The 70423-nt window shown below is 37.9% G+C and overlaps 6 protein-coding genes across 6 annotated transcripts; 1 reads left to right on the forward strand and 5 right to left on the reverse strand.

The window, feature by feature from the left end:
- Positions 1-4328: 4328 nt before the first annotated feature.
- LOC145502604 (uncharacterized) lies at positions 4329-8603 on the reverse strand. The gene is made up of 5 exons (XM_081481931.1): positions 8502-8603; positions 8281-8374; positions 7930-8020; positions 6985-7078; positions 4329-4684 (listed from the first exon to the last, which is right to left on the reverse strand). The coding sequence occupies exons 1-4, from the start codon at positions 8589-8591 to the stop codon at positions 7036-7038; spliced, it is 318 nt and encodes a 105-aa protein (XP_081338057.1). The 5' UTR covers positions 8592-8603; the 3' UTR covers positions 4329-4684; positions 6985-7035.
- Positions 8604-10601: 1998 nt separating this feature from the next.
- On the reverse strand, positions 10602-16674 carry LOC145502602 (uncharacterized). Its single transcript, XM_081481929.1, has 7 exons — positions 16000-16674; positions 15047-15168; positions 14879-14913; positions 13243-13265; positions 12757-12850; positions 12075-12278; positions 10602-11103 (listed from the first exon to the last, which is right to left on the reverse strand). Exons 1-7 carry the CDS (start codon positions 16540-16542, stop codon positions 10616-10618), a joined length of 1509 nt encoding a protein of 502 aa, XP_081338055.1. The 5' UTR covers positions 16543-16674; the 3' UTR covers positions 10602-10615.
- A 2157-nt stretch (positions 16675-18831) lies between these two features.
- On the reverse strand, positions 18832-29835 carry LOC145502603 (uncharacterized). Its single transcript, XM_081481930.1, has 8 exons — positions 29769-29835; positions 27885-28007; positions 26487-26816; positions 25867-25919; positions 24956-25086; positions 23605-23645; positions 23123-23257; positions 18832-22823 (listed from the first exon to the last, which is right to left on the reverse strand). Exons 2-8 carry the CDS (start codon positions 27931-27933, stop codon positions 22234-22236), a joined length of 1329 nt encoding a protein of 442 aa, XP_081338056.1. The 5' UTR covers positions 27934-28007; positions 29769-29835; the 3' UTR covers positions 18832-22233.
- A 552-nt stretch (positions 29836-30387) lies between these two features.
- LOC145502595 (uncharacterized) lies at positions 30388-40113 on the forward strand. Its single transcript, XM_081481917.1, has 8 exons — positions 30388-31910; positions 33524-33753; positions 35344-35488; positions 36176-36216; positions 37186-37427; positions 37665-37702; positions 38133-38321; positions 39004-40113. The coding sequence occupies exons 1-8, from the start codon at positions 31553-31555 to the stop codon at positions 39429-39431; spliced, it is 1671 nt and encodes a 556-aa protein (XP_081338043.1). The 5' UTR covers positions 30388-31552; the 3' UTR covers positions 39432-40113.
- An 89-nt stretch (positions 40114-40202) lies between these two features.
- LOC145502594 (uncharacterized) lies at positions 40203-47708 on the reverse strand. The gene is made up of 9 exons (XM_081481916.1): positions 47693-47708; positions 47054-47545; positions 45569-45783; positions 45292-45421; positions 44379-44710; positions 43008-43195; positions 42240-42274; positions 41309-41407; positions 40203-41077 (listed from the first exon to the last, which is right to left on the reverse strand). Exons 2-9 carry the CDS (start codon positions 47400-47402, stop codon positions 40215-40217), a joined length of 2211 nt encoding a protein of 736 aa, XP_081338042.1. The 5' UTR covers positions 47403-47545; positions 47693-47708; the 3' UTR covers positions 40203-40214.
- A 4939-nt stretch (positions 47709-52647) lies between these two features.
- On the reverse strand, positions 52648-65868 carry LOC145502220 (uncharacterized). The gene is made up of 8 exons (XM_081481478.1): positions 65189-65868; positions 63023-63246; positions 59241-59367; positions 58379-58818; positions 58026-58204; positions 55111-55142; positions 54807-54926; positions 52648-54053 (listed from the first exon to the last, which is right to left on the reverse strand). The coding sequence occupies exons 1-8, from the start codon at positions 65562-65564 to the stop codon at positions 53212-53214; spliced, it is 2340 nt and encodes a 779-aa protein (XP_081337604.1). The 5' UTR covers positions 65565-65868; the 3' UTR covers positions 52648-53211.
- Positions 65869-70423: the final 4555 nt, after the last annotated feature.

Here is a 70423-nt window from a genome sequence, read left to right on the forward strand (position 1 = left end):
AAAGGGTGTTGTCGCTAAAATTCGTGACGTATTTATTAGCTGATTGGTCTAATCTTATTTTGCATATTCATGATGACTGTTGCTGACCTGAGTTACTTGTTTGTCATTTTGAGATGTTTGCCGTCGGAGTAAGATGTGAATGCTCCCTTCTACACGAGAAGCAAATTCTTACTTTGAAGAGGAAGTGGCGTCCACGTTTGGGGAAGAGAAGTCGGTTGACACCCATTTCTGTCAATGGTTAGTATCAAATTCTTTGCACTCTACCTAATTCGCAAGTAATATTTCAACACAAAATACCAGCTTCAAGTCCTACCACGTGCGCTTGACCGACTCGCCGCTTTACGTTTCGCGTTGAACTTCAAAACAACGTCATAGTTTTAGCAACGGAGTAAGCCTTACGATAGAAAGTAGTTCAGGAACCATACGAGACGCTTAAGTTCATAGCAGTTACTTCGACGAGGTTTTGGCCTTCGTTACGAAAGTGGCGTGTCTTTGTCAAACTTTGTCTTGTACTTGTCAACGCGCACTCGTGTTCAGCAGTTCACTGTGAATTCTTTATTCCTCGTTTACTCTTTTGTTTCCACACTTGGGTTTGTTCCTTACCCAATTTTAATCTATTTTATTTTCAGAGGTTTGAGGATATCAAAAGGATCCAAGCAGGGAGGATGAAGACAAAGTTAAGAATTTGAGAATTTGGTTAAATTGAAATGTTTCCGATAACAAATGGCAGGCTTGTAACCTAAAAGGTTATATTCGAGATCAAAACTTCGTAGTCTAAAATCATTTTGATTTTTTCACGTTTTGTTTTTTTTTTCTCGACTGAAATATTTGCATTCGAGTGACATTCGGGCGCGGAAAAAATCTCCGATTCGGTGGTTAATGTTGATTAATTCTGCCATTTTTGCCGGAAAGTTTTCAACCACTTTCGAGTTATCATTTAGTACATGTTTTCAAATTGTGGGGAGTTTTATTTGTAGGATTGAGCGATCATCAATTTGATTAGATTAAATTTTATCGGTCGGCATTTGCATGCTTTAGTACATTTATCTTGTCAGACTCGAGTATTGTTTAATTTTTTTTTTTCAAAATTCCAAATTATTTTACAATCGCTCAACTCTCCCAAGTTTGAAAACCTGTTAACAGGCGATTACCTTTGTAGAGTATTTTAAGGTGGCGCTGCATGTTGAAATCAAACCGTGATCATGTCAATCAAAACAAATTATGTTGTGACATAAATTGGGCAAACAATTGTTGAATTTCTCCAAAATCGCATTGGGCACTGAAGTTTTACAAAGGCTCAATTTCGATTTATGATGCGAATTGTCTGATGGAGGGCAATGCCCTTGCTCAAAAACAATATTACATGAGTGGTCGATGAAAATTGTTTTAGCTTGAAAGCTTACCCTACTTGGTTTAGCTATTAAACGCTCTAAGTTATCGAAGAATTTCTATTTCTCAAATCTTCACATTTTCAGACACGAAATTAAAAAGTCTCTTGATCGATTCTGTGCTTTGCAGTCGAACACACGTGAACATTTTTAGATTTTCTTTTTTTTTTCCAACATGGTCACCGAGCTTCTACAAAGTAAACATATATTGCTATTAAATTATGATGTGAATTGTACACTTGTTAGAAAAGCAATTTCCTTGCTCAAATTAATTAATGAGCCAGCTCGTCTGAAAATGCTGCAGCTTGAAGTTAATTAAAAGTGCTCCGTGTGACTATCAAAGAATTCCTATCGTTTCTTTTTACGTCAGTTGAAAATTTGAAGCACTTCAACTTATTCCAGGAACCGTTTAAGATTCGTTAGTAAATTTGAATTTGTTCGCAACTCCGATCCATTCAAATAAATTTCTGAATATTTGAAACATTTGTTGACATGATCACATATTATTGGACGCTTCTTTCCTTGTTTAGCTCGTGTTAATTTTTTTTTTCGGTTTTGCGCACGTGCAGTAAAATGCGTGAACATTTCTTTTGACGTTTGTTGTGTATTCACATGCAGAGCCACCTTGAATAAATAATTTTAGGAGAGGATATTGGGTTTCTGGATTGATGTTCGTGTCTAGAAAGTATTAGATTTATCGGCAGATATTGTGTTATACATCTTTGTACGGAAACCGTTCGGTTTAAATTGTCTCTTCGGAACGGGACTAAGCGTATAAATATCAACCAGAAACCAAATATATCCTCTTGTTTAACTTCCAGCGAGGCTGTACTGAATTATGTCTGGTATCAAGCAACTCTTTCAATTATCGCTTTTCGAAAAATGTAGATATAATTATCTGATTTTCAAACTGTTTTGGCTGTCATTTGTACTATCAGATCTTTTGCTTTTTAAGAAATGTAGTTTCAATTGTCTGAATATTCTAAAGTTATCATTTGGACTGGCAAACTGATTTTTAATGAAAATTTTCACGAATTGACCTGCTGCTTTTCAATAATGCAACTCCAATTGTTTGATTGTTCTAAAATTTTATTGCTTTCGTCCACAACTGGCAGATTTTTCAGAAAAATTTCACTATTTCATCTTTGATTTTCAAAACTTAGGGGCAATTGTCTTATTCTTTGAAATATTTTATTTCTATCGTTTTCTACGGACAAAAATTTTCCAAACACTTGTTATTAGCTTTATTGCTTTTCAAAACTGTAGTTTTGTCTGATTTATTTTTACTAAAAATATTAACCATTACATCATTGAGTTTCAAAACTTGGTTCCGATTGTCTGATCTTTAAAAATTTTATGGCTATTGATTTTATTCACATGTATTATCATGATCGTAGCTTCAATTGTCTGATGCTTCTAAAATTTCATCACTTTCGTTTGCTACAAACAAAAATTTTCCAAAAACATGCCATAAGCTTTATTGCTTTTCAAAATTGTAGTTTCAATTGTCTGATTCTTCTAAAATGCTGTTGCTTTCATTTGAAAAAGTTTTATTACAAGTTTTATTACAGAAGCCATAGGATATATAGTGATACATTTTGAAGCTTGATAACCAGACATTAATCTTTAACACCTCGCCGGAAGTAATTTCTAGAAGATAACGAAGCAAGCCATGAACAGTTCTTTTATAAATTGAATTGGCCTGTAATTTGTCGGGTATTGATATTTCACCTCGGCTTAAAGTGACGGAAGTTCTAAAATTATCCAAATACTACGACCAGATCGAAATTTTAGCGGTTTCATTTTCGTTAGAGTAATCGGATTCATGGCTTGCCTTTGTTATCTTCTTGAAATATATTGCATGATGATATCACGTTAAATAGTTAAGCTGTGAATGACGGGCAGCTGGAAACCTATTTACAGAAATGGGAAGAGCAAGTTAAAATTTGTACGACTGCAACGTTTCTGCACAACATTGAGAAGACGGCGACATTTTGGAATCGCTATAGTTCAGAGAGTTTATTTAGTTGGGGCTCAAGCTTCCCGGCTATACAAACTCTCTTAAATATTTCGATTTAAAAATGTTTTCACCCTCTCAATGTTGTGCAGAAACATTGCAGTTGTGCAAATTTTAACTTGCTCTTCTCATTTCCGCAAATAGGTTTTTAGCTGCTCATCGTTTTAAGGCTGACTATTTAACAAGATATCATCATGGAATATACCATCTTGAACACAAACAAATATTAACTGGATTCAAAATCTTAGTTTTTTTGAAAGACTCGGATGATTGGAATCAAATTTTTTTCGTTAGTTTGTGTTCAAGATGGTATATGTTGAACATTTTTTGGCGGGAAAAATTCAAGGGGGTACCTGCTTAAAATTTTTGTCAAAAAAGTTGTCAGGGGAAACGCTGTGCAAATTTTTTCCAATTTTCCCGCCAAAAGTCTTAGTATATATAGGGCAAATTTTTTTGATGACACGTTTGTAATCAATTTAATTGAATTTCACTTAACTAATTAACTATTGCAAGTAGAAAATTAATGATGAATAAAACAATTGAAATGAAACACTTGTTGGAGTACTTTATTGTTTGAAATAGTTTATTTACTCAATAAAGAAATACACAGTGGAATAAATATTGCATTTATTGACTATTAAGTTAAGTATAATTTATAATTAACTTACATTTTTTTAAAAAATTTGGCGCCGTATTTAGTCTTTTGGCGGGAAAATTAAAAAATTTTGAACTGTTGTTAACAAGAAGTTTTTTTTCAAAAAAAAATTGGCGCATGCGTATTTTGGCGCCCGTATTTTTTCTAAGTTTTTTGGCGGGAAAATTAAAAAAATTTAAACAGATGTTAACAAGAAGTTTTTTTTTTTAAAAAAATTGGCGCATGCGTATTTTGGCGCTCGTATTTTTCCTAAGTCTTTTGGCGGGAAAATTGAAAATTTTTAAACGTAGTTTGGTACGTGAAAGACCTGAGCAAAAAATTTCATTTCAGATTAAGCAACCAAAAAAACTACAACTGGTAGAAAAACTGAGTATTTATTCATCAAAAGGTTAGGTAGAATTAAATTTCATCCAGGAAATTCTCTGTAGTTTGCATTTAATCTTCCAGAAATTGTTTCAATGCTTAATTTTCAACAGTTTGATGAAGAATTATCGAATTGTCCCTAGCGACAGCGGTTTTTAACTAATGTAACGTCTACCTTTTGGAAAAATTAATTGTTTGTCTTTGCTTGTCCCTCTTCGATTAATTCTGGCTTTATGACGCTGAAGAACGAACCCAGGCACTCTGAAAGAAATAAACAAAGAAGAATTAGAACTATTAGGTTTGATCAGATTGTACAAAAAGTAGTTAAGATACACGAAAGCGAAAACATGAACTTTGACGTTCAAAGCTACAATTTTTACTATGCTTATGCTTATGTTTTAACGGCGGCGAAATAAACTTCTCCGTTTTAATTTAAGTTCATAACAAATTCCAGCGACTGATGTCAAATGTAGAAAACATCGAGACAATTGCACACTGTTAGACATAATAATAATAATTATTTCCATTCCCGAGTTTCCTTTGTTTACTGTTGAAAACTATTTTAAACTGAGCATTTCAATGTTCCTGCAGTCTTCTGAAGTCTTTAGCCTTTACTATTTCAAACCGCGTGCTTTAATTTTTCCCTGAAATTTTTATCGCAAATGTCGCATATTTTGCTAAAAGATCGTATCTAAATATTGATGGCAGCTCGAATTAGAAAGAACTAAATTAGCGCAAAAAAAAACTGAGCGAATCGATCTGACTGACCGAATAATTGCGTTGTCGGCTTGTTTTGTCAACTCGAAGGTATTTTGAATTTTACAAAATTTATAACTTACAAGACAATTGGTCACAAGACCAAAAGTGGATGCTGAACGAAGAAAGTTTTCTTGAGCTCAATTTGAAATTTTTCGCTTTTTCCACATGCAGAACTCGAGTTTGTTGTTTCTGCTGCATCAGTTGTTGATACTAGTAGCACATCAAATGCACGTGCTTAAGGTGGAGCGGTATAAATTTAAATATAGATTTAGAAAAAAATCTTCCTGCTTTTTATCACCTCGCTTTTCCATCCTTTCAATTCTTTAAGATTGTAGTAGAGCAATATTCAAATCTATGCTAGTTTCCGGACAAGAACATTCCAAACAAGAGGCTTGATGAGCAGAACAATTGCCTTGAATTCATTATTGCTAAGATCTTTTCGCACATTTTGCCTGACATGCAAAACAACAACATGAGATTTTTTCGTGTTTTTCGTGTTTTTGTGTTGGCCTGATTAAACGCTATCTTTTGTAGGATAGTACAGAGACACTACTGAAATACATCCAGATAACTGCGAGATAACTGCTAGATTAACTACTAGATTAACTGCGAGATAACTGCGAGACTCAATGCACAGTGAATTTTAAGTCCTTTTAATATGTGTTCTCTAAAGGTTGCACAGCTGTTAAGCAACTGAACAGCGATACGGTTGTAAAAATGAACCAGGTTATGACCAATCCGTCACGATCGACTTCATTACCTATCAACTTAGAAAGCTAGAAATCTCGACAATTGAGTCGCTAGCGATCGTTAAATTACAAACATGGACGTATATAACCCAGAGATATTTGATGTATAGACCGACGGTGTTATGCAAATCTATTGACGTCAGCTAGGGAAACAATATTCATGTGTTTATGTCCAGTTCATTAAGCTGTAACCTAAAGCGCTGAATATTGGTGTCGTACATTTTGCAACAAAAAATGAATGATTTAATTCCCAAACCGTCAAATGAGCAGAAAAAAGCTTATAAATATAATGTGCAATCGCACGTAAGAACACGTAATAGTCTTTGCTATAAAAATCACAAAACGCTTATAGTTATTTTTAATTCTTTCTTATTTTCTAAATTAATCAAAATTGAAAACAAATGTAAGCGGTTACAAAAGCCATGTCACGATATTTTAATTCATTTTTTTCTTATTTACACCGAATTACTTTCAAAGTGAAGAACAGAACTGCACTTGAAAAAGGGTAGAAAGCAGGCTTAGTGAGCGTCCTTCAGTAAACACATAACATGGTCCTAACAAGACAGCATCTGGCTTCCATTAAATATCAAAAGTAGCGTCACAAGTGTACGGAATGATCTCCTTATTATCAAAAAATCAAACTTTTCCTTATTTCAACTTACACTCAGATCATGCTCTGGATACACTACAAATAAGAAGACCGTCTATATATGTTGCAATGAGAGCTACTAAGCTTAAGACAAAGTTATCTTTAGGCGTGTGCCCGATTTTTCGTATAACTATTCAACTTTATTTTGCTTGGTGGTCGTAGAACTGATATTTGTCCAAATGGCAATTCCCTTGTTTCTGTATTACCTTGAGAATCAGTTGATAAAGACCGCATTTTGCATTTATAAAAAGCAACTATCAATTTCAAAAAGATAGTTTACAAAATGTGAAAAGCTGAGCGAAATCGAATTTTCGACCCTCGCCGCGAAATTAAGAATTTGTCTGATTTTTACAGGCATACACTCTTAACATAATTATATAGATCAATCAATGGATAAAACATACCTCATATCGCTATCATATCATCCATGTGACATAAAAATCTTTGTTCCCAATTCACCAACTCAGCTTCCTCTCCAACACGACTCCCTTCATTTCTCTGAAATAAAATGAAAAGTATTTAAAGTATTGCCAACCCTGTAGTGGTGTTCATAGATAAAATTACCAAGACCATGCGAAAATAGGAGAATCTAGTGTGAGGAAAATATCTTCTAGTGGAATTGAGTCTGTCATTCAAAGTCTTAACTCTTTCGTTAAAACTGATGCAGGTAATGTTGCCTTAGATGGTGTAACTTTTTAAATTTTCTTTGAGATGGGAGAGGGGCATGCCCCGCCCTTCTCTTCTTCAGTCAGTTTAACAAGCTGTTACAGCCCCTTGCTCCCCGAATTGTCTGGTTACACCCTTGGTAAGTCTATTTTGTCCAAGCGGTCAAAACATCGTCGAAAAATATTTTTACTCAATTGGGTTTTGCAACGATTTTTCCGTTAGTTGGAACTTAGCTATATAGATGTGAAAAACACCTCAACTTTACTTCGTCTATTCATTATTGTTAGTTTTGGCCAATTGAATCTTTCATTTGGTCATTTTTCCCAAAAAAGAGTTTTCCAATTTTAGATGATGAAAAACGCTATGGTCCTGGAATGACCCCAACACCAACGCAAAGCCCCATTCGACTCGTCTCATTTTTTATGCAAGCCTGCAACTTGTAAACCCCCTCCCCCCCCCCCCTCCCACCAGCCCTTAAAGAAAAACGCAGTGATGGGATGTGTTCCGAAGAAAGCTAAGGATTAAAATTGCCTCTATACTAAGATTTCCCCTAGAATAACTGTATACATTACAATTACCAAAAAGGTGCTTCACCACCTCAAGTAGGGGGGGGGGGGGACAGTAGTGTCTTGATGTACAAGCTGCCAATCATTGTTTGAATCAAAATAAACAGTTATTGTTACCTCGTGATTTTGAGCTTGTTCCACACATGCGGTTCAGAGTCCTTTTCAGCCAGTATCCAGAAGATGATGAACAGTTGCATCTCGTATATAACTGAAAACCAAATCAAGCAGTGACGTCAAATGTTTGAAATCTTCTACCAGACATTTCCCACACCGGTCTCTAAACGTTATTTCCCTGCATATCCGACACAAGCCTTCAGCCCTTCAACACCCAACTCTTTTGCTACAGACTATAACAAGGCCCTCCCTAGGAGGTAAGGTAACCCTAGAGTTAGGGTTACCCTAACAAGAGGGTTATAACCCAGCACTTCCAAATTTCTTGCTAATTTTCCAAAGGAATATTTTACTTACCTTTTGGCTTTTTTGCGCTAATTCCAGAGATATAGTGGACAATCTGCTCCAGGCGCTTGACTAAAACAATCAAAAGTGTCATCCTCCATGCCACCTAAAATGGTAAAAAAATAAAGTATTTTTAAACTACATGAAAGTTTACCATAGATCTCTCCTTCCCGTTAATTTCTGACACGTTATCGTGTCCCGCTATAACTCGATGTAAACAATATCTTTGTTACCTTACGGCGTTGTCTCTTGCTTGAGAAATCGAGAAGACGACTGCAAAAAGAGATATGAGCATGACTCGTCAAATTCCGGAAAATATACATTCCCACGCCAACTCCCTGTAAAATATAAAAAATTAAACTTATATGTAACGTCAATAATGCACTAGTGAAACAATAACAACTTCTCTGAACAAACACCCTAGCTAGCTCATCAATGGGAAAAATCAACTTGTTTAAAACACCCAATGACTTTAAAGTATAAGAATTTTGCGTCAAATGTTAAAAAATGTATTGAAGAGTGAGCGATTAGTTTTGTGTCACAGTCGAAGCCCGATCTTCGAAACGGAAACTTCACGCGAAAAATAATCCTTTTAAAAACATAACTCAAAAAAACTTTCGTATATGACGATTTTTCCTTTTTGTAACGAGCACAAAAACGAAAGATTCACCCAAAAAACAATTCCATAAAATCAGGGTGCAGATCTCGCTCGAAGACAATTTCAACCATGTAATTCCAGGTAAACAACGTTTAAATATGCAAATATAAACTTCGGTTTCGACGTAGTGGAGCAATTAAACCGTTTTGAATTCTATAACACGTTGGGAATGTAAAAGGTAAAGAAATAAACGTCTTTCAACAACATGCTTAGAGAAGACTAAATGTAAGGAAACTATAGAAATGAGTTACCTCGACACTGTAGACAGTGTGCTTGAAAGTCTGCATCTCCTCTGCCAATAGATATGTATACATTCAGCATTTGTTCACTGCCCCCTTTCAGTGCACGGTAAGAGAAAGGCCTCCTGGTCGTCGTTCAATACATACATTTTCCACGCAGGAACTAGTGTCTTGAAGATTATTCAACGGAGAATCAAAGCAACTTTACTTTCCCGTCACTCGGCAGTTGCCGCGTGCGAAGTTAAAGATGAAATATGAATAGTAATGAGTGAACGTAATTTGAATTTCAAAAAGCTTCACCAAGCAGTAAATTTGCGGGAAGACTAGAGCGATTTTTGCTCTTTACGACTCCTATGTTGTTTGTGTGAATTTTTTGAAGATCTTTTTAGAGGAAACCTACGTTTATGAGTTCTGCATGATTCAGAGGAATACGGTTTGATAACTGTTAAGATTAACTTCTGTTTTGGGGAAGGGGAGGGTGAGTTGCTTGTCGCGCCCATAGACTGTCTGTAACCCTGTTTGTTAAAGAGTCAGCAAAATTTAGCACTTTAGAGATATAAAAAAATCATACATATGGCCGCATTTTTTGTTTATTAAAAGTGATGGTGAGCCAGTACTGGTCGGTAATTACTAATGACGGAAATTTATAAGTAAGTGTTAACACCACAAGATCAAGAGTCATACGTGAAAGAAATCCACATGTGGGGCTTATTTCGTGTCAGTAAAAGGGAACTTACGGAAATAGTGTTAACCTAACTCTTGCCCTTTAATTACTTGTAACAACGTGAACTGAATAAAATTGCTTCTCTACTTGAGGAGGTCCTTCAGGGTGGTCAAGTCTTATACTTCAAGTTAGAGTTTTTAAATCGTGTTTGTATGTTTAAAGGAAATCTGCTAAGATTAACTTTGAAAAACAAACTATGTTAAGGTTTAATTAAGATTTCGTCCGACTGTCTTCAATGTTTACCTGACAAAGAATGAGCTTTACATAGTTCTGATTTTATTTTTCTTGTCCAACATCTCGGGATAGAGAAAAGCGACATTTAAGTTTGTCCCTCTTCAGATCGAGAATTCCTTCTAAGATCTAAGCTAAGCTGCTTTTTTCAGTAAAAAGGAATGACATTTTTGACATTTACTTTGTTTAACGGGTGGCACAGTGGATCTGAACAAGCGTAATACCTCCTTGTTCCTGTCTTGTCATTTCTAAAAAAAAACAAACAAACGTGAAATGGCCAAGTTCTGGGTTACGGCAGAGAAGGTTTCAAGCCTCTTTGCCTTTAGCAATTATTTGTCTATGAGAGACAAACTAAAATCATTTAGATTATAGCGAGACCTGACTCGCTTCCCTCAGTTTGATTGCCGTAGTTTCTTGAACTCTTTTAATAGTTTCCCAAACACGATAGTTCAAGTTTCAAACTATCCATGCGACTCAGTGGAAGTCAGTATAGAACTAAAGAGTCAGTTTAAAGAAAGTCTTAAACTTTTTCAAGGAACTGACTTTAGTTTTGTTCTCTTTGGACTTTTCGTGCACCGTACATGGATGCCTTTCCAGTTGCTCGATCTGTCTTTTGGAGGTTTGAGATGTCTTGTTCAGTTCAATTGATGAATTTAAATTCTCTTCCAAAGCGTTTGCACAACACCTATTATCACAGTCTTCACTCTGACCAGGGATTGTTCTTTCCTCAATGAGCAATGAAGGTCGCAATCGTATTTCCTCAAAGAGGTCCTCAGGAGCTTCGGACGTTTCTATGTCTAAGTCCTCAACTAAAATGTCCCTTAATGTGTATCTCTCCCTACGTTCCATGTTTGAAGGGCCCTCCGCAGTACTTGATGATGGCGCGCTCGTACATGTAGTGGGCCCATTTTCCATTGTCTTATCCGAGCCCTCGTGGTGTAAGGGCCTGGCTTGAGGCACAGAATATCTCGACGCATATTCCACTGCCAAGGTGTTCAAATAATAAAAACGTAATTTAAATAAGAAATTAAAACATATTGTGTGTTTAGTATCTTCAACAAATCACTGAAGGTCTGGGAACGTTCGAAAATGTGTTTGATCATCCTCGGAACACTCCGTAAGGGTTCGTAAATGATCGGAGACCGTCGTTGTAAATTTTGAGTAATTCAGTCTTCAATAAGCTTCAATAATTAGAGGACGTCCACTAAAAATAATCCAAGCACTTGTTTTCCAAAATTTCCCATTTTCAAATTTCCAAAACTGATCTTTTCATACGACAAACACGAGATTAAATCTTTTCAGTTTCTAAACTTGAAATATCAATTTTCTATACGCATTGCCATACAATTCTTTCGATGCAGTTCTAAGAATTTGGCGGTACATCAAGGCAATATCACTTAGCTAATGATTTCCTGTGTTGTCAACACCTGCCTTCTCGGCATTTTATTGATTTGGTAAAACCTCTCCACAACGGCCACCTTGGGGACAGAGGAAAGTGACCATTGTGTAGAGGTAGCCGTTTTGGGGAGGTGGGAGTACAATATGACACTTGTACTTTTTCAAATGGTTTAACATTTTTAAATGCTTATTGTAGCATGTAAATACGTAACATATCAATAAAACAGAAACCAAACAGAAACAGAGACCAACGACGCGCAGTGTACATGGATCACGTTTTGTGACCTTTTCCAATAAAGATGGGCTTTTGTATACACCGCTCGTCAGACGTTAATTAACTGGCCGTTGTGGAGAGATTTTTCTGTCAATCTGGACGCGTTTTATTGGCCGATGCCGTTGTGGCGAGATGGCCGTTGTAGAGAGGTTAGAATAAGAGAAAATGTATGGGCTTTTCGCCAAGACAAAAAAAGTGGCCATTACTTAGAGATGGCCGTTAGTGAAGACTCGACTGTATTCTGTAAACGTAAAAATTAAATATTAAGTTAAATCATCTCACCACTTTCTAACTTTTTCCCCAGGAGATTCTGATATCTAAGAGCATTATCCAAGGGGGTTAAAGCAGAATCAGTGTGTACATTTGTACCAGCAATGTGTCCAAATGGTTCGGCATATATGTTTACCGCGTCATGAGGCTTTTTGGCGTGGTTTGAAGGTTCTTGGAACTCAATCTGATCATCTTTTTGATACACAGCATTTGAAACTAAGCAGATAAAAAGTTTATGATTAATCATGATGACTTTTACTGAAGATACGGGTAGACATCTATGGCCTAGTTCACGCTATCTAGCAGCATAACGACAAAAACATAACGACACAAAGAGGACGTTCTGTTGTTATGTTTGCAGTGTGAACATTAAGACATAACGACATAATAGCAACATAAGGCGGACATGAACATAAAGAAATAAGGAAAAAGAACTGACGTTTCCTTATGTCTTCATGTTGATGTTCACCTCACCGACATAAGTGATCACATCGTTATGTAGTCATGTCGTTAGTATGAATCAAGCGTAACACGGTTTTACATCACTGAGAAACCAGTGACACTCCTACATGCACAATAGCATGGAGAGACCTTTAGTAGTTAATGCCTTAGCTATTATCGTAAGGCTTAAAAAATAAAGCATGGAACTGAAAGAAGTCAGTTATTTCTTTTTGATTTTTTTGTTAAATCTTACCTGATCCCTGAGTTTCATTTACACCTGAAGAATTTCCCCTCTCAACCAATTCATAAACAGAAACATTTTCTTCACTTCCATGGATGGTAGCGTCCTGTATGGGCGTGATTTAATTGTAAGTGAGTAAAGAGTTTGCATCAGGCCAGTGGCCCATATACAGCCGGAGCTTATATTATCCCAGTTTCTGTAATACTGATGAAACGACTACAGCTTGGAGTATATCTACCCCCTCCCCCGCCCTTGGATGGGCTGCTATTCCATCACAAGGTTACCCCCAGCGTTAAATTTGCCAGTACCCATTCATACATCTTGGTGGACGGCAGCGAGAGTGTCCTGCCTAAGAACACATGGCCATTCTCAAATGAGTTTAAACTGCACGAATCATACTTTAATTATTCCGGTTTGCCATAATCACTCGAAATAAAATGTTCCTTTTAAATCAATATGAGTATAACTTCGCACGTAAGAACGCTGAAATTGACTCACCTCACTAAAAGAGTGTACCCTGTCTAAAAGAGAAGTAAACGAAAAACAGTTTGCTATGTACTTTCTAACTTATTAGGGGTAGATGTTTTTCTAGCTTCGCTTTGTGTCCAACTTAAACATATTTTAAGTTTTAAGCCCTGGCCAAACGGACTCGCAAGCAGACAACGTGGAAAACTTGGGTCTACTTGCGAGTCCGTTTGGCCAGGACTTGCGTGCACTTGCGTTGACTTACGCTCACTTTGGTCGAGATCAAATTTGCACGCAAGTCGACGCAGGTCTTTCACGGTTTGGCCACCCAACCCAAGTGAACGCAAGTTGAGAGACGTCCTTATGCCTGTTATTAGCCAATGAAATACAGAATATGTCTGCCTTGACATGTTTTTTTGCGACTTGCTTGTACTAGTCTGTTTGGCCACCCAACGCAAGTCTCTACTTGCCGCAAGTTCAACTTGCGGCTACACAGTCTTACAAGTTTGAAACTGAAAGCAGTCAGGAGTACCGCACGCACACCAGGGTTTCATCCACAGACTTAAACAACCACCTTGTACAGCATAATAACAGTACCACATGAAAGTACTGCTCAATAGCTTTCGTTTGAATGGTCACACATTATAGTTTTATCTTAAGATTAAAATTTATAACCTTTTTGTACAGCATGACAAACAGTACCACATGAAAGTAGGGTCACAATCAGACATCTAAGAGCTAAAACTCCCTGGTATAGCGCAGTTAGTTAACAGTATCACATGACAGTACTTCTCAATAGCTTCAACATGAATTATCTAAAAAGCGTAGAATTCAGCCACAGATTAAAATATACGATCACATTACGTGACCCTTTGGTTTGGATCTAGTCAGAAAAGGCTTAAGGAATCCACAAGAGCTGTCCAAAATAGAAGAGGAACTTCCTCTAGTGTCCTTATAGAACTATTGGCCTTTAGAGTCTAATACTGAACAAAACCGCAGCACCCCTTCTGATGTTTGATCGACTAGCATGAACTAAACGAAATGGCTAGTGTTCCAATCGCGGTCGTTTTATCATACCGTTATCATAGCCGCAATCAAACGTACTCGATCGTTATCTACCTGGCTATTAAGCCATCGTTGTGGCTTCGTTAAAGTTATCATGTTCAAGCAATAGTGATTTTCTCTCGCATAGGAACTAAATCACAATCTCATTTCCGATTTCTTGAATAATATACTGACTCTTCCATTCGATTCTCAAAAATAAGCGGCCTCTGGACCTTTCATGCGGAACGCTCTACAATATATTTGAAAAACAATTAAGGCCCAAGCAAGTTTAATCAGGAAGAAGACCAATAATCAAACGAAAACTGTATCAGATTTTTCTTTCGAAAAAGGGAAATCAGAGAATTAAGTCTATAGCAATTTTATAACTGAATTCAAATCAACCAAACAGTTTCCTTTTGAATATTAGCCCTAGTAAGGAAATGTGAGAGCACAAAGGCAAACCAGAACTTTTTTAGACTTCGGTGAGATTCTAACCAAAGATTTTCGGATTAGATTACCGTTGGTCTCGGCTATTAAATTACAGAGTTGTCAAGGCCAGATTGGAGTAGGTCGTGGGTTATTTCGATGGTTATTCTTAACAAATAAAAACAAAAGACTAGCTAACCTTCTCCGTCCCCGTCTCTGTCAGCTCCAACACGTCTGAAAAGAAATACAATTGTACATGGTTTGTAAAAAGTCTTTAATAGTGTTAAGGAAATGGTTCGTAGTTCTTGGTTTGAAATAGTCTTGGTCAAAAAAAACCCACTCGGAAAAAAAAAATTCGAATACTTACATCAAATGACCCATTCTTCTGGCAAGGAAACACAACAGAAGTGAAACAAGGATGATTAAAATGCCCGCCATGATTCCTGGGATCACAGCCGTCAACATGATCCGGCTCATGGATGGGCTCATCTGAGGAAATGAATTGAATTAAGAATGACATATTTAGTCAATGTACTTAGCCTCGAGCTACACTGAACTACTAAGTTTCGAGGTGTCACACTCAAACAGACGAAACAAACATTACAAATAAACAAAACAAGGCTACAAATCTCAACTGGTGGGAGGCAGAACGGTTAGTTATTCACAATGCGTGATTAAGGCCCAGGTCAAACGTCGAACTTCACATAAGACGAATTAAACTGAGCGAAGTACGTTCGTGATATTAAATTTCGACGTTTGACTCAACAGAGTTTGTCCGACTGAATTTAGATCTAAATTCGAATTAAGTTCGACGTTTCACCAAACGGTCGAGCTTTACTCGTTTGGATCGACTCAAATTGCAATTATAGTTCGTCTCTTGTGATGTTTAAAGTTTGACCTGGGCCTATAACTAACGACTACCAAGAGAACCTCCATTTAGTGGCAGGGTCGAAGGCTTGAAAACTGAAACTTGTATAGCTCTAGATTACAACACCAATACCTTAAACCACTCGTAAAGACACAAACGGTTAAGTCCTGCAAGTCGCACACAAATGTTTATCAATTATATTTGCAAATATAAGCGGCTTTTTGTTATATGATTTTTGAAAATAGCCTACGAGCGCACGAAAACCACTCTCATCCAATCACAGAGCGCGTTTTAAAAATATACTTTTCGTTATAAATATCTATTAATATCTAAGGGTTCTTGCGGTGAGAGAAAAATGCGGCAAGATTTTGTCACGAAAAGGGGAAGGCAATTTCACAGCCCCTGTCGTATATAAAACAGTTAAATGAGCGAAATCAAGACTATAACCTTACCTTATCTATCATGGCTTTTTGGTCTCCATCTCCTAAAGTTTGATTCATTCCAATACTTTCATTTACAAAAACCGAGCTAAATGCTGTTATAGTATTAGTCGAGTGTAGAACAGAGCGCGAAGTCATTCGTGACAACACAGACTGGGTTGAATCCATTTTTCCACGAAATATTGAAAGTTCTTCATCGTTATCAACAGGTGTCGACTGAATACTTGTGTTACCGGTCAGTGGCTGGGAAATTGTATTCGCGGAGAGAGATACAAACAATGATAATCCCTCGTTAGATATTGTCTGAGGTTCTCGGAATAAAGGCGTGGTGGCTACGCGTACAGTTTGTGTCGGCCTAAATGAAGTAGCAACTTGGTTGATAGGTGTGATACTTGTGTGGCTAACACTTGAAGGTAACGTATATGAAGAGGATTTCCATGTCAGCGAGAAGCTGTGAGTTCGTGATGGTTTATATGAAATGGTGGATAAGGTGTAAATTTCTTTGTGCGATGTGCTTGAAATCCAATATGGCGAAGCTAGCATCGTTAAAGACATCGCAGGCAATAACTTTTTCCGATTAAATGGACCTGTGGATCAAACACATTAGAGGTCACGAATAAATTATCCTGCAGGCCACGAATAAATTATCCTGAAGGCCACGAATTAATTATCCTGCTAACAAGACTGACCTGCACAACGGGCACTTTGTCTTGGTAATTGAAACATGCAAAAAGCTGTTCCAAGACAACTTTTAAGAGTCAGGGCTTAATATACTGTGTAACCAATGTACCAATGCTTGTAATCTTTTTAAGAGTAAAACAGCTAAAAAATAGTCCCTTACGAGTAAGAGAACAACTTTAATTACAACTACAAATGGTACGATGAGTAAACATGACGACGAAATAACCCAAATTTACATACACCAGACTTAATCAAGGACCCGGTTCCAAGGCTATCATCTACACCTTTATTGGGGGGAAGGGTGTGGGTTCAAATGAGTTGAAGAGTGTAGTTTCAGGATCATATATAGACCTTCAACTCGCTGGAAGTACCAAGTTTCCTCCGGCCTAGAGGTTCGTTAGTATAAAGGCTAAGTGCCCCACGGTTTCCCATCCAGCAAAAAGCCGGATAGGATACAGATATTTCGAGGAACAGCCTCTGATAATTAAAAGTACATTACGGTATCATTGTCTATGGCAAGGTGCTAATATTCTATCATGTTTTTGTTGGTGAACAGCTCATAGGCCCAGGAAAATAAAATACAAGGAAATATCAACTTACATTTAACGGATCCTCTAAGTTTAAAAATCAAACAAGGCTCTCCATTGGCCGGAAGACAGGTCAAACCAAGTTTTATTACACGGCCGTTCAACAAAGATGAGATGTTCTCATTGTCAACCTAGATAACGAAAACATGAAAAAAAATATTATTTTGATAGAGCAGTGAAACAACTCATATTATTTAGAAAGTAAACTAAGACGTTCAAGGAGCCGTTCAATATAACGAAAAGGACAACAGAAGTGTTTATCAAACTTGGCTTCGTTCACATGCACTACGCCCGAGAAACTTGAAAACGGAGTTTTCACTCCGAAAATGCATCAAATGTTTTCCACCCACACTGCGCCGGAGAAATTTATAAACGCATCAATCACCGGCGGCAGAAAAGCTTGAGAGCACCCTTAAGGGTCAGGGTTAGTGACATGATTATCAAGAAGTCGTGGTTTTCGAGAAACTTCATTTTCAAAATGTTTCTCGTCCACACTAAAATTCAAAGGCGGCTTTTTCAAACTCCTCCGGTTTGAAGAGTGTTTTCGGAAAGCTCCGTTTTCGTGACGGATTAGTGTGGACGGAAGGCCTAACCGTAGAAATAAAGTTGCGTTTTCAAATTTCTCCGGCGTAGTGTAGATGGGTCCATAAGTAATTTTTACGATAACCTTCGTGTAAATGTTAATATCAATATTGCGCTTTGTTTTGAAGAGAAACTATGTTTGAAATTTTTGACGACCCAAATCAATGCTATATAGTTTCTCGAAGCCAATATTTTCCCGTCATATGACAGACAATTAACAAATGTTGTCAAATAAAGAAGTATTGCTATATATATATTACATAATTATGTGCCAAATAGCAATGTCTGCTTTTGCTCTCGCACGGTTTTGGCCTCCAAATGGTATACGATCAAATCTGAAGGCAACCGTGCTGCTAAAATTTGGGTAAATTCCTCCTCTTTATACACTCTAGGTAAAATTAAATCACTTGCCTTTAAGATGGGGCTATCCATACAACTCTGATTTAATCTAAACGTGTTCAGCACGGACATTTTGTCAATGGGACGCCAGGTTCCGCACTCAAGATACATTGAAGTTGATTCATTAATGGTACAGTTTTTGGATGGTAGTACGACAGCTCTTTGATCTCCTTCCTTGAGAACTTCCAATGGGTCGTCGACTTCAGTATCCGAAGAAAATTGAAATCCACAGCCTGCGGGGCATAATATTTTAACAACATAAACCCAGACTAAACTATCAAACACATTTTAAGGTTTAACCTTCAAAAATAATCAAATCTTGTTAGCCACGCGAAAAATGTTTGGCTGACTAGTTCCAAACTTCTAATCTAGCATTTTGCTTGACGATTTTCGTTCATCCAAAATGACGGTGGATTGTTAAGAATTAGCCGGGCTTTGAAAAGCTATTACTTGGTTCTCTTTCTTAAGATGCTCTGATTTCAGTTAAAATGGAAACCATTTAAATTCCTGATAAATTGCTTTATCACTTCCTATACTTTATTCTCAGATTGTAAAGGATGATCAACTGTCTCTATATACAGTAATTAAGCGACAGGTTCTAGCAGAAGACGTATTCATGTTTAGTTATTGGATAAACATTTCGACTGTGCTCGAACCTGGCCTTTACAGTTCCGTTGGTCGTCACCATAGGTGCAGTGATGCAGAAGTCATAACTACTCCGTTTTACCTTGCAATATTGAAGTCATCGGCAATATTTAAAAATATAACTTCCCGGAGGGCTAGTGGTTGATATTAAATTTAATATAATGATACTGCGGGGGAACTCCAGTTGAGTGTTACCGCACGTGAAATACACGACATCAAAACAAGAACTATCGTTCCACTCGAAACTTTGCTACATTATGCAACTTTTTCAGACTTCAGAACACTGTTTCACCTAACGTTCACCTAACTTCCCCCGGGGGTCCCTTAAATGGGCTGTATAGCCGTTTTGGTCATGGCTTTGGGAAGCGGGCCGCACACCCCACTGATTTTTCTTGGACTACCCTCTGGGAAAACAGCATGCAGACAATCAGTATAGTGCGTACATCTCGAAATGCACGTGCGTGACACACTTTGATACATTTCTAAGCCAATTTTTCACTGAAACGTCAACGTGAAATAATCATATTTTGGGTATAAGAACTTAACAACGGTGAAATCTCCATGTTTCGATTTGGATCTAAAGGTGATATCTCTAGTTATTCAGTAACACAGTCGGCTGTGGCGTAAATTAAATAATTCCTCTAAGATACTTACATCAGTTTGTTCTATGAATTGCGCGTTATGCAATCATATGTCAGTGTCAAAACTTTTTTATGTACATATGTAAAACTTTGAATCAAAGTTTAGTCCAAGTTTCAATCTTTCATTCTCCATTACACAAATTCCTGTTATGTTTGATCAAACTGAGAATATATATGGTGTCGTTGCATCAACACCATTGCCACGCACAGTTGTTGATTTCTTAATTCTCGACACCTGTTTACTTAATCCTGTATTGATATTGTAGAAGGAATTAAGATTTTTATCACTTTTAGGAGTTAAAGTAAATTTAATTATTAAGCGGAAACTGTCGGTTAGAAAGCAAACAAAAACCTTAACGCACAAGTTTTAGAGTATATGTCCCATAAACTTTGAAGATGTTTAAATACCTACCTTCACTTTGGCGAAGTTCTCCGTTATCCACACATTGCCACTTTCCATCAAAAAAGCCAAATGTTGAAGCTTCACTTTTACATTCGCAATGAAGTGTGGAACTTGAGTTTATTCCTCTCGGAATCACAGCATTGAAATCTTCGCATTCAAATTCCTTGCTTCCAAAATTCATTCCACCATTAGCTCTAACCCGAAAGCCATCTACTACTCCATTGTTCATAGCCTGAAGGGATGGTCTATTGATCACAATTTTGGCAGAGGATTCTTTACTTCTTTTTACCATTAGCAAAAAGCAAATGGCAAAAAAGGCAGTTTGCATCGTCCTCGATGAAATAGGAAACTAATATCTGGTTTTACTTACTGAAAAAAGTAACCCAGTTTAAGTCAGTAAACAATTAACTTAAACAGGGTTTTTCGTGCATGCGAAGTTTCGAACTCTATAATGCCTTTTCAATAAAATGATCTTGTAACAATTTTACACAAATAGAAAGTTGTGAACACTGGTCATCAAATATCGGACGATATACTTGATAGCATATATTGCCTTTTGTAAGTAATTTCCTTTGCGCCTCTCGTTTGCTCAAGTGGGAACTTTCAGGGGGCATAACGATTTGATCAAGAAATGATCCTGCAAAAATATTCCCCGCCGAGAATAAAATAATTTATTACCAGCGGACAATTAGTTTATTAGCATTTCAAGAATGCACCATTGCTGGTATTCTCCGTTCGATTCGTTTTTGTCAGACATTAAATTACCCTTCGATTCAATTCAATCAATTGAAACGTTATTGTTCGTCACATTCTTTTTAAAGTGTCTTTTCATTCAGAATTAGAAATATTTAATGTTTACATTTCAACAACGTTAAACAATTTACTGATGAACACAGTTAAGACTATTGGCCAATGAAAAGGGTTTTATTTTTGCAGTTTTTTCAAACTTTCGAACAAACAAATGTCGGCCTTCACTTCAATTCAATTGCGTCATTTATTGTTCGTTGCATTTCTTTTCAAGTGTCTTTTTATTCCGAGTAGAAAAATTTCCTGTTTACATTTTTAAAACGCTAAAAGAAGAGTATTGGTCAGCAAAAAATGCCTTATTTTTGTACATTTTTCCACGTTGTTGAACAAACAAACGTCGGCGAACTTTGAAACAGACAAGTATGAGGTTGATATTCGCAGGGCCGGGTTGTTCTAAAGCCGGTTAACGCTAACCCAGGATTAAAAGTTAACCGAAATATTAATTTTTCCTGCATTAAAATGTTTTTCAATGCTTATTTTTCTGTAGCTTGAGATTATACAAACTCAAACTAGAAGAAAAAACAATATAAACAGAAAACCACACCGATAAGTTAGTAAACTGAAATAAAAATTCTCGCCAATCTTGTGTTAGCTAAATCGGGCTTTGGACAACCCGGCCCTGCGAGTCGTTCGCGATTAATTATGGAAAACTTACCCTAAATCAGTTCATTCTATAGGTAACACTTGAATATTTTGGACACAAATATCAACAGTATCCAGGACATTTTTATACAAGTTTAGCTTCGCTGATAATGCCGGAAAGAAAAGGAATTAATCAAATACAGAAATTGTACTAAGTTAGTAATAAATGCAATTATATTTTCCCCGAGGAAAGAATTTTTATATATTTAATGAAGCCCCTAAACTATGTTTGTTGTTCTTCACGTTATTGTAGTCACTGTTTTGGTATACAAAGAAAACCAAAGAATTTCAAGCTTAAACTATGTAAGGAATTTCAAGTCATTAATTTAGTGTGGGGATTCAAAATTGTCCGGGGACTGGGAATTGTTTACTTCAGTCACAACTGAACGCCACATTGTTTATATAGATTGTGCATTGCAAAGATTGATTGACTGTTACAAGTATAATGTTTTCTAAGATTAAGGTTCTTACAGTTCTTGTATATGACAGTTCAAAAGAACTGTCACATACAATTTTATTACAATTATAGCTCGATATATTTAAGTCCAAAAATTACGTACAGCTTACAGCTAAAATTCTCAAGGAAATTCTACATTCAAAATTCAGCTCTTCATAGAGTGCTTGAAATTCACACGCTAGATTTCCAAGGAAAATAAACCACATTACTGAAATATAGAAAGAGTGGATAAAAACACAAACGTGACGTCATTTCCGGATCTCGAAGCCTTACCATGACGTCATTTCCGACCACCAAATTAAAGCTTTTTTTTAAAGCAAAGCAGTATACATTCACTCGCTCCTCTAAGGGAGCAGATAATTTTAATTTCAAAAAAAGTAACAAAGATAAAACAGAGTGACTTTATTTTCTTGTGAACGCCCTTCGAGGAGTTTCAGTAGTTGTCTTTCTGAGTGGCTGATAAACTGACCGTGTTGGTTTCTGAAGGGGCTGGTAACCACTCAGTTCTGTTACGCCCTCCATGGGCGTACAACCGTTCGTCGGAGCCGGTGTGCCCTCAAGGGCCTGGTACCCAGCATTAGGGCCCTCCAAGGAGTGGTATAAAGGGCCGTTTGTTTTGGGATCCTCGTGTGGTCTGCTTTTTTCATCTTTTAAAGGTAGGTCAGTTGTGTAACTATAACAATACTCATCGTTGTTGTCTAAGGTATCACTACTGCCGGCAGCGTCTGTGAATCTCTTAAGATTCGCGTCTTCGTAAACAGCTTCCTTTTTCCGCCCTTTTGAAGGCGAACCAATCGCTGCGCGCTCCTCTTTCAACACAGGCTCGTCATAATCGGAATCAGATCGGAAGCGCTCGGACGACTGCTCGTTCTGACCGGACAATGCTCGGTCCATAATCGTGCCCATTCCGTAGGGTCCTTCCAACACCTGATATAAAGGCGTATCAGGCGGTCGAGAAATGGTGTCCGTGACGTCTGAAATTTTACGAGAATCTACCAGAAAATAAACGAGGAAAGATTTAGACTCACTTGCACGACAAGAAAGAAACAAAGTGAGGCACAGCAAATACGACAGTGGATTTGCTAGTCTTTGTATTCTCTCGTGGGTCGAGAGGCAGAAAACCTGAGAACAAATGGCAGTGGGAAAGCTGGAGACAAGAAAACTCCAGTGCCCTCATCTCCAATGCCCTCGCGCTACTTTTTTCCCGCGCTCTTGGCGTTATCGACCATAGCTCATTGCGCCGTTACCCAGTATCAACCGCATGGCTACGAATTATAAAAGCGTTATTTACCTGTGGTAATAACTTGGTTATTACATCCGTTAATTGCAGCCGCCTCCACAGAACCCAGAATGGGATTTCTTGAATCTTTTCTTGGTTGGCGCTCTAACCAAATAATCTCTTCCGAGCTAATAGTATCGCTTGGAACTGGGAATAGCGAAAGAGAGAGAAACTTAAAAGTCTAAGAGCTAATTGAAACGTAAGATAATGGTGGAACATCCTCTGAGATGTCTGTCCCAAGCTTTCCCATTTCTTTACTATCCTATTCCGTTTTGTTGTGCAATTTCCTCGTTTCGTGTTTTTTTACTCTGGCACGAAGTTATCTGGAAATATCTTTCGTTTTTGACTCATTTTCATCTGCTGGAGTACTCTTCACTAGTATCCCTTATGAGTCTAGCTATTTTTAATTACCTTCCAAGTTAGTTAAATCCAGTCTGCTTATCAAATCGATGTAAATTAAATGCTATGAAAATAGAAATTTAACCAAACCACACCTTGAGGCAGAGTTGGCCATTTTTGGTGATTTAAGCTTCCCCTAGAGTTAAAAATAATGTTATTTAAGTACAAATTAGTAAATCATTCTTTGCTTCCTTGAAATTTTAGATTGTGGAGGGGTACCAAGGGGGGGTGACAGCCAGTTCGCTAAGGTTCCCCTTTACTTCAGACCAACATAAACGTATATGATTTTCCACACCCCATTTAGACCCAACATTTTAAATACCGTTGTGGTACGCTGTCGGATAATTTATTTCAGCTTTATAGTGCAGCAAGCACTAAGATGAATGGTAAGGCAAACCGTTGTTGTACATGTGAGCCCTAAAATATTGTAAGGTTACCTTTTTTGGTTAGGAAAAAGGAATCCTACATTAACAGGAACTATCTTTTTTGCTACAAGTCTTACATCTATCCTTAAAGGATACACGTAAGATAAAAGAGAAATGAACTTTAGAAAGCTTTAGTGTCTTGGAGTCTCGGTCGGCAACCCAGAACAGCTTCAAAGGCTTCAAGTTGTAAATGCTAAAATGAGTTCTGTACAAGCAGGAAAGCGCACCAAAAACAAGAACACAAACTTTTGGTTTCTGTCCGCGGTTCATAAACACCTGTGTTAAATCTCCTCTCCACGCACCCACTGAGAAACAAACTTGACAGTTTGACTTCAGTTCTTGTATTGAGCGTTTAATTTTTGATAAGAGCTCTAGAGAGGACAAAATGTTCAGACTGCTTGTCAACGTATTCAAAGAGTGTCTTTTGAAATGATTTCTTTTCAGCTCCAGTATTACCTTAGGAATTAGGTGAGTTTGGAGCGAGAAGTAGAAGCAGGCTACACTGTCTGATAAGCGAGGAAGAAGGAAAGAAGTGCCACAATTAGTTAAGAATGCGATTAGACAATGTGGTGCTTGTTTCTGATCAGAAGAGGGAACATTTAGTGGCTGCAGGAAATAAACAAAGTTACGGTCACAGACTTTGCGCAAACTCATAAATATGAGGGCTAAAATGACTAAAATGCTCTTATTAGACAAGACAAGCTCAACATGTTATTCTCTCAAGTGTACTTGTCATACATTTCGGACACCCACCTTAATTGAAGTTTAATTTATGGTACTGGGAAAATGTTTTTCGAATGATCACGTTTATTTTTTTGGTTTGTTTTAATTTGTTTGTTTGTTTGTTTGTTTTTTAAAAGCTACCTGGAACATTATTCTACACATTATATAAAGTACAATTTTCTTTAATCTTATCAGATCAGCTGATCGTATTAAGATAGGGTTCTTTACAGATACAAATTCAGGCATAACCAAAAACAAAAGTTACAAAACAATAATAATTAAAAAAAAAAAAACTTACGAGCGCTTTCTTCTCCAAAAGCAAAATAACACAACCCCCACGACACAGATAAAAGCAACAACTCCCGCAATTATGGCTGACAACATCAGAACGTTCAGTCTACTTGCCTCTGCCTCACTTGAATCAATATCCTGGAAATTGGACCACAAAAATCACTGTACTGCAGACTACTTATCTCGTACTCATACCTCACTCGGTTTGAAGCTGCTTGCATGGCCGTGGGAGAACTGTGTTCGAGATTAGCAGGTTACAGTGCGGATAGTAGTACGGTTATAAAAGGAAGGCTTAATCTCGGGCGGTGGGAGAGGGGGCGCAACCCTGCAACCTCCCCCTAGATCCGCCCTGAAGAGGATATACTGGGGGTGGGGAATGAGGGTGCCTTGGCGAAGGATAATTTCACACGTGGCCATATGGAATCTTCAAATGGGTGAGAAATGACGCGTTTTTAAAGGGGCTCAGTCACGGTATTTTGAGTTATTTTGGCCACATACAAAATTACCTTTAAATGGTAGGAAACCTGAAAATAACAGTTTAATAAGATAGAAAAACACCAAAGAGATTATGATAAACCATAAAGGAACAAGGATGGCTAAGGATGGAGAAGATTGACACGGATTACAAACGACGAATTTGAAAAATTGAGGCTAAACTTTTCAATATGCGCAAACCGTGACTGAGCTCCTTTAACAGATAGCTATCACCTAAAATCTGCAAATTTTACTGATAGCTGGGAAAGAGGATGAGATTTTATGTGATTATTGTGAATCGCGGAAAATTAAACTGACGACTGATATTCCAGCACCCCCATCAAAGACCCTCTGTTATTATTGCATAAATTCAGTAAGGAAACATTTTCCGATGAAAGTTTCCAGCCTGGATTTAAAGAGAATAATTCTTATTTAATTACGCACCTGTCTAGTTACGTTGTTGGTCCTCTTTGTCGTCTGGGGAATACTAGTTTTTTCTAAAAAAAAAACCAGAAAATTTCAATTCCTTGTCGAAGCTCTCAAAGTTCCGCATTGTTGTTGATTATAATTTAACGCGCGCATTAGAAACATGGCGGAAACTTTTTAGCGACTAACTTCATCAAGACATAAACAGTAATTACAAATAATCACGAAACATACCTAGCTTTATTGCATTTTCAATTCCAGCGACGATACAATTTGAATGAACATTGACGCATTGACCACGCATACTTTTTTTTCTTAATTCGATCTTTTTGGACTTTGCATGGTAAAGGACAACCAGGAAAAATTTCAGAAAATTGCCATATCAACATAATATCAAAAGGAATTACTTTGAATATCTTGTAGAGATTGGCTGCATTTCACTAGCGCTGGAAAAGAGTCAACCTTTATCATGCGCAAGAAGAAGGCAACCTGCGCCAAGCGCGTGAAAACATAGAAACTATCTCAGGGGTGTTATAAGTCGCGAAAGCCAACACTCGTACGATCAGTTACAGCTTAAAGTTCATTAGCTACAGTGAATTATTATAAAACTACTTTTATGGAGTAAATACCAAACATACCTTTTGTTCCAGTCGTCGTTTTTCCTTCTTCAGCAGAAGTTGAGTACAAAACGGTCGCAGCCGTTGTCTGACGGGCGGTCGTAGTTGAATAAAAAATGGTGGCAGCCGTTGTCTGGCACGCAGTCGTTGGCTGGCGCGCAGTCGTTGTCTGGCGCGCAGTCGTCTTTTTTGAAAGTGTCGCAGTTGTTGGCAATGGTACAGGAGGTGACGAACAGCATTTGCACACACACGTTTTTCGGCAGTTCTTTACCAGATCAGCGGTGGTGGCTGGTCTCCAACAGTTTCCAAGTTGCATTTGACAATACTGGTCGTTATAAATGTTGACACACGCTGTGAAGAAGTTACAGTCATAACTTTTTAAAAAGAACTACATCGCTGATTGCGCATCTTGAAGAAGTCCTCTTCGGCTTATAATTCCTCGACTATTCACAGACTCCCTATTTTCAACGCGAGCGAAAGAAAAAGCAAGCGCGAGCGCGAAGAACAAGGGGACGGCGTTCAACGATCGAATAAAAATACGAGAAAATAGCGGGCTGTGAAAAGTCCATATAATTCTTCGTTGGTTTTATTCTACCTTGAAAAAAGCTTAACTAAAGTTGCACTCAGTGCAGGCCGCTGGCCTAAGGGCACTGCCGGACCTTACCCCGTTTCCATGGCATTAAGTGAAAAGGAGCGTGGCTACTCCCCGGCCGTGCAGAACGGAATGCTAATACATCACAGTTTAGCCTCCATGATTTTGGGAAGTTTCCATCACAGATCGCTGGTTCCAATTTTTTTACCAGAGACACTGTGAGATCCAAATGTCTTACAACAGACCGCAGTGACTCCAACGAGGGCTAGAACCCAGACCAATCAATCTGCCGCCGTAGTTAGTAGCACGAACTATAAAGCCATTGCTATTTCTGTCAGGTTTTTTCGATTTGAAGAAGACTTATTATATATTGTTAACACTCGATACCGCAACAAAGTGTTGCAGACTGGGCCGTGGGTATAAAACATCAGTGTATAGACTGCAAGTGCGATACACATAAGCATATAGTACAATAGTTCGCAGCTTTGCACAAACCCTCGTGAATGAATCAATTTTTATAGATGGTCGACGAGAACTAAGGCAATGATTTTCCAGGGAACGTTTTGGGGAGAAGCATACACTTAATAGTGCGTAGCTTTGCACAAACCCTTTGCGAATGAATCAAATTTTATAGATGGTCGACGAGAACAAAGGCAATGACTTTCCAGGGAACGTTTTGGGGAGCAAAGCAACTAGCCTTTAAGTTTTCGCTGTAGAAAGTACGCATGGTCTCCGTATGTTATGAATCAGAAAGCTTATGGAAGTTAATACTGAAATTAAAGCTACAGTAACAACAACAACAACAGGTACAAGAGTAACTCACTCACCAGGAACTCCCAAACACACTTGACAGCTTTTAGGACAATTTTGAAGCATCCATAATGGATTTCTTGTACACTCGCCCTTGTTTGCCTAATCAGAACATTTATTGTGTTTGTCAACACATGCACCTGAAAAGCAGTACGTGTTGCAATCTCATATAAGCAACGATCTCTACCCTTGCCCTTAAAGGGCCCTAGTCAGCAACACCTATGTTTTTGTTTGCGTGCGAAAGTTTGGCTATTATATTTTATTCACAGTATGTCGATCAAAATGAAGGAAATCACTGTGAAACTACTTAAGATAATTAAATATACTTTCAGGAACACAACTTGCAGTAAAGCATGAGACTTCGCTTCACCATGCAATGTCAGTAATTTCGATGGGACCGAAAATGGCGAAGGTTCACTAAGGTCCTTTAACCTATGAATACACGAGGGCACTATGAGCGTGGGGCTTATCCGACCGTAACCAGTCGTGATTTATTTGTTTTACCCCCTGCCACACCCATCTTGCAAGCACAGTGAACAAACCAAGCCAGTGAATCTGTTTGAGCAACTTTGATGAAGAAACGATAGCATATGAGAGCTCAAGGAAAGTCCCCAGGGTGGGAGGAAGGCTACAGAAACAACTGAAACGATCGAACCAACAAAACGAAGTGGTCGCATTATAACCCAAATGTCAGTCAACAGCTAGCCAGGCGCAGCGTGGAGGCCTGGGGCTAAGATTTAACCTCGTTTCCAGGGTCCTCTCTCTATGACCCTGAGAACGGGGTGGATTAAGTTATTCCGTTATTCCCTGGGAATATGAACTTTGATTTATTTGATTTTCGGGTGAGGGGAGATCGAGATTAAACGGACATCCTGCACGCGTAAATCCAGTCATTACACTCTGGCATTCAAGCTTCTCTCGCCCAAAAACACATGAATAGTGACTGCGAAAGAGCCCTTATAGTAAAGATGATAATGTCCCTGATATGTTGTTTTAACAATTGCGCGCGGAAAATACGCGGGAATAATTATAGCTGGGAAAACTTTTGATCTCAATGAGTATCTATGCCCGAGGCAAAGCATTTAAAATGTACAGAAAAAGTAAGAATCTAACTGAAAAGTTGACTGCACGTTTAAAAGAAGAAACAATATTTATTAGTTTTGCGCAATAACTTGAGTTTTACTTTTGTGGCTCATTACCAATCATACAGTTCCTCATTAGAAACGTTTTCCGCGAGAGTTCATCCGTTTTAATATGAATTTTACAAGCTTTTAAATAAGAGTTCTAAATCCATTGAAAATAAAACGCATTGGGATAACTTGTACTGTCAAGTCAAGCACAACATTGTACGTATTTGATTACAAAAATTGAGCAATCAAATTTGAAAGTAAACAAATAAAGAAAATGAAAGAAATAAAATACCAGCTGTCTTATGGTTGCATGGCAGGCATGTCTTTAAATTAGCTTTCCGGGAAAGCAAAATCTGTTATTATAAAACCAGATCTTATTAGCTAACGACGGGTCCCTGAAGCCGGCTGGGGCTAGCAGAAGGTGGGGAGTGAAACGTAATAGGGTAACGCAATGTCTTTATTGAGGAAGCATTGTGCAAGAATGGTTTAATAAAGGCATTGCAACACGCCACAAAAATGCCAAAATCAGAAAAATAGGACCACATTGAGGGATACAGTGCGTTATAGCAATTTCGCAGAGAGCACTGCCCGGAACACTGTCATTTAGAAATTGCCATCAATGAAAGCTATAATTACTCAGTGATTACTTAGAGATAAGTAAGTCAATACTCTACGAGAACACAAGTGTATGTGAAGGGCCTTGAAAGGCTTTCAATATCTTTAACTTCCCTTTTAAAATAGTAAACATACTCACGCATAAGTGTGTCTAACCTGCAATGAAGAAGTTGTCTGGGCGTAACACTCCAGCAAAAATGAAGATCAATGTAATCGCGTTGATAATCGTCCGCTTTAAAATCATTTGGATGGTTCAATGTGATTTTCTGCCACAACTCACAACTGTCCAAGACCACGGCCAGGACTAAGTCGTTTTCTGTCATCGAATGCTGTGCAAAAATCTAAGAGAGTGGGAATCGAACGCCAACTTTAAAACCATTTCCTCACCGTCATACCGCAAAGAATTGAGGCCCAGAAATTACGAAAGATCGGCCAGTCTTTAGATTTGCACCTTTTCCTGTGACGTTGTCTACAAAGAATTATTTCTCTTTTCTTCTCGAGAAGTAAGCTAAGGCATGTTTAAGGCATGCTGATAAACCCGAACTATTCCTGTCATTTTGCCCCTCTAAGCCAGCCGAGAATAAAACAAACAGTTTGCTGAGTTTTGCGATCGAAGGTCTTCATTCATCGATCTCGCGGTAGGAAACTTGAAGATGTTGTTGAGAGACTTTTGCCATGGGTCAGTTTACGTATGTTTCGTTAATAATTATTTTTTCTATTAATAATTATATATTGAAAATGTAAGCTTTTGATTGCGTGCTATGTAATATGCAGTTTTACACCTATCGTTGGTTTGCGCGATAAAAAAGGTTTTTCGCTTGTCAATTTGGTCACGTACAAAACATCAAACTCTGGTTGATACGGTCAATAGATTTCTACGAAATTTTTCTGTTTCAAAATTAGAACCGGAGGCTATTTATTAATAAAATTAACAATACGTGGTCCACCTCCGCCCCTCCTCATTGTTTTGGGAACGTGGCTCCCTTCCCACCCCTCCTTAATCACAAATAACACAGTATTATGTCTTTGTAGGTTTTCTTTCACATAGTTACCTATCTTCCTTGAGATAAACTACCATGGACAAAGCGAAAATGTCCATTATTCGTCGTTCTTTTCACTTTTAGTTTCGCTTTTTGCACGCTGTAGTTGTATAGCCACTATCCCGTCCCACCCCCTGCAGTGGAAGATTCTTGAAATTTTTGCATGAAGCTTTACTTGACGTACCTTCCGGAAAAACAAATCGATTTCTAAAAATGGCGGACGAACATGACCTCGCGCTTGAAACTCTTCTCCTGTTTATTACTTGAGTTTTATGCGTAATACTTGCACAATACGCTGGCCAAAACGTGCTACGGCCTACGAAAGAGAGTTGGATTGAGCTCAAAAAGGTTTAAATCGTTATCAGCTTACTCTTAACGACCAAAAATAGCAAATGAGCCAATACAGTTAGCGTCGCTTCATCGACGAATGAGATTCGAGAACATACAACAACAAGAAGCGATTATTCAGGGCTATCAACAGCTGTGTGAGAAGAGCTTCATACCTGACACGAAAAATAGTTCTATGGTTCAATGTGGCAGCTTTTTCAATTTAATCTCGAAAGGAAACTTTAGAACTGGATTGCGTTATTTTCAACTGAATCGTGCTTGCCAGCTCGTCAGACGTGCGAAACAAAGCGACTTCCGGTGATCAAGGTATAAAACATAGTTGCGGAGCTTAAATTTCCTGAAAGATCGACAGTTGTGTGTTGTGTGGGAAGTATTTCTGCGTTCAAGATCAAGAAGTTACTGATTCTTACGTGAACGTGGCCGGAATTTCAAGTGTATACACCGTTTTAAGGCTTGTTTCGGTAGACTACAACTACACCGATCGAATAAGTTTTTCACAGACGAACAAATTTGAGACGTAAACGTTGCCTTACTAGCAAGACTGACGCGAACATGTGGGATAGATATTATGTTACGATGCGGAACAAAGCTGGAGAGTCTGAGTTTTCGACGGGCAACATGAAGCTGGAAAAAGCGAAGTTTTATATACAAGCTTTTGTTTTACTTTATTTGTTTGTGTATACATCGGCGGAGGCACAGTTAGGATGTTCGGTAACCCGCGCTCGATTTGGAGATCGCTTTGTTTTCTTCAATTACTCAGGAACTTGTAACAGAGGAATAAATCCGTGTAAACAGATCGACGGTGTGTGGAGAAACTCAGCGAGAAACTGTTTATGCCAGTGTGTGAGGTCAAACAGTACTTACAGAGAAGATCTGGGATCTTGTGTCGAAAACGAAGCGAGTCGTGAAGGTAGGAACCCATATATAAAATTGAAATGGTCATAATTGTCAAAGTCAATTTTGTTGCATGGTTGTAACATCAGTAAGTAAGTAAGTCAAGTTCATCACTGATGATGAACCACGTAACGTCTTTTAGCTGTGTCAATATAGCCATGATCAACAGACATGATTTATCAACTGTCTCTTTACAAAGTTTGGCAAATCCTCTGTTTAGTAGGACAGTATGCCTGTACATAAATGAACTGACTTGCTTTGTTGCATTCTAGAATTACAAACTAAGGTGATAATTTCTAGCAATCAATATGGGGTGTATGAATCAAAGTGAGTGCTAAATAAGTGCAGGACCTCCCAACCCCATGTGCATTGAACATGAAAATAATACAATACTGTAAACTGCTGCTTATGAGTAAGCCCTTGCACTTATAAGCCCCTCCCCCTTCCCCAGTTATAGCTCATCTACTTGTAAGCAAAATATCACTTCTGACTACAAGCCTGCCCAGACAGAAGCCTTCCTCTAGTTTAAAATGAATTGAAATTGATTTTTTATGATGTTCTTAAGCTCAATTAAAAACCAGTATATCAAAAACATATTTCAATCATATGCGAAAACGTATGTGACTGGCATATCAGCAGATGGCGTCATGGTTCCTGCCTTAACAAACTCTGTTGAATGAATTTGGTTTGATATTTGGAATGATGGCAGCTGTTGGTAGACTTGTTTTGTTGAGCAACAGTGACGAAATTGTGCTTTCTGAAAAGTTCTCAGGAATGTCTCCCAACATGACAAGAAAACAGAAAAAGAGGATATTATGCTGGTCGATTGACAAGCAGTCATCAAATACTTTGTCTTTTTTGTGCAAAACTGATAAATGGCAGCACATATCCAAAGCATCAACTGCTATCTGCTATCTATATATAATTATATATACAAATTCTATGCAATTTTAAGTACTTAAAACTAGCTCAGATTTATTTTGCTTGGTTGCACCCACTATGTAGTGTGCTGATTAAGCCATTATTTTTAGAAACCCAGCACAATGGAACCCTGTTAACATGGTCATCAACGGGCCATGATAATGTGGATATTTTGGCTTCAATTTTCTCGAAAACGAAAAGCAAACTGGCGAAAAAAAACAGCAAGGCATTGTTAAGTAAGTAAATTGAAAGCCACATGCAAAAAATCAGGCACTTTTGACAAAAAAATTTTTTGACCTAAATAGTCACTTAGGAGGGTTTTCCACTAGCATCTTCAATTGAGTGACATCTTAACAGAAGTAACAGATATAATTATCACAGTTGCACTTCTAAGCAACTGTTCCTTTAATTTAAGCATCCAAAATGCAGATGTAATTTTAAAAAAATAATTGAACAAAAAATTGGAAAGATTAAAGGATTAAACAAGTTGGGATTTAACAATGGGGTATTTGGCCATATTAACGGGGTAGCCGTATTAACAGGGTTTCATTATAAAAAATTGTATGGGTGTTTCACTGGGATAAAAAAAGTGGCCGTCATAACAAGGTTATGGTAAGGCAGGGTTTATCTATCCCAGCTTAATGGTTGTTATGTTCAAGAATATTGTTATTACATGTAAATAACAATACTTTACTGTTTTATTTTCAGAGTGTGATTTGTTCTTCCTTAAAGAACAAGATTCACAGCCTCTGAGAGTATTCAACAATTCTAGTTCCATTAAACTGAAAAGTCTACCCAAAGAAGATTGTTTCGTAACAGGAACAGCTTATCTTGTGGCTGATAGCTCTGTTACCTGGCAACAATTTAAAGGCAACAAGCTGCCATTTTTCATTCACCATGAAGACAGGAAGAGGCCCAAACATGCTCACTCCTTGCAAGTATGTTTAGATTTATTTTTTCTCCTGATAAAAATGTGGTTGGGGGAGTGATATGCAATGGACTAGCTTTAGTGTCTTTTTTTTTTTTTTTCATGTCCACGAGTTTGGTCATGTGGACACGAGGATACGGAGTGAATCTGGTGCATTCCTGTCTGAGACATTCCTGTGTAACCATTCTTTGCATTCCTAATGTATGATTTCCTAAAGGTGGTTCAGGCAACTTGCGGTTTAATCAATTTTGGCTATACGAAAGACAGGTATAAAACCAACGATGAATTGATGGTGTTTGGTGCTATTGATTTTGGAAATGCAAGTTTCAACCATGCTGCACAGATTCAAGGCACTTTTAATTGTTTATTTATCTTTTTTTACAGTGACTGGGATGTACAGTAGACCTTGGAGACTTAAGCATTAGTAGCTATTTGTAATACACTGTTTTAAGCATTTTATTTTTTTAGTGTCGAGCCCTTGGTTCACGTAACCCACTTGCGTTTTGATCAAATTTGACAACAAATAACAGGCTTAAAATGTTGAAGTGACAGGTTTCAGTCACACAGAAAAACCTAAAGATGACAATAAGTGGATTGAAAACTAACCTCCAAAGCACATTTTCTGCAAATAAGCAAACAGGTATAACTCAAGACAACTAATTGTTAGGTCTATGATCAATATCTCACTGTATATACATGTATACCACCAATGGGTCAGATCCGCGCATGAGACCTGATTGAATTGCATTTAGTAATGTTCCTTACTGGTAGATTTTATTTTTAGCACAAGAGTAGCCTGTACACGTATAGCACATCGGAATGTACACAGGCTAGCATGAAAGCATAATCTAAACTTTGAAGCAATACACAAATTATCTGGAAGTTCTTCTCGCTGACTGATTTTCAATTCCTCTGATATCAGTAATATCATTTCAATCCATAAAATAAAGCAACAAACAACAGATTTAAGCTCAAAATTAGCTGAAATACAGAGTGGCATAAACGTTCCTGAAATGGAAGAAATCGAGCTCTAAACTGTGTGACAATCTTTTTCAGGAAACCCTTCAGGGTTGTAAATACTGAAGTCCCAAAGAACTATATGCAACCCTAACATAAGAAAAATGTAGGGATCACAATGAGCCAATTAAAAACTATAATGCACTCTTTCAAGCAAGCAAACAGGTATAAATCACAAAAGTTAATTGTCAATAAGGTTTGAATTGGGCCAGATCAAGGCAGATCAAATTTTATTCTTAAAATTATAGTGCGAAGTGAAAAATAGTGTATCCTGTTTACTTGATCTAGCGTTATGCTTGCATTACACTTGTTTGGTTTGGCAGTGAATTTCTTCCCACAAGTGACACAAAGCAGTTTAGATCTTTGATTTGCTTTAAAATCTGTGGGGAAATGTAAAACATTGAGCCAATAAGCACAAGTAGTGAGCAGTAAGGCCATGAGCTGTGAGTAGAACTGTTGAAGACTTTGGTTAGAGACTAGCAATCTTGGGGGATTAGCAATAAGCAATTACAAGAATTTTAACTGTCGTTTATTAATTGAATAACAGTCATGTCCTTTATGACTTTTTTGATTGTCCTTTTAGTGGAGAGGGAAGCCAGTGGCTGAGTTATTTGGAAAAGTTGTCAAAGTCGATGTTCAGTGTCAGAGAACCAGAGGACGAGGAAGTGACACACTCAAAAAGCTGTGTATTATGTTCAAAGTGAAAGGAAGTTCCACCAACTTGCCTTGTATGTAACACTTTCTTACAAGTACTCTGACTTTACAGTGTTTGACAAAGTAGTTAAGTACTAGTCATACAAAGTAACTCTTTAAAGTGAAAACTCCCTTTGGTTAGGGGGTTTTAATATTTTAATAGTATTTAATATTTCCACTCCATTATTTGAAATAAGTGTTCCTATTCTAATAAGTTCTTCCCTTATGCACCAAAATTAGAGAGATCTATAACCAATTTATAAATTGACCTTTTTAGCTTGGGCAGTTTGTTGCCCTATTTCAGACTATGTTCATGATGGTACTCTTGAGAATTGCTGCTTTCAAATTTTCAAATAGTTGTGTGCACTATTGAGAATTATTCTCTATTGTCTGTGATGGGAAAACAAACTTCTCAAGCTAAAAGGTCCAAGTATTTGTTGTTAATTTGGGGCTTTCCAGTGATGGCAAGAAAAAAATATTGACATAAAATTTAATTACACACTGGGTGCAAACTTAAAAATAGCTTGCCTAGTTTCCACTCACAAAATAGACTGGACTGGTGCTGTTATGTTAAAAATGTGCAGTCTAACATATCCGTGCTGTTTGGATTAAACAAACATTTCGTTTGCAAGCTATGTTGTAAAAAAATTCCCAAAATAATTATTTTGTAATGGCATTGAATAAATTTAATTGCAGTTATTTTTGTTTTTGTTGTTATCAAGGTCCTGTTGCAACAACAGCAGCACCATCAACTACAGTAATGGTATGTAATAAAGAATACAGTGGAAGGCAGAAGGAATCGTTTAACAGTAAATGATTTAATAATATGGCATTTAACTGTTTTAAAAAATGTTCCCAGACAGTTACATGTGCTATCAGTAGTTGTCAAATGAGACACTGCCAGAAAACAAACCTGGTGTAACCAAATGATGGTGTTGACAATTTACAAAGCAGCTGAAGGGGCAGGGGGGAGGTGTCTTGGGTGCCTATTGATAAAAAAAGGTGACTGGGTTTTTTTTCCTCAAGGCAAGAAGTATGGATCTCAGTTTGAAAACGTCACATTTGCATATGTCTCAACACTCTTGTCCCTGATTACAGTCTCAAAGGGTGTCAATGCAGAGACCTACATGTACAGTGTGGTTGATCCAGAGGTGAATAATTTAAGGGAGGGGTGGCACCCTTTTTTTACTCTAAGGGAGAGGGGAAGGTAAGGTGCAGGACAATAGTGAGGCAGTCCTTACCTGTTCCAGTAAGGAGGAAGGGGGTTGTGCAATTGACCTTAAATTTTTCAGGCATACACAGGGATGTGCTTTAGAGGTGCCTGGGTGCCACAGGCAACTAACGCTGGCCTTTGGGTAACTGGAAAAACTTACTTTTTTCATATATTAAACTTTAATGTAGTGCTGGGCACCCACGATTTTATGGTCAGGAGCCTTTGGGCTCCTCTTAGTTTTTCCTAGACCACAGCCTTGATACATGTACAGAAGATACAGGTAGGGGCAGTCTCCCGCCTTAGATCTGCCATAAGTGCTTTTCTTTTTGCTCTATGCGAGACAGATATGAGACGGAGACGGAGTGAGGGGTGTGGGAATGCAAAGCGAAGGAAACTAAGCTATGTGCCTTCATGTATATTATCTTGAGTGTGATCAATGTGTGTATTAAGGGCATTTGCATGCATGCACTCTTTAATAATCTAGAAATGGTTATTGATGTCTTACTTTAATTTATACAGACAACAGTTCCAAGAACAACACATGTAATTACTGCAGTTATACCTGATGTCATCACGGTACCAACAGAACCCAGCACAACTCCAGACCCTTCAATCATTGACAAGGGGAAAAAAGAGTCCCACAATGTCGGCAAGAATACCAAACTCCCCATCTGGCTTATTGCAGTTGTTGCAGGAGGTGCAGTTATTGCCACCCTTTGTGTTACTATCATTATCTGGCTATGTTGGAGAATGAAGCGAAGGTGAGACTGATTTAGAGTGTATTTGATGATTTTTTTTTATTTTCTGAACAGTGGTTCGAATTTTTGGAAAAAAATAATTTTTCAGTGAGGAATTAAGAATGTAACAGAATTTTACAACCATTTTACTTTAGAGTGCTTCCATTCAGAAATCCAGTTCATTTAATATTCCAGTCTATTGTATTGGAGTTTGGGTAGTGATATTGACAATACTTGATTTTGATTTCACATTTTGTTCAGGAGTCACAAGAGACGAAAAAAGAGCCGACTAAAGCTAGGTAAGAATCTCATTCACAGATTAGTAAAATCTTGAATTATTGTCTGTAATTGTCAGTAGCCTTCAGGGTCAAGTATGGACATTTAACTTAAGGATAAACCAAAATAATAGCTACAGTACGTAAGTAACAGGAAAGTGCTGATGTAGGGATTTCTTGCCCGCTATGGGTTATACCTGCCAACTTTTTCTGAATCACAGGCATCCTGTTTTTATCCTTGGATTTATTAAGGAATGTTGATCATAATAATGTAAAGCTGTCTGGAAATTCCAAGAACATTCAGAAGATTTTTGAAGGCATCTCAAAGCTTTTTGGGTTCCAGTCCCAGGATGTGTTTTATCAAACGTAATGGGTCACAAACCAATTTTTGTTTTTCTTTCCCACCCTCTCTGCCATAAAGTGATTTGTTCTCTTCCTTTAATATCACAATCAGATAATTCACTGTATAACCCAGAAGATGACACAGCTATCGCGTTTGCCCCATGGGGTGGTGGAGCAGAGATCAATGAGCCAGGTTATGCCAGAGTTGGAAGTCCATCAGGACCCAAAGGGTATGCTCACTTGAAACCTACACCAGAGAGATGCAGGTCTGAGTACATGAAGCTTCTAAAGCCATCTGAAGGTATGGTTACTAACTGCACTTGGGGGAGGGGGAGGGGATGAACTTGACATATATGTACATGAGTGTATTTTACTATGATATGTGATTCTTTTACATACAAAAAGGGGAGGGGAGGCCATTTATTAAAAGTTGGTCTGCCTTTGCCTTCAATTTATTTAATTGAGAAGCATTCTCAATATTCTCAAAGGCATTTATTTAATAATTCATCAGGTTCATGACTGTGATGGTGTTTAGATATGACTGTGATCTTGATTGGCAGAGATATTAACTTAACAATACGGTAAACTTCCAAAAGTAACAACCCCCAAAAGAGTACCCCCCCCCCCTGAAACACTCTGGCCAAGTGCCTCATGGTAATTACATTCATTTCCTAGTATTTCAGGTGTAGTTAGTTTTCAATTTGGTTCCTCTCTTGTTTCCAGTTCTCAAACTGAAACATTCTGGGGGCATGCTTCATTGATTCTGCAACCCCAAGGTACCAGCCACTCCTCCCACCCCAACACACAAAATCCTGGATCCACCCCTGCCACAATGTTTGACCACATTTCCAAACACTTCGAAGTTCGTCCAACATACTCTGCCACATGTATTCTCAACTCTCTTCTTGGTGTTTCGAAATGTGGTCAAACGTCGTTGTTTGTGTTTGATATATTTATAATGCAATTTTTTTTATTTATTTCAGACCACTCAGGATATTTATTGCCCCTGGCAGAAGTAACAACTGCCACTGACAGTCCACCAGAGTCAAATATATATAGCGAGGCCTCAAGTCCTAAACCACCCCAAAACAAAGCTAAGAGTGAAGACTATGATTATGCAAAACCTGAGGGCATCATTGTACTGACAGGAAGCCGTTCAAGTTTAGACAATCTTGATTCACATAAAGACACTGATGTGGAGCCTAAGGGAGGTTATGTTGAAACAAGAGACTTTGAACCTAAGAGCCCTCCCTCTCCACTGTATGCAGTTGTTGAGGGGCCCAACTCGCCTAAGTCACCAGGAGTTACCTCTGAGGGAACGCCATCAGAAAATGAACCTAATGATCTCTCAGGAGATTATATTGAAGTGCTCCCAGACACAGAAAATGAGAACAGGGATGCTGAAACGTGACACAATGTCCTTAATTTTAGAATCTAGCATAAAACATTGGTGTAGTGGCTGTGGCATCTTTGTCACCAACATCAACCAGCACGCCCATTGTGATTTTTCAGGGAGTTTTCATGAAGGCAATTCATGTAGGAAAACCAATCACGTTCACTCATGTGCTTGATGCCAGTCACTGCAAACAGGACTCATATCTGTGATTAAGATCACAGTGACACCATTCTTACTTCTTGGTAGTCTTATCTGATCGGCAAGAAATAACTTTAGATCAACATCTGAGCATTGTGATTTTTGTTATTCATTTGTAAAAAGTATGAACTATAAGAGGAAATTACTTTTTTGTCTTTGTGTTTTCCCCAGTATGGCCATTTTTACATACAAAGCCACAAAAAGTCCAATAAAACCCTTAAATTTACACTTAGACTGATAAAGATCTAATTTCTCAACAAAGGTTACGAGAATTACAGATTTGATCAGCAGGGGAACTGTCTTTTTGTAGGATCAAATTCTCTCAACTACAGTTATAAAATTATTAACATAGGAAAATGTGCGAGTCAGTGTGGAGAATTCTTGTAAGCTCATGGGTTCCAAACTTGTGTCTGTACTGATGTTTGAAATTAATTTTAATTTAGATAGAATGGATTTATGGTTTGAAATTAATATATAATAAATTATTTGTAAAGATTGATCTCAGCTTAATTTATTTAATAACACACAGTCATGTAGTATGATTAACCAGAGCACACCTCATAAACTACTCTGTTTTGCAAGTTGCATGATATAATTATTTTATGCTCTCCTTTTACTCAGGGGCTCATATAGATCACACCTATCAGGCTCCCTAAGGGCCTCATATACTGACTCCCTTGGAGGTGGCCCAGACCTGCATACTATGCCATATGCTACATCAGGCTCAAGACTTGGGTCGTATGCTTGATTGTCATAAGAAGCTAGAGAAAAGGGCAAATTAGAAGGAGTATAATCCATGCCACTCTCCTTTGCTCCAATTGAATCTGGTTCCTTGAGAACATTATACGAGGCCACATCACTTGAGCCATAAGAACCCTCTGTTTCAGTGGGGTTGTCTTCAGCATCAGAGCTCTCCAGCACATTATAAAGAGGTTCCTGTGGGTCTTGGTTAGACTCAGGCCCTTTAGGTACATTGATGTACAAAGGCTCAGGCTGCATGTCACTAGTATTACCATCAGGACCTTCAAGGACATTATAAAGAGGGTCTGATGTGTACCCATGACTATCATTCCCTGGGGCCCTACAATCTCTCTCTGAATCCGACCCAACAAGTACAACATAAAGAGGGTCTTGTGTGTCTCTGTGATTATCACTCTCTGATGCCCCATAACCTTTCTCTGGATCTGACTCGAGCACATTATAAAGTGGCTGAGGCATGTTCCCTAGCTCTGCATCCATTTGTCTACAGCTATTAACATAGACTGGTTCTTCTAGTACTTTGGTTCTTTTTTTTGTCTGTCCTGTTCCACCAGGTTGTGGTTTGAAGTTTGGTTCTTCTATGGAATTCTGTCCTTTCTTCAAACTCTGGTAAACAGGAGTCTCGGGTATTTTTTTGTTCAGGCTTTGATAAACAGTGTGATTATCTTCCAAGCTACCATGTAATACCACTTCAAGTTTTTGTCCTGCAGGGGAAGCAAGAAAGAAAGGCTTTAGTAGACCAGCAGTTCCTGCAAACCCACATAAGACCAAATAATGGTTAAAATAGTTTTGTCCCATCTCAGAATGTTCAGGTAGTTATTTTGCTGTAATAATTTAATCCATGACAGATGCTACTAGTTTCTGAGTGGGAGATCACCCCTTTTCTCTAAAATCACCATTAGTTTGTTGGGTTATTTCCTCACTTCTAAGCATACCATTTTCAATGCTGAGGCCTTGGTATGTTGGTTCACTGTCTTGTTCATTGATTGTCACAACATGTTTTGCTCTTGGTCCTCCCATTTGAATATCATTGTCTGAAAGAAAAATTGTCTTTATTATAAATTAAAAATTATTTTTTATTAATGGCTCTACAGTATTTTCTGTATTTCAAGCCCGTTCCCTCTATCTGGATGTGATGGACTAGCATCCCAACTAGGATGGAGTAACAATACTCCTAGTCACTTCATGCAGCAGAAACTGGGATAAGCTCCGGCCTGATGACCCACTTGGCTCGTATACAGACTTTACCTTTACCTACCTCTATCAAGCCCCAGCCATTTCTAATATCCTGTTTTTCAGGAATTATACAAGCCCCTCCTCCTATTCATTAGACCCCACCCTGGTTTGAATGTGACGGTAATGGCAGCAGATCATGAGCACTGAAGGCATCTGCAGTCGAGTGTTGATCGATACCCTTGATTGATGCCCTTGATCAACACTTGATCAATACTCGATTGACACTCCATCAGCATCTCGGTTGACACTCACTCACTCGAACACTCAATCAACATCTCAGTCAACAGTCAGTCGAGAGTCTCATCGAAGCATACGAGTCGATTGACATTTGGCTGACTAACAACCAACTGTTGATCAAGTGTCATTTGAGTGTCGAACGCAGATGCCACATGATCCATGGCAGTCTGAGCTCTTCCCATATCCAGTTAACAAAATAACATTCAAGAACACCTTTCTGCAAAAAAAGTGATGGCAAGTTTCACTGGAAATAATTATTTATTTTTATTAATAAGCACCTCATCTTATCAACACCTTTCCTTTCCAATAAGCCCTAGCTCTTCCAGTCCAGTCTCCAACCCATTACAAAAAGCTTTGAATGGTCAAACTCAATAATAACAATAATTAATTTACCTTCCAGTTTGGTCGTCTCTTTGTGCTTATTTGTCCTGTGGAAATAAAGTAACTAAAATTATTTCAAAAGATTGTACAAGGATATAAACAAAATACAAAAATTGTTAGAAATAGTTTTTTGATGAATTAGGATGTTTTATCACTGACAACATATTTGCATGTTTCAGGGAGCATATCACCAGAGGAGTGTATTTATTGTTATTTTACTTATAATTAAAATCAATAACATATTACAATTATAACATTTTCAGCAGCTTTTATAATAATAATAATTAGAAGAAGAAGAAGAGGAAGAGGAAGAGGAAAAGGAAGAGGAAGAGGAAGAAGAAGTAAATAAATACTCTATTTATACTGGAAGGAACCATTAGTGTTAAAAAACACTGGTCTTACAGGATGTCCAGTAATCACTAAATATTGTTTGTTGGAAAAAGGTTACATATTTAATCCTCAGGTACTCATTTCCAACTGTCAGCTAATGTGATCTGATTGGAAGTCTGTGAATTAATCCCTGACTCTAGATCTCAAACTGGAATTATTGGCATAAGGCTGATATTTGTGGTCCTGACCCAAGGGATTACAGGCTCTCGGGAAAAAATATGACTAGCTCAGCACATTAATAACAGTCATTTTACTTGGCATCTCTCGATTCACTGTTAGTTTTCAAATAAGGGAAGCATTGTGGTATAGGATGTGAGTTTCACAGAACTCGCCAGATCCACTCAGTACACAATGGGTTGCTTTGGAAAACTTGTTTCACATAGTACATACCTTGACTTTCTCCGCTTGCAATATACAATGATCATGATGATACAAATCCCTAGAACAACAGCACCACCTCCAGCAACGCCAATAATTATTTTAACTCCTTTATCATCACCACTTCTTTGTGCATTTTTGTTTTCTAAGCCATCATTAACAGCAGCAGAATTAGATGGTGCTGTGGTGGTTGAAGAGGGCTGTACATTGGAAAAAATGATTGTATATAGTTAATGATTGATGTAATGTTGCTCATTTGGCAATCAATGTGCATGATTTTTAAAATGGGGTAAAAGCTTGCAACTGATCTAAAGAACTGAGAAGTTTCCCAAATTTTCGAACTGTATCTCTGGTTCTTCTTCAGGTAAACAATAAATTTGAATTTCACAATTATCACTGCTATACAATTCAGCTCCCAAGAGACTTTAGCAGTAGCACATATGCCCTCAGAATCGAACTCCATTTAAGTTTAGATTGTTATAACGTAACGTTGTTTCATTACATTAACGTGATTGTTAGCAAGTTTGGCATAGTTCAGTTGTTACATTTAGTACATGTTAAGATTATTTTTTACTTTTAATGGTCGAGGTATATAGTACAAATTAATGCTGAATAGTGCACTGTGTCAGGAAAAAAATCCATTCCTGCATCCGAAGGAAAGATCTTTTGAAATTCTGAGTGAGGGGATTTTCTAATTAACTTAGACAACGGATTTCAAAGGAAAACACTTTCAAAGGTAAACTGAAATGTCATGGGTTGCAATTCCTTTGAAGGGGGAGGGGGGGGGTGCATTCATACTAAAAGTCTTCCATGGAAAGGTATATGGCTATTTCATGGAACAACACAGTGATAAAAGTTACGGTGTAAAAACAGGGCTTTTTAAATGTGCATGCAGATTGACCTGTGTGCAGAGCCCTCATAAGATAGAAGAGGAAATTGAAGTGTTCAAAATCAATAGCAACAGTGTTATTTGCTCTTTGACTCAGGGTTTTTAAGCCATTAATTTGGTGCATGAACAGTTTACAATTTCGTCAGGACAGGCAATTGAGAATGAAATCTAAGGGGTTTCATTAATGTTTTCAGCAGGGTGGCAACTGATTTTCACAGGTGGTCAAAACTATTTGAACTGAACTTCTTTATGAGAAAAACTTTCCGCGAGATGGTCAAGCCAGGTAGGCATGCAAAATCTTCCTCACAGCCGGTCAATTGGTGCCTGATCCTTATTGAAATCCCTGAAAAAATAAGTATGTCCCAGACAAATGAACTGCACTTTTCTGAGCCCTACTTCCTAAGTACCAAAGAATTTATAAGCACTACTTTTCATTCAGGTTCAATAACCACAGTGTAGCATAAAATTAATATAACTTCTCATTATAATTATACCTTTGTTGGTTTTAAGCTGACAACAGTTTCTTCGGTTGTTGTGCTCAGTACGGATGGTTCCAGATGCACAGTTCTTGAGGTTGCAAGAGTAGGAAGAAGAGTGGTGGATGCAAATTTGGTTTGATGAGTTAGAGGCGAGGGAAACGATGATGATGGATTGAGTGATATTGATGGTGTTTTTTTGGATGGTTGCAGCAAAGACACAGATGGTGAAGATGATGGTAGCAATACTGCAGATGCCAATCCAGGAACTGTTGAAGAAATTGCTGACAATGATGCAAAAACTGGGGCCTGATAAACCTCTCTGCTTGACATCAATGAATGAAGATTATCTGAAACACCAGCAAAAATGCAATTATTTTTATAATTTTGAGCAACATAAGACTAGTGTAAAACAAATGGGCCAATTATGAATCGGCTGGTGGTTATTTAACAGGTTCAACCAGGGTTTAATGAAAGTCATGGTTTAAATTGAGATTCAGCCTTAATTATCTTGAGCTGCAATGTCATAAACTTATAAAGAACAGCACAATACCAGTATATGCATTCAGAACCTTGATCTGAGCTGGTATTATGTAAATTACTCCTATTTCTCACCCCTAAAATATTTTAAAAAATCAAGCATATTATTTTACAAGCTATGCAGTAATACTGGCATGTAAAATAAGTATGCCATTGGGTTTACAATCAATTGGTGACAAGTAAATTAGGAAATAATTTCTTGTGCATTTTGTCAAAATTCTTATAATTATTAGGAAATCATTCACATATTCACACAAGTGAAGTTACAGTATTTCTTAATTTCACCAGTATACCATTTGAATTACCTTTTAATGCCATAGGTCAGTAATTTGTCACCCATGATATCATATAAAAAAATGCCACCTTAGGTCCTTGTAACAAATATACTCACATGTGATTTGTCCTGAAGACTTAAACACCAGACAACCCGTTTTGGTCAGTGACCTGGATGCTGAATAATCACAAGAAATTTTAACTTGAATAATTCTTCCTGAAAGTTGCTTATCCTTGTTAGGTCTCCACTACAAAAGACAAAATTCAAGCACAATGAACATCATTGAATTAATATTTAATTTTAATACCACTTTAAATCAAAAGAACAACTGTAGCAGTTAGGCTTACACCACTGATTAAGAATTCAATGACTGATTTAATTTATTTTAAATTACCTTAAAAACTACTCGACTTCCTTCTATTTGTACTGTGAAGATATCGCTGTGTATGTCCACCCATTTGTTTTTTACTAGGAAGTTGTAGTATGCAGCACTTCGTGGTACCACATGACAGCTCTGGTAATGTTCTGAATTGCCATGTTCCTCCTTACCTCCACTTTCAAGGTTGAGGGACCTCAGAAAAAAGGGCCACTCAAAGAAACCGGAGCAACCTGGAAAAATTTCAACAATTCCAATCCAATCCAACTCTTTAAACCTTTTTGCAAAAACTAATAATAAACAGTGGTCTAGCTAGAAAGCAGACTAGAAACTCACTGCCTGTCATGCTGCACTAATTTCACAGTACATCATATAAAGTAAAAAGGGAGTTTAAAAAACCACACAACAGCAATAGCAACAGGAACGTCGTTAAGCAAAGGTTTAATAAGCAGTACAATGGCCTTGCATGGGTGTCATAATTCTTTGTACATTTCTTTGCTGTCCTCTGAACAACAATTTGAAATGCCCAAATTTTGTGTTGTCTAGAGAACATGAACCATGATCATGGCTTTTTTTACATTAAATTTTTTCCTATTTCAATTTTAACACTGAGTTCCATATTCAGTTTCAAGATAGTTTAGACAAAGGAAAAAAAAATAAACAAAATAACTTGGGAGTATTGGGAGGTTGGTACGTAAAAAATAAATTCATTTTTTAATCAAAATTGTCCTTGGCGTCACCGTCATGGTTACTTAAACCCCCCAGTGAAGAACCAAGGAATTTTCCTGCAGGGATGAACGACTAACAGGTTTGTCAAAGTAACTGACTGCTGGTGAAAATCACTTTTTCTACTTGATGATCTCAGTCAGCTGCTCTGCTAAACTATTCTTCTGATTCTTTAGATACTATAGAAACAATTGTAGTGTCCATTTAGCACGTAAATATGCTTGGATATTTGTCTGTGGACACTATCTGTTCCAAGAAGCAAACAGTATTCCAATAGCATAGTGTGAGGAAAACTATGAGCTTTGACAGACAGATGTCAAAGCAAAATTGGGAATATCACTTGGATATTCCCCAAGTTTAAGCTGGGGTAATTATTATTCAGTAATGTGATGCGTTTAGACCAATCGTGCGTCAACTTAAATATTTGCTGGATTCTAAAGCGAAATACATGTATTCATGATTGCACTGTTGATCTGACAGTAAAGCCACCTACTTCAAAACTTCATGACAGCCCTAGCGATATAAGCCTTGTCTCATACTGTGAGTAATCGGTGTAATGACATTTGCAGACTTTTTAATAATATTGTATTCCCATTTCCATTACCAAAGGCTAACCATAAACAAGCTATCCTGAGCACTGTTTAGGCTACCCTGAGTGATATTAAGGTTAACAGGAACATTATTCAGGCCTAAATGCAGTCTGCAGTCTGCAAATGTCATACACCAGTGAGTAAGCAAAACCAAATGTCAGATCTTCTTTCATGTACATGTACTTACTATCAAACAGAGATTCCTTAACAGTCTTTGTATCACCACACCTTCCTAACTCAGGGAGAAAGGTTGGGTAACCTGGCTTGCAAGAGCAGATACACTGCGTGATGTCAAGCATATATGTAGTTGAAGATCCACATGCATTCACAGGGCACTGAGAGTTGTCATAAATAACCCTGAATAAGTCAGTATCATTTCTTCCTTCTCTCGTAATAACATACTTCTCAACGTCATTAACATTTATGACAGCTAGCACAGGAGCTAGCTGTTGAGCAACAAGATATAATATAAGGATAGCAATCTTGCTAAAAGATTCCTCCATGATTCTTGATAAAGACTGATGTTGATCTTTCATCTTAGCAGAACAGGGCTGAAACAGCTACAGTGAAACTCCACCATATGGCAAGTGCTGTTTACTCATATTCAGAGACAAAATCCAAGCTCCTTGTATACAAATCCTTTTCAATATTCAGCTGTTAAACTTCAATAGCAAAAATCCTACAAAGTAAAGTCAAATACATTAAAATTATGAGAGTTGACCTTGCGCTTGAAAGTCTCACTTTTTGGGCAACTCTCATTAACCCTTTTGACCCTGGTGCACTTTTAATTATAAATTTCATCCAGCTCAGGTCAAATATTTCTCACCTGAGCGTGATAAGCGTGCTAAATTGTCCTAGGAACCCTTTCGAAGAAAGCCAGCCAAGTTCCATTAAATGTTTTTACACCACTTTCAAAATGTCCGCCAGGCTTATTGCCACGTGGATTCCACACGCATTTCCAAATTAGGTAGTGATGGTATATTCAGTGGACAACCAATCAGATTGCAATTTTTCACCGCCATCTTGGGATTATGGTCAGGTCCTAGTTTCTTTCGGTAAATAGTTTTTTTTTCCTTCTTTCTTTCTTTCTTTCTTTTTTCTTTTTCTTTTTTTTTTTTTTTTTTTCAGTAGAAGGTAAATGGCCAATCCGAACGCAACTTACCATCAGGCATATTTGCTGAAGGTTCGAGGCGGAGTGTTTTTAATCTCTTCACCGGACCTGCCCTTATGATATTGTATGCTGAAACACGATGTATACGTCATCAAGAGCAACATAAGCAAGATGTTTTGAGCACTGAAGATATCGGAAGCGCGTACTGAAATAGTCTCAATTTCCGCCGCTATCTCGCGTCCGTTCCTGAAAAAGGAAACGCTTTTGTTGCTCGCAGAGTTTTTGATTCTGCAACATAGAATTACGCGAAGACGCGAATTTACTCTGTCCAATCGGCCAATTGGATTATAAGCCCCGACATTTTCACAAGAGCCATTTTGTTTCCTAGAATTCAAGTGTGGGCCCGTTTGCGAACTGTAACAGGCTAATATTCAGGACGATTCAGTTAGCAACTATTTGAAAGTGTTTAAATTGAAGAGTTGTGTTTATATTATTACTACTATGGAAAAATTTTCAAAGTGTAGAAAGTAAAAATTAAAACTTGACCGAAGACTAAATTAACCACTGAGTGAGGTCAGCAAACCAATCTATATACAGTAATAGCCCACGTATAAGAACCTGAATTTTTCAATTTAGCCTAAATAGGTTCTTATATAAATGGTAATTAAACCAAATTTAGGCTACCAAGGTTCTTAAAATAGGTCCTTATATTTTCATATGAATTTCATCTGAATATACTATATATATAATAAATATCATCTCATAATACAATTTAAATTATTTATTTGTACCATTGAACATTGTAGCAGAGTACAGTATTTGCAAATACTTGGGGAATTATTTGAATGGCAAACACACTAATAGACATGCAACATGGTACTTAAGCTTGAAAGAAAAAAAAAAGTTATGCCAAGTTACTTTTAAATAGGCAATGATCTTAATTCAGCAGTTTCTACCTATACACTTTTACAGCAACCCCACTGATAAGAACCTAACTTAAAATTTTAGCCTTAATAGGTTCTTATGTGGAGGGGGCTTAAAATGAAAATTTTAGCCTAACAGGTTCTTAAAACCCAGATTCTTATACGTGGGCTATTACTGTTCCGATGGCTGACTGATGAGCTGCGAAGATCTGAGAACCGACCAAAAAAATTCCGTCAGCACAAACTGTTTAAATATCAGTGACGACCGGATTCCAAAATTTTCTTAAGAATTGTTGAAAGTTTTCTCTCGTTTCACCTGTAATCGCTAAAAAACCCTGAAAGTCGAAAAAAAAGTCTTGTACAATTCTCATCCCTCAAACCTCGGTTGCAACTCTCGCTTGGTCCTGGAACACTGAACGCGCATACTGTTCAAACGCGCCTGGGACGCGCAGAAATCAAACAGAAATATCATTGTATCTTACCTGATTGCTTGCGATAGATTCGCTAAAGGCGTTTTACACCAACCACATCACATGTTGGCCATCCGTTTCAACTATGTGACTGCCGACGAACCTTTAAAGCCGCATTTAAGCAAGTTTTACAACTTTCCCGGAATTATGATCTCTGCACTGGACAGGAATCATTTGTGGGCCACATCACGTACTTAATGACGCACTGGAAGCACATATGATCAGTATCGCTTCCGAGAAATTTAATGACGAAGGCATGACAAAGGACATGTTGGTGAAACTAAATGAAACACTGTTGAAATGCGGCTTAAACTCTTAAAAAGAAAACCGCTTTCCTCTTCCCGATTTTTTAAGAAAGAGGAATATGTCAATGATCGTAAATCATGTGAAATCGCTCTTGCACTAGCTTCTCCGGTCTTCCATTAAAGCGCCAGGGATTTTCTGGTTTCCGTCGGTTTCCTGTTTGGCTAACGGCTAATCCGAAACATTCCGCCACCCACGAGCAAAAAAGCCCTCTAGTTCGAAGGGTATGGCTCTTTGGGTTTGTCCGCAAGTTCCTCAGAGAAAAGATTGCGTGACGACCTCACGGAGGGCATGTTAGTCACGTACGTGCTAAGACATGCATCCTCGGAGACCCAGGGGCAGCTAGTCGTAGCCTGCAAGCAGGTTTACTTTTGAGTCACACGCACGAGCGGCGAAGAACGAAGCGATCCGGCGGGGAAGAATCATCTCGCGGCTTCGCCGCTCGATTCCGGGCTCACGCAGCTCATGGCTACGCCACTCGCGTTTGTGCTCCAACGTGAGCTCTTGAAGCAAACTTTCGCCAAAAAACTATCGCGTCGCCCAAAAAGATCCCATCGTCCCGACTAGCTGCCCCTTGGTTTTGCGTCGATGAGACGCGTGACAAACCAAGGAGGATTCTTCCCTAAACACAGCCAGAGCGTGACGTGCCTCTACAAAATTGTCTACATGTGCGTGATCCCATTTAAAACACAAAGCGGCAGAGTACATTTTATCAAAATTTTAGAAAGTTCTTTTTAACTGTTCCTTCTCGTTAGGCTACAAGGACAGTCCCCCATTCACAGAACGTCGAGCGAGCCGAGAAAGAAATCGCATTTCGCGCGGCCATTTTTTCGTCGCGCATTCAGGAGCGGATCTAGTGGGAGGGTGCAGGGGCTGCGCGCACCCCCCCCCCTCCCCCCTCTGAGATGATTTGCGGCTTTCTAAAATTTGTTTACCTCATCAGTCAGTTGCACCATTCCTTAGTGGTGCCCTTCCTTCTTAGTGGTGCACCCCCTCCTAAGAAAAATCCTGGATTCGCCCGTGAGAATGAATGGAGTGAACAAGTCGTCTCTGTATTTTTTGCAGAGCTATTACGTAACTAGTGCGAAGAATGCTCACCTAGTCGAGAAAACTGCTTTGTTATTACGTATTTCAACTTTTCATATCAATATGAGTCTTGTGAACAGCTTTGACAATTTTCTGCATTCTACATTTCTCAGTTTTTCGTTAAAAAGAATTGTAGTCACCCCCAAACACTCTTTATAGATCGGAGCACAAAGCGTAGTTAACTCAGGTACTTTTTTTTATTTTACTCATTAAAATATCAATTATAGCAATGTCATCTCCTTCTGCCATTTTATACAAAATTAATTCAAGCATTTTCGATTAAAAATATAAATTGTGATTACAAGTCTATATTGTCTTTCAAAATGGACACTATTCTTGGTTTTCACTCACGTGATCAACAGCCATGTTTTGTCACCGAAACAAAGAAAAGATTTACATAAAAATAGAGTTCAATTCCCAGAGGTTAAATTTTGGGCTCCAACATGGCAGTCGTTTGTTTGTTTCGGGGCTCCAACATGGCCGCGGTGACGTCAGGTGAAAACCAGGAATTAACACTAAGCACACCTTACGCCATGTAGACTTACAAGTCATGCTGAGTTACCTTATCATTAAACAAATATTGACATTGAGAAGACTATTTTATGACCTGAGTGGTTTCAAGTTTCATTGAAAAGTCCACAGAATTATTAATAAAAACTATCAATAATATAGCTATTTTCAAAATACTCACAACTTACAGGTATCCTGTGTTCAAACAGTGTAAAGAAATGTTTCAACAATGAATACTTGACCTTGTCACATATTTGAATAGCTAGACTTTTGATATCCTTTGGGCAGCTGCTTATAAAATAAGGACTTACATGGTTACTGCAGATAACCAACAAAGGGATCTGAGCAATACAACATAAAATATTGCCTTTTAAGACAACATGTCTCTTCCTTTTTCTTAGTTTCTCTATGACACAAAAAAACTCAGAGAAACTGCCTTTAAGTAAAATCAAATTTTTCAAACTAGCACCATATGGGACTAAGGGCAAAAAATTGGAAAACTTGTATGATGACATTGTAGGTCTTTGAGGGTCAAATTTTACATCATCAAATTCTCCCAAATGGTACTACAGGAAATGCATGAGGACAAGTTATGAGAATTTTTTAAATCATCAAATTCTCCCTAGCACTACAAGAAATGTACGGAAATCTGTTAGACGAATTGTATACATGTTGACAAATTCCTACATGCCAGCTTTTGATGTTTCTTTCCCTCTTAGTAAGTAATAACAAAATTAACTGAAAATAATGTTTAAAAAAATTGAAAGTAGTCAAATTTCTATCTTTACATTCACATGCAAAAGGCTGCATGAATGAGCCCAAAATAAAATACAGTCATTTTATGACTAATAAATAGAACTTTTGATAACATTATAGTTTGTTTCTATTTTACGTTATTATATAATATTAATTGTGCTCTATTATCTGTAACAAAATGTATTTTTTGGAAACAAAACCAGCATGAAGATAGGGTTTCTTGTACATTATGCTAGCATTTTTTCCTGCATTTTAGTGAAGCAAAAGCATTAAGCATTATTCAAGCATTTTAGGGGCATTTTCCCCGAAAATTTATTTTTTTCCATGTACAGAAAATAGAGTTTAAAATTATTTTTTACGAGAAAATGAAGACTTAGGTCAAAATTGAAAAAATTGCAAATGCCACCCTAATACAGCTGAGTACAGACTGAGGAGAGGTCACCGGTAGTCAAATCAAATTAAGATCATTATTAAAACTATTATATATGTTGAGTTATACTACGTATATGTTTTTTTAAACACCCTGAGCTGCTAATTGTGTTAAAACATTAAATTTTTAAAATTACAAAACCTTAAGTATGAGCCATTAATCGAACACTTTAGTGACTTTTTTTTGGGGGGGGGGGGGGAGACTCAGCATTTTAGTGGGAAAAATAGAGCATTAAGGTGGAGTAGAGTAGTGGGGAAATATAAGCATAATGTACGAAAGCCTACATGTACACATCATAGAGTTTCCTCCAGTGTCACAAAACAGACTTCCTGTTCCAGCTATCAATAATATCACTGACTGCAAACACAAATATCTCAAATATCTCAAACTTTCACTTTGAGATAAGAGTTATTTTTTTCAAAAGAATAAGGTATGTATAAAGACCTGCCATGTATCTAAATCATCATTATACCAGATTATGTGTACTTGTCACCAACCAAAAGAAATGCTTGATATAAATTGGCCGTTTTTTTTTTTTTTTTTTAATTTGTCCAAAATTTGTTTGTTATGGCAGTATTCAAAAAACTTTGGAGCCACTGTGCAGATCATTGCAGATCATTGCAACCAATTTAACAATTATTATTTTCCTTGTCAACTAATGTAGTACCATATTGAAATTATTATTTTTACAATAGTTTGAGAACTACACCAAAATAATGCAGGTCATTACAGCTTCTTAGCATTTTATGTTCTCCTTTACTTTAGGGGCTCATAAAGATCCTGATCATTAGGTCCCCGCAGGGGTTCATAGACAGACTCTCTTTGTGGCCCAGGCCTTTGTACCAAGGCATATGGTACATCAAAATCAAGGCTCTGTTCATAGGCTGGATTGTCATGGGCATCTGGAGGGGAGGACCCATTTGGAGCACCACAGCCAACACCATTCTTATTTGGTCCGAAATCAAGGCTCTGTTCATAGGCTGGGTTGCCATGGGCACCTGGAGAGGGGGACCCAATTGGAGCATCGTAGCCACCACCATTCTTGTTTGGTCCATCTGAATCTGGCCCCTCGACAACATTATATAAGGGCTCATTACTCAAACCACATGAACCCTGTGCTCCTTGGTGACTGCTTTTTTCAGCATCAGAGCTCTCTAGCACATTATACAGAGGTTGTTGTTGATCCTGCATGGATTCAGGCTCTTCAAGCACATTGTATAGAGAATCACCATTTGGAGCTTCATAATTTTCTTCTGTATCAGACCCATCGAGCACATTATAAACTGGCTCTTGTGCATGTTCATCACTATCTTGTTCTGGACCTCCATTCACTTTCTCTGGCACGGTACCTTGTTCTGTGTCAGGTTTTCCAATAACATTATACACTGGTTCTGCTGTGACTTTAGGTCTTTCTCTTGGCGGTCCTGTTACACTAGGCTTTGATTTTGGAGTTGGCTTTCCTTTGTCAAGCTGTTCTTTCGTCAAACTCTGGTAAACAGGACTCCCTGGTACTTTTTTGTCCAAACTTTGGTAAGCACTGTAGTTATCATAAGCATCATCATCAGGATTGCTGTATATCGCTGCCCCGCTCAGTTTTCCTAGTCGGAACACAAGAAAAACAACCAAAAGTGATCAGTTGCATATTTTGCTAAATTATCAATACAGCTTGTTGTGAAAATAGTGCATGCAAGTGTATGTGAGGCTATGGCTAGTTATGTCACATGTATTAGTTCACAAAATTATAATGATACCATAATTCATTTTCTTTTAGTGCTGTTTATCTGCTATAAAGAATACATTACTTTTAATTTCGGGAAAAAAAAACAGTCATTGTGTCAAGAACTAAAAATATCCATAATCTTTACGGTCAGAAATTTTAAGCGTCTCAAATATCTGCAGTACAATAAAAACTTTTAATTTCAAAGTAGCTCCAAAGCTCTTATATTCCTTTATGGAACAAACTCTCGACACTGCTTGAGATGCGTAACAGCTGGATAAAATTTGTTATTTTCTTGTCAGTGTATAGATCTGCATAACTTTGAGGGTGTGGTAAAACTATCATTTTCACAGATAATGCTTTGGTCTAATTTGTGTTTTGTAGTTGTAAATTTACTTTAGCTATGTTTCATCACAGGGTCTGAAATTGTTGTCCGACATTTATCTGAAATGAGATAAGTGTCTGAAAATTAAATGTCTGAAACAGAACATCCGAAATTTTAATGTCTAAAAGTTTTTGCAAGCAATCTATCAGTTTTTTATTGTGATCTACACAGTGCAAATAATGGGGTTCCTGTTCTTGACTTTTACTGGGAAATAACTGGTTAAAAGTCAGTCAAGTCTTTATATCTTACCGTTATCAGTTATAAGGTCCTGGTATGTTGGTTGACTATCTTGATCCATAGAGGTCATGACTGGTTTTTCTGTTGCTGAACTCAGTGGGATGTCAGAGCTTCCATACACAGGGTTCTTAACTAAATCATTAACAAAATAAAAATTCTGTGTATTAATATTTTATTAAATAGTTTTTCACATGCTGCCTGTTTTAGGAACACTTTCCTATGCCATGACCAAAAGGCAGGGCATCTGGTTAAAAACTGGAAGAATAGTAAACACTAATAAACAAAGCTTACAAAAATATAGCTATACTAAATGTACCTTGTAGTTTTGTCGCCTTTTCCTTGCCTTTTCTGGGAAATGAAATTCATGTAAATGAGAATTCTTCATCAAGCCAATAAAAATACATTACTTTGTATCACAAGAAACACTCTTAAGGTTACAGTATACCTTCAGGTTGGCAATTTTCTTCAAATTTGGATTTTTGGGTCAAAGTAGTGGTCGAAGAATAATCCCTAATTTCTAAGAAAAAATTTGAAAATGGCTAAATTTTGGCGGAGAAATGGCAGTTTTACGTTTTCGCCAGAAGTAAAAGTTTACCTCTTGATTGACAGCCCTGTGGCACATATGCAATCAACTGAGACAATTTTCACAGGAATTACCTGTATGGATGTCACGAATTGGCTACTCAGTTGATCAGCATTGTTGTTCTGACTACCAAGCATTTTTAGTATTAGGTGGAATTCTATTAAGTTATAAGTAAACATAGACCATGTTAAAAACATGGACTAGTTCAAAAAAGTGAAAACAGCAAAGAACAAATGAAAATACATCAATGAGTGAAGAAGCGAACGTTTGCCATGCAGATGAAGCTACAGCCATCGTATAAGGTGGGCAAAATATTTGTGGTAAGAGAAAAAAAGGTTCTGTAAACGTTTTGGAACTTGACAGCAATAACAGGGATGTTGACAGAGACTCTTCTGATGAGTCCATTATCGAGGAATTGTCAGACTCATTGAGACCATTTTAAATATTTAATCCATGCACACTTGACCACACACAGTTGCTCTCCACACTTTCTTTTGTTTGTTTTCTTTGCTCAGCCACTCTAAAGTTCGTATCCTTTTTAGTCTTCCCCATTTTGCCAGACCAGCTTCAAGAAAAACTGAGCTACAGAAAAATTATCTCTCCGTCTTCGGCGCCTTGAGCGCATTGCTAAACGCAAGGGTTTTTTAGAGATTCGTGCTTAAATTTCACCAGGAGGTCAATGCCGGTAGTAAATTTTCCCTGCACCGATTGGTTCAGTTATCTGAAAACCCAGTTGAAGGCATTTGTGGGCAGAGTTTGTTTGCGAAGCAAGCTGTTTTCTCCAATAATTTTTTGCGCTTGAAGCAGACACTTTAAACAGTTCTAACTCAAATTGGATTTGTTCAATTGCCCTCAAATTTGGACAGTAGCTAGTTTAACATATAAACTACAAAAGCGTCTCTGTGCATTAATCATTTTGCAATAATTTTTCTTCGAGAGCGATTTTTGTATGATCACTCCACATTTTTTTAATCCTATTTCGAAAATGTTCTGTAACTTTTTACTGCAATTGAATATGGCAAAACGCAGACATGTTTTTTAAGCACTTTGGACCCTGAAACTGAGAAATAAATGAAATTGGCGAAAAACAAAATTCGCTCTGACTTGTAGCTTTCAAAAGGTTATTCGGGCGCTTGCATTTAGTGGTCGTGAAAAATTTGACAATTCATTTTATTGCAAAATTCTTGGTGTAGTTTGATAGCCAGCTCTATGAGCTCTAATTTAATTGATATAGGGGTTTAGGTATCTACAGCTTCAACTGCGCACGCTACATCGCTTGCAAGTGATACACCCCTGAAGGTATACTGTAACCTTAACAGTCTTAATAACCCTGAAAAAACTCCTAGAACAGAAAGCTCAAGGACCAGCTGAGCAATTAAAACAGCCAACTCAAGGACAGTGCCCACAAAATACAAAGGGTTTTGCACCAGATTAGGACCATGTAGAAAGAGTGGATCTTTGCAAGGGCTATTGGAATCCACAAAGAAAAAAGGGGGTTGTGATGCATTTTTTCCAAGATAATTAAGGAAAGGATACTTCTTCACAGATTTCCTTAGAATTTGCCTTTACATATAGAAAAGCAAACACATTAATAAAGATCTTAAAACTACATGGTAAATGGTGACATAAAAACCATTTTGATATGTTTTTAATAACAAAATTGTCGCAACAACGCTTTTAGCATTTCTGACTTCCTCTGGTTCAGCTAAAATACAGTCTAACTAGCTTTTGGATTTCAGTGCAATTTTTGACAGATATAACAGCTAGTTTTTCAGCTATAAGCCATTAACAGTCAGTGTTTAAGCGATATACTGCTATGTTGGTATTCTTGGTTTTAGTCCAAGTTCATTAACCTTGATTTGGTTACAGTAGGAAAATTTTGCTTTCATTTTAGTCCTGTACTTAGTCACATAGTTGATTACATCAATGCCAACCCTACTGCACATGTGGAGTGTAAACCATGCCTTATGCGATGCGCAGAACGTGTGCGCACTAACAAACGTAAGCACCATCCTTAAACTGGTTTTATCTATCAGCCCGATATTGCAACAAACAGATTATAAATTTAGACTCAAGAACTGTGCCATCATATTTATAACAAAGATAAATCCTGCATTGTATATTGCATAACAGTAAGCAAGCGAGGAGGCAAGATAAACTGAATCCTGCACAGTGATTGGCTAACCGAGTGGGCAAGATGGCACTATCTTGCCTGCTCAGGATTCCCCACTGTGTCCCGCAAGAAAATACTGTAGCATTCTTTTTCCATATAATAAATCCTTTAAATATTGACCAAGCTTGTTCAGTCAAGATGGCTGGATATGGGCCTCATTCTTTTCCCTGGGTGTATGGACCTTGACTCCATCTCAGTCCATAAACATGTAAAAAAAGGACCTGACCAATATCCAGCCATCTTGACATCACGCTTGGTCAAAAGTAAACCCAAATCTGTCATTCACAATATGTGGCTACATGTAATTTAGGCTAAGTTTAACTTAAAACAACTGCTGGCCAGCGGATACCCTCCTCGATGCAGGGCAGTCTGTGGCTGGGTTCTGTAGGAGATGCTCCAGACTGTTATTTAACAATTAACTCCATGCAGTTAATAATTAAATATAACATGAATTTGCAAAAGTTATTAGCCTTACCGCAACTTTCTTCTCTTGCAAAATATGATTATCAAGATAACAAAAATCACAAAAACAACAGCACCACCCACTGCTGCACCAATTACAGTGCCATTATCATTTCCACTTGTTCTTGCTTTTTTGTTGCCTGGACCATCAATAACGCCAGCACTAGAGGCTGCTTCAGTGGATAAGGACGACTGAAATTTGGTATAAGAAGAATAATGTTTATCAAAAAAATACTAATTATAAAAATAGTATATGACAGTCACTAATATATACAATGTCTGGATTTTTGAATTTATATGTAAAAGTAAATTTCACCCTGGTCTATGCCATATATTTCTAAATGTGTTCCATATTCCAGTACCCACCTTTGACGGTTCTATAGGGTGTGGTTCCACTGTGCTGATAATTGGGTTTGGGGTCCTTGTGCTAAACACTTGACTAGAAGCTTCTTCTGAATGGAATGGCAATGAACTTTGAAGTTCTGTCCTTGAAGTCGACAGAATTGCTGCAGATGAAAGTGAAGTTGATCTTGTATTTTTCATTGATCTGCTTGGACTGTGTGTGGATGGAAAGACTGACAATATTCCAGTGGGACTTGCAGTGAAAGGTAGGGATACTGATGCTGATGTTAGTGGCGATGATGATGATGATGATGATGATTTTGGTAATAATGGTGATGGTGATTTTGATAATGGTGACGCTAATGTTGAGGATTGTGGCGGCAATGATGTCATGGAAGGTGCTGATGGTGAGGGTGAGCTTGCAACAGCTGTAGATTGTACTACAGACCTTGCACTGGAATTATCTGAAATGGGCAAAGCAATGTTTTAGTATTTAATAATCAAGGGCATTATCCAGCCTTTGAACAACTACTGGGGCCTGGACTATACAGCAGATGGACATATCACAATACAATTATTAAATATACTTCTATGTGTTTAGTCATAGATTATTTTGATTGTCTTTTCTATGAAAAATAATATTGCCTCAAATCTCAACAATAATTTATGAACTGACTAGATCATGAAGAACATCAAAGATTGCTGTCAGTGGTTAAAAAAAGAATTAGAGGGAAAAAACACAACACAGCTGTAGCTGACTAACAAAAATTGACAGGGTTCACAATAAATACAATCATATAAATTATACATTTTTAAGTATTTAAGTGCAAGCGTGATTAAAACCAAACATTATTTGAATTAAACTCGATCTGATCAAGGTACTTACATGTCACTGATCCAAATGCCTTAAAAAGCATGCACTTCGTGTCTGGACTAGCTGGAGTGGTATAGTGGCAAGTGACGTTGAGGTGAATGATCCTGCCCGACAGTTTTCCAGCCTTATCTGCTTTCCACTAAATGGAAACAGCAAAAGAGACTTAATTGTCTAAAAGAAAGTACTCTATTGTTTAAAATAATGTTGAGTCAAATGCTATGTTGTTATAATAATATCATAATTATATAATATAATTGCTTTTTCCATAGAAACCATTGAATGATGCACTACACTGTGAAAACAATGTAGCACAATTACTGCACACTATTAATTTTGGGCTTAATATTATAATTATTCTCTTATGGGTTCCATAATCAGAGTTCCAGATAGTTTATAGTGAACTAAAATTAATAACAATAACTAACAAATAATGTTACCAAAAAGAAATAAAATATCGTCATAGATGCAAGTTTGTTTGCTACTATGATATTTAGTCCAGTACTACCATAGTACAAGGGGGAGGAGGGGTTAATGCCACGATCCCCTTGAGATTATTTAAGAATGTGCAGTTCCATAAAATGTCCACACTCCCAGCATAGAAGGGATTTGAATTTCCTGGGGGTGGGGGTTCTCTAAGATCAAAACATTTAAAGAAATGTATCAAGCTTAAATGGAATATTTTCCAGGGGGATGGGAGAGTCTTAAAAAAAAATCAATTCTGTGGGGGAGGCATGAACATTTTCTGTTTCAAGCAATCTGATTGGTTTTCTATCTCTGGCTAATGAGCATAATATTCACTCCTCAGGGAGTGAATAATGTATGACCCAAACAAAAACAAAATGGCTAGCATAAACTTGTGTTTCACCAGTGTTTCTGAATCGGAAATCCTGGGAATACAAGAAGATGCTGCGCCAGAAAATGTAATGCTTAAGAAGGCTACAAAATTTAGCCTGAAAGTTTTGAAAAGGTAGAAAAGACTAACTGAGGTTTGCCGTTCGACTTTCAAGCAGTTTCAGGACATTTCCTTGGCAATCACATATTTCATTAATCTAAGCACACCCAATGCCAAGTAGCTCTTCACCTGGCATTGGCAAAAATGAATACAGTTACAGGGTTAATCAGCAGAAGCATCAGGTGCTATTCAACAGGTATTCAGGAGAATGTCTTTGTGCAAGAAAACATCCAGTGTTCACCACAGCTGTCCCGCACACACAGTATAATAGACTACAAATAGTCCCGCTTTCGCTTAGTCTGTCGTGCATGACATGAAAGAAAACTGTGAGAAAAAAATGACCGTGTGAAATCCTGGTGCCAAGGAGCATGCAAAAGGAGAGACTACCGCCTAAGCTAAGGAGTTTGAATCATGAGTTGCTCTCACAATGCAATAATATAATTGGCTTACCGGTATTTCAACTTTTAAGTTGTAAATAATCCTTTCAGAAACTAAAGAAATTTATTCAGTACATCTAAGTGAAGTTGTCCAAAGTATCGGTTAAAAAAAAACCCAAGAATTTATACACATTTATCTTTATTCAATTGTAAATATAATGTCAGCAGCATCATCACTCCGATTCCGAAAATATTTGTTATCAAAGTGGTTATTTTGCAACTGGAATCAGCAAGGTATCAACAGAGACACAATCCATTGGCATATATGATGAACATTTTTTCAATGCTAAACTTGCAATTCATTATAGGGCGGTTTTCAAATAGGGCTGTTTTCCACTGTTTTGTGAGCGGAGAGAGACTTTGTTGCCATGTTTTGGCTCATATTTCTCGTGATAAAAGCAAAGCAGGACCAGAGAAGCTGTTATTTTCCGTTTAATTTGTTTGAATGATTTTTTGACCGATTTCATGAGAAGATTCAAGTCATCAGACAGATTAGATGGGAATGACAAATCCATGTTTAGATGCCCACTCAGGCTCCTTGAGCAAAACTTTAGTCGCCTGTACTCGTAACCTAGGCGCCTAAAGCGACCGGGCGACCATTAGGCAGCAGCCTTGAAGAGCCTAACAAAAGTATAAACACATGGAAAATTACAGACTCAGAGGTGTCAAACTCAGCAAAGCAAAAGGTGAAGAGGCCGAGAAGGTCGAAAAGAGAACCGCAAATGTAAAAATGTCACGAACCGTAAGAGTTGTGTAGGCCTGTCTACCTCATTTTACACATACAGGTAATCTCACACTTTCTGTTCTTTGCGGCTCCTTCATCCATGTCTTCTCAATACCTATTGCCATTGCTGCTACCATATTGCCTTTTTCATCTGCGTCAGTAACGCTCAAGTGTAAAAAAAACCTGTCATAATTGACCAATCAGAGGGTATACCAGATCCTGGTATAACGGAATGACCTTTTGTTAATGCCTGTTTGCCCACAGGCGTTCTTTCACTTCCTCTCGCTGCGCTTTTTTATTTTTACGCGTGCTGTTTTTCATGCCACATCCCAACTAAATGAATGCCTGGAAGAGGTTATAGAGCCATAGAGTCATAGAGTTCATTGTCTAGATATGTGTGATCATAGAACCGTAGAGTTCATTACATGAAACGATCGTTAATGAACAAATTCAGGCATAGATACAACAGACCAAATCCTGTTGGTAAGCCTGGCAAGTTGTCAATTACCAATGTTTCATAAGTACACACAAGAGAAGAAGTACAAAGTGATTGGTGATTAAAGAGTACAGGTGTAGCGCTCTACGGAAACTTTTACGCTTCTTTGAGCTTCATAAAATGGGCTGGGTATATCGTTCCATTTCCGTTCAATATCCATTCTGTACCCATTCTGTTCACATCTCGTACCCGTTCGGTATCCCTTCTGTACCCATTCGCACATGTGTTCTCTGTTAAGGCTTCTTCTGAGCAGTACTGTAAAAGCAATTATTCTTTTCAATCTCGGTGAATAGTGGCACAATATTTACTAAGCCGCTTTGCGGCTTGGTACACCACAAATGTTCTGCCACTGTTCGTGGAGATTAAACAGAATGATTGAAGGCTTTCGTGCAAAAAGGGCATATGTAGCATTTTGGGTCGATTTTTATTTTTTGCAGGATCGAGCTAATTTTTGGCAGTCTGACTTGTTTTGACATGAAAAGCATCAGGCGTAATTATTGTTTTTGTTGATTTGCGCTTCATTTTCGAGAAATAACGTATGCAAAAAACTCAGTTTTCCAAGAGTATCTTTTGGAGATCTTTTGTTAAGTGAAAAACAAAAGAAACCTTTGTTTTGCTAAATGATGAAGTCACCGAAGCGTGGTATTTGCTGCTAGTTTTATTATTTGTATAATTACACAATTCCCTTACTGTTCTTCGTTAGCACAAGCGGATAAGGTGCTGAACGGGCTGCATCCGAGTTTGTTTTGTCGTGACACCAGTTCGATACGAGGTTGGTCGATTTTTTTTCCAGTCTTTTTCTCTACTTCTTTCAAAAATCAAAACATCTATTTAAAAAAAATTGTGCTGTCGAAGCTGCTAAACGTAACCGTTTAAGTTCGTACTACATCAAAATCCACCTTCGAAGGAGTCGCTCCAAAAGATGCCGCTCAGAAAACTCAGTTTTCTTGCATATGTTATTTCTCGAAAACGAAGTCCAAATCAACAAAAACAATTACGCAACGATGCTTTTCATGTCAAAGTAAGTCAGTCTGCCAAAAATTAGCTCGATCCTACAAAAAATAAGAATCAACCCAAAATGCTACATACGCCCTTTTTGCACGAAAACCTTCAATTAATAAATGAGTCACATTATAAATTAATAAAAAGCAAAAATTAAATATAAGGTAAATTTACTTACAGTACCTGAAACTTAACCTTGCCACTACTGTTGTCAAAACTGAATATTTGATCAAGTATGTCTTCCCACTTCGTTTGAAAGCCCTTGTAATCAAAGTAGTGTCCACTGACAACACGACAAGAGTCAACACCGTCTTCCCTAAAGTCCAGCACCTTGTCCACATTCAGATCAACTGGTCTGTACAACAAATCAAAATTCTGCAACCACTTCTTAAAATAGGCAGAACAACCTAAAGAAATAGAATACCTAACATTTATCTATTAAATAAATTAAAATTATTACTAGTGTTCACCATATGCTGAACATGAAACGTTTTTTAGGATTTACATCATGAGCGCATGCATGCAGTCATGTAGTCCCTGTATAGAGAAAGTGTGTATGATTTCTGCAAAGTTGCATGTTTTTTGAACCATTAGCCTTCGGCAACAAGTAACTAAAGTCTGCATCATCAGGAAAGAATGTTTTGTAGCTCGGCAACGGGAAATGGCCATGATTTGTGGTTAAAAAATAAGTCTTCCATGTAGCTCGGCAAATAGCCATGATGACACTCAGATCTGTGGTCAGAAAAGAAATTTCCGATTTGTAGCTAAGCAAATTCATTGTGGCCATAATTGGTTGTCAGAAAACAAGGCTTTGTTTTGTGGTCAGAATGGTTAAATTATTTACCTTTTTCATTTGTGAAAACAAGATGTAAATTCAAGCAATGTAAACAAATACAAACACAAATTCAAAAATTTAAAAACATTTGGTGATGGGCTGTCTTGTAGCGTCGCTGGTTGAAACTTTATTTTCTAAAGAAATATTTGTTACATGTGTTGACGATCTGCAACTGAATTCTAAGTGTTGCCAACAGTTCAAAGGCCTTTCCTGGAAAATATTTTGTCCAGTACAGGTTAATACTTAATTACTTACAAAACAGTTTTACTACAGGTTTCAACTTCAGGTGCAGATTGTTATCTGTCATTCAATCAAACTTAGGATGCGTTCCTTTGGGGTGATCATGGTGCATCAAAAGAACCAATGAATCTACTCTGGTCACATATTCATCAGTTCCTTTGATGCGCTATGATCTGAGTGATCTTGGATCACTCCTGATCCAGATCACCCCAAAAGAATGCACCCTTAGTTTTCTATCGTGCCATTTGAACGCCACCAAAGTAGACCAAACATACAAAGTACATGTGTGAACGCACTGCTCTAATGTTTGATTACTACTACTTTATATATATGTATTTGCTTTGATTTTACATTAATGTCATTTAGTACGCTGTGTGACTGATTTAAAACCTTGAATGAGTTATTTTGTCATCCAAACATTAAAACAAAAATTAATTGTGACTTCCTGTTACACATTTTCCTGCTCTAGGAGCAAGCTGATGTTTCTATCACGTTTATCTCAGACAGGATATTTGTTCGACAACCAGATTTTGATGGTATGTTGGCTATTTTTCTTCTTAGATGAAGTATTGTAAATTTTCACTCGGATGAGAGTGAGGAACTTGCTAAGTGGATATTTATATGAAAGAAAAGCACTAGGCAAGGGATCTAAATTCTGGACGTCATAGGTTTAAACCTCACAAAAGTGAAAATATTTACTTCATTGAATGGATTGTTTTCATTTCCAAGCTCAGTGCCACTTGGGAAGGTGACCAAAACAGCCAAAAAGCAAATTATTACATAACTGTTACTTTACATGTTGACAAAAAGTGAAATGAGCCAATCTCAAAAGTCATGACATTTTCTTGTGTGATGATGTTGGAGTTGAGTAAACAAAGAAAAGCAAAGTTTAAAATTCTGAAACACCTGCTATTTCACTTTTGACGATTGAAAGTGAATTTTAAAAAGAATAGTTATTAAACGTCACCTGGTGAAGTCTGAAAATGGTATTTCAAATCACCATTTCAAAACTTCGTAGGGGAACTAAAGCATGCTGAAGAACCCTTGATTAACATGGAACACTGGTGCTTGAGAATTTTAGGCAAAGTCCAGCCATTGTGCTTCTACCATGGTGAACTAAATATAAGCTTACCATTAGGTCCAGCTGTAGCAAGGCTGAAACACAACTCGCGATTGGGTGGACACTCTGAATTAAGGTTAGATTAAGCCTTGTTAGCTTAAAAGAAATTAAGGTCTACGTACAGTTACGTTAAGAGACAAAATGTTTTACTAACCTCCAAAATTTTCTGCTCCAGTTGAGTTGATACACATTTGCTTTTGTGGAAGAAAAGTACGAAACTTGTCTTTACAAGAACAACTGCAAATTCTCTTACCCACTGTCCCCAGATTGTTAGCGTCTGCATTGAGAGATTTGCACCATTCTGATACAGTGTTCTTTCTGGTGCATTGGGAACCCTTTATAAAGTGCAGAGTGAAAAGATCAGAACCATAGTCCCTCGTCTCTATGACCAATTTCTCTAAACCTTCCGGTATAGAAGAAACTTTAATAATACTTGACTGCTGTACGGTCAGAATGAGGAACAACACCGCAACGTTTGGTAAACGAACTTCCATTTTTGTGATCCGTCCGTGGCAATGTTCAGAGCCCATAAGTATTCAATCGGCTCTTGACTGAACTACATCGTTTCGTCGTTTGCACGTAAATGGACTTCTCGGTTGTTTGTCGACTTCTTCATAAGTCTTCATAATCCTTGACTGAAGCACTAATTTCCTGCTTCGCAAATCCTGGAAGCTCCGGAAGCTGTTTTGAATCTTGGCCTTCTGGGAAGCCAGGCAAAGCTGATCGGGATGCCTTTGTGGGGAGGGATGCCCCCAGCGGGGGGTGCCCCGGGTGTATGTAAAACAAGGAACCTACCCGGAACTTGCGGGAACCTGTCGCAACCACCCGGAACCTACCCGAAACCCCCCGGAACCTACCCGGAACCCCCGGAACCTACCCGGAACCCCTCCCGGAGACTTGACAATAAAAAATCAAGTAGAATTAGTGAAAAAAGTAATGAAAATCAGGAGCCTTAATCGGGGACGGAGACCGTAAGTCTCGGGATTCGCGCGCACCTATGATATGGGACAATTTTTCTATTTTTAGAACAAATTGCGCCATCCTGACGTCATATATCCGCGCGGATCCACCCACATGTCGGGGGCTCTCGCGTGGATGTTGTCACGTTGCGTGATCAAATGGTGAGAGTTGTGAGATTCTCTTGCGTATTTTTCACAGCGATGGCAGGGAATAAGGCAGGGAATACGAACCAAGGCGCTTATATGTAGTTTTATGCTCTGGGCTAACGGAAAAGGTGGGTTTTTCAGGGTCGAAAACAAGACTTCAATCTCGCGTTGGGAATGAATAATAAGATCTGCTCACGCTAGTTGTAAGCTTACGCGTATGTTTTTGCGTTTGTTCTGACTTAAGAATATAGCAAGAAAACTCTCTACTCTGGTATCGAGTTAATTTGTGAGTTTCTCAGACAATGGTTCATCATAACCAAAACCTGTTTTGACGGTTTCTTATTGTTTCTGCTTGTTTGGTGAGTTTGCAAAAGTTTTTGAAAGGAAATTCTGACACGTACAATTAGTTCATTTGCATAGTGCAGTTCGTGCACTTTCAAGTCCGAGTCGGGGTTTAAATTGTCTACAAATCTTGACAAAGATTTCTTTCGTTATCTTTTGTGCTGAGATGCTGTAACAAATTTCACGAACGCAAAAAAGGCTACTAACATCATGTGTGTTTCTTCAACATAAGCATAGTGAAGTTTTACACTGCGAAAATGAAAATAGACAAGGAGTTTTGATAACTCGATCAACAAAATCGAAATCGTTATTCCAAGTTGATTAAAGAAAGCGTCATCGTAACTTTGCTGATTATTTCTGCTTTATTCACATATTTTCAGCTCAGCTTTTAATATGTTCTCAAACATTTATCAATCTTAAACATATTTAAAAACTATAGCGTTATTGTTTGAGTTCGATGTACGCTTTCACACGGAAGTACAGCGGAAGTACAATTTGTCATGTTTACTGACTGTACAAAACACGAATCGATGGGCGCTCTCATTCATCGACAACAGAGAATTTGCTGGATTTTTACACGAATAAAACTGAGCAGTATCTACGGACGTAAAGTTATTGGGCCTTGATGAAACATCAAGCGTTGCTTACAATTCAAGCGAAACTCAAACTAGCAATTATTTTGTTTTACTTTTCGGTCGCGATAGACTGACAAATTCCTCGCAAGCGTGTGGCAAGAGGAGCGAGGAAACTATGAAGTCCTGAAGCTCTGCTATATCTAAATATATCCAGCTAGTTTTTTGCTGTGTAGTGGAAAAGCTGTTAATCTTCAACATATGTGAAATTTTAAGTGGAGTAATGTACAGCTCATGTAAAAGAAGCATCCGTCGGAACACAACTTGGTCAGCGATATATATAAGCTTACAGCGGAACATACCTAAATTCGACACTGTCTTACTTCACTCAGACTGGGGCAGCTTACGACGAAAATACTTAAGCAAAATTCCAACAGACGTAAACGCGTTGAGTTGTGGGCCAAAAACATGAAAAATTTCGGGAATTTCGGACTCCATCTCCCCCGCGCGACATCCGCAAAAATCCTGGCAGCATGATATGTACGCGCGTGTGCCGCAGGCGATGGCGCAATTTGTTCTAAAAATAGAATTACTATATGGCCAGCTAGCTCCGTGAGCGGGCAAGATGAATCAAATCCTGCGCTGTGATTGGCTACCCGAGCAGGCAAGATGGAGCTATCATGCCCGCTCGGGACTACCCGCCATGTCCCGCAAGAAAAATTTTCCCGAAAGCCATATAATAAATCCTTTATTGACCAAGCTTGTTCGGCCAAGATGGCTGGATATTGGCCTCACACTTGGTCAATAGCCCATATTTATTGTCCCATATTATGGGAACAACCCCAGTACTAGAAATGGCGCGCGCTTACGGTCTCCGTCCCCGGTTATGGCTCCTGATTTGCTCTGACACTTTCTCAAAATATTAAAAAGGCTCTCATTCAGTAGGTGGTTACTGCTGTGAGCTTCAAGAAAATGTTGCCCAATTGCCAAGTATTTGTGTTCAGCAACGCGTTGAGAAAGATGGCGGGCTGTATAGCCCACATAATCTGCATCGTACAGATCACGTGAAAAATGGTACACAACGCATTGCAGATTAACAATAGACGGCTTAACTTCTCTGGGCTTAAGTTCTTGTTCTAATTTCCTGCTCACAAAAACAGGTTGTAATGTAGTGCCAATCTTATGAAATTGCTTGCGAACCGCACTGGCCAGTGGCGTATCCAGACCTTGCTAGGCTAAGGGAGTTGCTGGTTAGGGTAAGGGTTAGGGCTAGGGTTAGGGGGGCCAGTATCCAGACCTTGAGCTAAGGGGGGGCGGTTGTTTTTGTTTTTTGCTTGCCCTGCCGGCTTTTCTTTCCTCTGCAATTCTTTTTTTTACCCGAAATAAGGGGGGAGCCGGGCCCCCCCGTCCCCCTCTCCTGGATCCGCCACTGTGCATGTGGCAGCTACTTGACACTTAATTAAACGGAAGACTAATTCTGCTCTTACAGCTGCTTTCAGTTTTCTCTTCTACTACTTGTTCCGATAAATTACGAAGAAAATTACTGATGCTGGAATCTACGGAATCAAAACCTATCCTTTTCGTATTCAATTTTATTATTTTTATTATTTTTATTTATTATTTTTATGTTGTTTTCTTATTAGTTTTACTTGATTTTTACTATTTTGGTTTCTAGTCAAGGTCCCGGGAGGTTCCGGGTAGGTTCTGGGGGGTCCGCGGGGCTCCGGGTAGGTTCCAGGTGGTTCCGGGTCGGTTCCGGGTGGTTCCGGCAGGTATTGGCAGGTTCCTCGTTTTACAGACACCCGGGTGCCCCTCGAATTTCTACCCCTATAATGAAATTGGACGTGCGCGCGTTGGATAGCCAACGAGGCGCCTACGTTGAGGCGATTCGGCTATAATCGTCTCATGTCCAACAAGCGAGAGTGGAATAATTGTTTTATTAAAAACGCACTCAAAATATAGAAAACGAAAATAAAAAAAACGCTCCCAAAAAATTGAAATTGCTGGTTTGCACTGTCACGCCATCAAAAATTAAAATCTTAACCATTCAATTGAATTAAATCAAGAATGTGGGATATGATAGATGATTGATATATAAACAATTTCACTAAGATTTAGTGTTTCGTGCAATTTTATAGAGCTTTGTAGGAGGACGCCATGTTGACGTTGGTGCCCCTCCGAAGGGCGGCCGGAAAGTAACAAACATCTGTCATTGTATTGAAACGAAAAGTTGTTACTCTCGAGCTCCGACACATTGAAATCTATACTTCTCCTGGAGCAAAATCTGATCAGTTAGCAAAAACTTGAGCGGTAACTAATCTTTTGACCTACTCGACAGCCCTCTCGGGTCGCCATTCATGAATCTCATGTAACTCGTAAACTTTACAATTCATACGTGCTCAGAACGTGCTCTATAACAAGATGAGGAACTTTGTTGAAATGAAACGCTGTAAAACGTCAGGTGATCAAACTAAAACTTCAGAAGGACTGGTAATTTTCCGTTTTGAAAACTGTGACGTCACATAAAAACGGACAGTTTGTAGAGCGTGGTATAAACGATGTATAGCAATACCATGACAGCTAAGTCAATGAAAACTCTTGAATTGCATTATCCAATGATCCAGTTTCTAATAAAAGATGTTACATAATTTTTGGAAATTTATTCTATCTGAAAGCTTTTCGTCAAGAAAATTGAATTTGAACGCTATGTCAGCCTAGCCATTGATTCCCTTCATTTACAGTCGAACCTCTCGTAAGCTGCCACCCAAAATGTCAAGCCTAGGTGGTCGCTTACGGGAGGTGGTCGCTTACAAGAGCTTAGACCATATTGGGTCAAATTTTGCCTCAGTAGCATATCGTAACCAGACAAATTTGTGAGACTGCATAAAATTTTGAAAGCTTGAATTTAAATGACTAAAGAGGATTAAATGAGACTTAAGCAATTTAAAGAAATAATGCAATAATGTATAAAGACATCTTAAAAGTTTAAATTTAAACGGATAAAAGGATTAAATAAAAAAAAATGAAATAGTATCGAATAGATTTAAATAAGTTTAAATAGAAATTTGTTTTAAATTTAAATAAATTTTGGACATGAAGTTTAAATTTAAAAGCAAATAAGTTTAAATCAAGTATAAACCAACGAGGATTAAACACTGCTACATATGGGCAGGTATACCCACATTAAACAAGGTCACAAAAGCTTTGAGCCATCCAGCGATGGTAATGCGAATAAAGGGTTAAGGGGAAAGGAATCAAATGGCGACAGGTTGACCGTCAAAACAAGAGTGAAACTGCAAAAAAGTCATTCTTTAATCTTCCAATTTTTTACGCAGATAACTTCATAATTTATTCGTTCTTTATACTCAC

Source organism: Orbicella franksi, chromosome 11 (assembly GCF_964199315.1).
Source record: "Orbicella franksi chromosome 11, jaOrbFran1.1, whole genome shotgun sequence".
NCBI lineage: Eukaryota > Metazoa > Cnidaria > Anthozoa > Scleractinia > Merulinidae > Orbicella > Orbicella franksi.

What these genes read in the sequence shown, in the direction of transcription:
- LOC145502604 (XM_081481931.1), bottom strand. Translation starts at nt 8,591, where the DNA reads ATGTATATTTTCCGGAATTTGACGAGTCATGCTCATATCTCTTTTTGC. An exon ending in TAGCGCAAAAAAGCCAAAAG is followed by an intron (nt 8,021 to 8,280) that starts GTAAGTAAAATA and finishes TTTGGTTTTCAG; the next exon opens with TTATATACGAGATGCAACTG. An exon ending in AACAAGCTCAAAATCACGAG is followed by an intron (nt 7,079 to 7,929) that starts GTAACAATAACT and finishes ATTTTATTTCAG; the next exon opens with AGAAATGAAGGGAGTCGTGT.
- LOC145502602 (XM_081481929.1), bottom strand. Translation starts at nt 16,542, where the DNA reads ATGTCTTTAACGATGCTAGCTTCGCCATATTGGATTTCAAGCACATCG. An exon ending in CAGAGACGGGGACGGAGAAG is followed by an intron (nt 13,266 to 14,878) that starts GTTAGCTAGTCT and finishes CTTCTCTTTTAG; the next exon opens with ACAGGGTACACTCTTTTAGT. An exon ending in GGGGAAAAAGTTAGAAAGTG is followed by an intron (nt 11,104 to 12,074) that starts GTGAGATGATTT and finishes ACACCTTGGCAG; the next exon opens with TGGAATATGCGTCGAGATAT.
- LOC145502603 (XM_081481930.1), bottom strand. Translation starts at nt 27,933, where the DNA reads ATGCTTCAAAATTGTCCTAAAAGCTGTCAAGTGTGTTTGGGAGTTCCT. An exon ending in TTTTGGAGAAGAAAGCGCTC is followed by an intron (nt 23,646 to 24,955) that starts GTAAGTTTTTTT and finishes TTTTAACTCTAG; the next exon opens with GGGAAGCTTAAATCACCAAA. An exon ending in ATGGCCAACTCTGCCTCAAG is followed by an intron (nt 23,258 to 23,604) that starts GTGTGGTTTGGT and finishes CGCTATTCCCAG; the next exon opens with TTCCAAGCGATACTATTAGC.
- LOC145502595 (XM_081481917.1), top strand. Translation starts at nt 31,553, where the DNA reads ATGTGGGATAGATATTATGTTACGATGCGGAACAAAGCTGGAGAGTCT. An exon ending in CACCATCAACTACAGTAATG is followed by an intron (nt 36,217 to 37,185) that starts GTATGTAATAAA and finishes TAATTTATACAG; the next exon opens with ACAACAGTTCCAAGAACAAC. An exon ending in GCTTCTAAAGCCATCTGAAG is followed by an intron (nt 38,322 to 39,003) that starts GTATGGTTACTA and finishes TATTTATTTCAG; the next exon opens with ACCACTCAGGATATTTATTG.
- LOC145502594 (XM_081481916.1), bottom strand. Translation starts at nt 47,402, where the DNA reads ATGAAAGATCAACATCAGTCTTTATCAAGAATCATGGAGGAATCTTTT. An exon ending in GTCTTCAGGACAAATCACAT is followed by an intron (nt 44,711 to 45,291) that starts GTGAGTATATTT and finishes CTGGTGTTTCAG; the next exon opens with ATAATCTTCATTCATTGATG. An exon ending in AGGCCTCAGCATTGAAAATG is followed by an intron (nt 41,078 to 41,308) that starts GTATGCTTAGAA and finishes CTTCCCCTGCAG; the next exon opens with GACAAAAACTTGAAGTGGTA.
- LOC145502220 (XM_081481478.1), bottom strand. Translation starts at nt 65,564, where the DNA reads ATGGGCTCTGAACATTGCCACGGACGGATCACAAAAATGGAAGTTCGT. An exon ending in TGGAGCAGAAAATTTTGGAG is followed by an intron (nt 63,247 to 65,188) that starts GTTAGTAAAACA and finishes CTATTTCTTTAG; the next exon opens with GTTGTTCTGCCTATTTTAAG. An exon ending in GGACCTTATAACTGATAACG is followed by an intron (nt 54,054 to 54,806) that starts GTAAGATATAAA and finishes TGTTCCGACTAG; the next exon opens with GAAAACTGAGCGGGGCAGCG.